Genomic DNA, 72089 nt, shown 5'->3' on the forward strand with positions numbered 1-72089 from the left:
TAGAAAATCAGCAACTAAAGTTAAGCTGCCATATTAAGTCCCATAGGGACTTACTGTACTTTGGATCCTAACTTAGCAGCCCTTTAGTTGCCGACAATTGCTGGAGACAAGTTCAGTTGATAAATGTTATCAACAAATGTTCTGCGATTATTTCATGGTGTACGCAAATATGCTGTAAATGAAACTTACTCCTTCCGCAGAGGAATAACATACAGAGAAAACAACGCGAATCAAGAAGAAGGTTCAGGAAAGTGAAGCTATTGTAGCAACGGATGGAGTCTGAGCATCGTAAGGATTTCTGTACACTCTCGGAGATGGGTACCCGGCGTAGACAGGTCCGCTGGCCATCATAGTGGACTGGGAACTCGTGTAGGCCACGGGTGGATATTGACTTGGTAAGGCTGAAGAAAAGGAAGTTGTACAAAGTTACCTTTTCAGGAAGACAGAATCCTTACCTTCTCAACTAAATGTTGAGACAGCGTGAAGGAGGAGCACAAGGTGTATCTTTTTATCTTTACTATGTCAAAAGAGGGTAGGCATGTTCAGTCAGTGTTACAGATGGTCAATGACATCGGTTACATCCACAAATTCAACACATCTACATGGAACAGCAAGCAGAATAAAAAACTTTCACTTCGAGTCTACCCGTAATCAACAACCTATGGTGGTATTCCGTGAAGATCCGTGTTCGAGTGTTCGAACTGGTAATCAACAACCCATACCAAGATTTTTAAGAGGAATAAGCATGGGTTTCTGGGGACAATTTCACGGGGGGCAACCTTGATCTTCACCTGGACAAACTGAAGATCAATTCCAATCTGGATGTTTACGGAGAACAAACACGGGTTGCTGGAGAAACATTCACCTCCGGATCTTCAGGGGGACAATCATGAGTTGCTGGAGAGCTGTTCCAACCCGGGACAAGCATTGTGACAAGACCTATTCTAACGTGTTAACTGCCATGTGCAGTTACTCTGTACACATATAGTCACAGGGACTCTAGTTACTATTGGATATTTCCTTGTTGTACATTAAATAGTTTGGTTAATAGTGTCACTATCAATCAGACTTTCCAGTTGTCATTTCACTACAGTACAGATCGCATCGTGAGTTCGTGAAATAATTGCCATGATACCATTTATGGCTATTTATCGTGATCTGTGTGTTTGGGTGCTGGTTCTCAGTGTCTTATCGTGATCTGTAAAGTGTACTAATGAACATTAAGAGTGCTTCCTTGTCAAATTTCTGTGACTGACAAGAGTATTGTATTACAAATCGTGCTTCCAGATCTCTGTTAATGGGAACTCTGTATGCACAGTGAGTGAACATGAATTAAGCTCGCATCGGCTCTATTCCCCCAACCATGTGTACCAACAAGTACACTTATGATATAATCCCATGAACATTGGCTGTTATCGTGACTGGCGTCCCGTCGACGTGTCAGAAACCTAATCGAATCCCGGCTCGACCCGATTTGGTTTTAGTTTCGTCAGTTCCAGTAAGTGGCAGGGGCGACGGGGAATTCCATTGGACAAAATAGACCCAGGTTCCATTCGTCACGTGGGTGCAATGTGTGAAACCACGGATGCTAATTTACGACTACTATTTATCCTCAGGAAAATTGTCTCCGCACCCTGCAGCAGAAAAGCTGAGAAAGTGATCTCTAATGTTCGATGATAGATATCGCCGCTTAAACTTTCTCAAATGAATCATGTGCAATTAGCTTGAGTTTCACATATCAAGCAACACAATAAAATGTTTTTTCTCATGAAATCCAGGCTCAGATTGATCCTCAACAACCAATACTGCTTTCCCGTGAAGGGTCGGGTTAGAACTGGTCTACAGCAATCCATGTTTGTCTCCTGAGAAGATTCGGGTTTGAATTCGTCTTCAGCAACCCATGGTTGTCTCCCTTGACGATCCAATTTGAAATGGGCTTCAGTAAACCCATTCTTGCTTCCGCAAACACACGATTAAAACTGGTATTCAACAATCCACGCTGGTCGACCGTCACGGTCCGTTTTCGAAATGGTCTTCAGCAAACCATGCTGGTCTACCGTGTAGATTCATGTTCGCATTGATCTTCCAAAAACCATGCTGGTTGACAGTTAAGATCCGTGTTCGAACTGATGTTCAACAACCCATGGTGGTCTCCCGAGAAGATACGTGATCGAACTGGTAATCAAAAACCCATGCCAACCAAGATCTTTACGAGGAGCAAGCATGGGTTTCTGGAGACAAATCCCACCCGAAATTCACGGGGGTTAAGTATAGTTGCTGGACGACCGTTCACATGGACAAGCATACGTTGCAGAAGATCAATTCCAATTCGGACGTTTACGGAGAAGAAACATGGGTTGCTTGAGAAATATTCCAGCCCGGTTCTTTACGTGGGGGCAAAGATGGTTGTTGGATATCCATTCAGCATTCAGCAACCCATGCTGGTCTTCCGTGAAGATCTGGGTAAAAATTGTAAAGCTACACGCCATAACTGTCCCCCGTGGAGATCCGACTTCAAAGTGGTATTCAAACAACCCATGGTGCTCCCCCGTGAAGATCCGAGTTCCAAGTGTTCAACATTGTTTTGTTAAGAATTCCTCATCGTGGATTTGTTTGTGTGTTTGGTGTAAGGTCACCTGAGGCTTATTCCAACCATAGAACGGCGGACATTATCTGGTATGGACGCTCTGTTTTACCAAAGTGCATTAAGTTCCTCAAACAGGGCAGTAGAATGTACAGATGAGGAAGAATTTTACGGACAGACAATATTTTTTCATCAGGTTAATAAGATTTATCCATACAAATTGCTCTTTTTCATCTATTAAAGAAATCTTATGTACATAAATGCTTACTCGCGTTAACGACAGACACGTTGGTATGAGTCCCAATTCTTCCCGTGGTCTTCTTGACACAACAACACACCATGGCAACGAGGATGCAGAATGCGATGAGCATGGCAACGACCATCCCAGCAACAGCGGCGCCAGAGCGAGCATTGCTGAACAACGACACCGAATTGACCCTGCAATAAACATCGGCATTGTGAGTAGCAGAGTAATAAGTATAATAACAAATAACAGCAGTGAACAAGGCACCGAAAGAGTGAGTGAGTTTAGGTTTTACGCCCCATTCACCAATATTCCAGGTATATGGAGGGGAAACCGACACAATCATTATATAGCTTGATTAATGCTGACGTAAAAATAATCATATGGAATCGAATATAAAGTATAACATCAATGTAATAAAATTGTCACATCAATCTAATATGTCATAGTATCTGTCTTGAATCATTTATTCTAGGTATGTGTAAATAATCGAATCTGAACCAGACAATCCAGTGATCAACAGCATGAGCAGAACGGGCAGAATAGCTGTAAAATAATAAGTAGGGTCCGAATCCTGGATTATTGGTTGGCTGGTTTGTTGTTTAACGCCGCGCTCAGCAATATTTCGGCTACATGGCTGTGTGTAAATAATCTATAGACCAGACAATCTAGTGATCAACAGCATGAGCATTTAGAATACAATGATATGTGGCAACCAAGTCAGCGAGAATGACTACGCCTCTTACGGGCAGCATGGGTTTCTGAAGACCAATTCTGAACCGTATCTTTGCGGGCTGGATTCCTGACGGGACTCAACCCAACAAGCGTACTAGAATTTGTACGTTACTGAAAACGTGAAATCCTAAATCTAATTTGAGTTACATGTGTCCCATATCTAAATAGCACTGTGTATTTTACATTATTGAATGAAGTCATCTCGATGCTATGAACTGAAGTAATTTCGATGCGTCGATGAATCTTATTTCACGGACTCATTGAAGGTTTGGCATCAAAGCATTGCTGCACATCAACATTTATACCAAAGAAAAACCCCAATGTCTCCAGTACTTACGATGCTCTGTCACAGCATATCGTCCTTCCCTCTTCACTGCAACATCCATAGCTGCAGAACAGTGTTATCGTCAAAGACTCTTCTTTACGGTAGCAGGTAGTAGTGTAGGCCATATCTGTTGCATAGTGCAAAACGAAATGAGTTACAAGATCAATGAACATATTTCAACGCATTATGTCTCAGGCATGTAGAAGTTGGTATATATTCAAGTATAAGGCAAAGTGATATGGATGTAAACTTCTTCATTGTATACACAAAGTTTCTGGAGTATTCCTTGCCCTTTCAGCATTCACCTGACGAAGGGGCAAGGAATAGTTCAGAAACGTTGTGTATATAATAAAGAAGAAGTTGACATTCATAAGTTTGTCTTATGCATTATTGCTCCTTCCGTACATAGATTCGAAATTTACTCTGAGAAAAGATATGGGGTCATGAAATCTAAATATCTGTGCAGGTATCGGATGAGCATTGCCCGCCACCATCCTCGCAAGATGGTGTATATCTGTAATACTGACCACGCAGTACTGGGGTGGGGGACGAATTATCTCTGCGGCCCATTATTTCATAAGAGTGTATATTTGTAATGCGTACATATCCACACTCGCAAGCATGCTCTTGGCGCTACAGTAAAATACATACAAATTATATACAGAAAGAGGATTTCGAAGATAAATCATCAGAAAAATTTACGCCGACAACATATGCTGTTGTAATTGGCGGAAATAATATCGACCAAATGAACCATACACTTATTACTGGTAAAAGTACATCCATGTATCAAGTATTAAAATAATAAGTTATCACTGAACGCATTTCTAAAAAATGTTTGGTGACATTTTCAAAAGGCACGTTTATTGTCATTAAATTATAATAAGAATTTACAATTTTACAGAAAATGACAGCCACCATTGCAAATGCTCCAAACGTAATATTAATGAGATTTAATTAGATCTGATTTAAAAGAAAAATTCAGAGTGTCTGAGGTCAGGGGGGAGAGAGTATTCAGCATTTCAGCATTCAGAGTTCAGCATTTAAAGAATGTAGTTAGACACTGTCCGAACGTTTTCCTGTTGTGAGCGAAGTTCGCAGACTGAACATTATCTTTATCATTCCTACTGATTTGGCTAGTCCCACAGTTGACTTTGATTTGAATATATCATAAGTTCACTGATCACAAGGGGAACATGGGGTGATGTACCCTCGATGTTTGTTCCCTGACCCCGAAGAGTACATCAAACTCATTGGCCAAGACGGACCAACGATCAACCATCAACGTATTTACCTTATCGAGAATTCTGAATTCTGAATTGTTTGAAGCACGGGTACAAAAGTTTTGTAGCCATGGCTAGATTTTGAAGACACGAAAAACAGATTTAGAGTTATCTCTCTTCAGTCGATTTGCGTTCGCAAAACATCGGTAATTTCCGTATATCATACGTGATTCAATGTTATTCGAGATTAAGAAATACTACCGCGGGTATACACAATGAGTTCGGCATTCCCAACGGGGTACATAGAAGTGGTACACTGGAAATAACAGTAGGGCGTCAGTCAATTAGAACGACATTTGTGTGTGAGGTAGGATAATTGTTGTTGGAATAGCCGATTTTAAAACGTCAACTTTGAAATTACTTATCTAAACATTGTGGTCATCCAACACTTTAGTAGGTTATAACATGCACTCTCATTAGTCTGTTCACTAGTTCCCCGCTCCGAATCCGTTCACTGATATCATCCAGTGATATCATAAATTATTATTAATTTTCAAAATAATACCCCTTACAATTTTAGAAAATTTTAGTCATCTGTAAGTAATCTACATTATAAAAAAAAAACATATATCAGGCGTTTGCACGAACTTCAATGTATCGACTCTGGCACCCGTCACAAACACATACACAGACACGCCAATTGTTCTCTTAAAATTTGCCGCAACATATTTTAAATGCAAATCTGATGTGTCAAATTTCGAAATGTCCGTCACATGCCTTTCGAGCCGATTACTTAAAGCTTACATGCTTACAACATTGCTGCTTCTGATGCCTTTCGGTATGGACTTACAGTAACAAATTATCAAAACGTCAAGCCCAAACAATTCACCAGCACCATGAAGTAAGAAACGGATTCGGGAATCGGAATAGGGGATTCTAATCCAGAATACGAAAAAAAATTATTCAGATTGGGGATTTGAATCACGGATCTGAAGAAAGATTCGGATTTGCGATTCGAATCCCCAATCACGAATTCATTTTCACCTTCATGTTGCTTCATCTTTCAACAGCAGTGCTGCGCTACGCACATAGCGCATGCGCTGCGAATAGGATCGCGCGGCTTGAAGGGGGATGCTCGGGTTATAAGGTCGTGAACAGGAGTAATCTAATCTTGGCTGTGTGCACAAACAAGTAAATAATTTACTCGTTACAAAAACAACCATACTGATTGTCATTATCAGCCTTTGTCACAGACTATACTCATTGTCTGTTTTATTGACACCTATGTGGTTGCCTGCCTGCTAATAACAATATGCCGTACACAACTTTAATCACTGACCAATGCAATTTGAACTAAACACTTATCAGGCTTATACGCCATAAGCAAAGGGCCGGCTGAGCTCAACGGCAAATGAACCAGCCGATGAAGGTCTTCGTTGCACTTGAATGCTCGCCCAGCCCCTCAGACTGGGTCCATATCTCGAGTGCTTCGGTTTGAGCCTTATAAACCCAAGTAAAACTATTACACTTTTGATATGCGATTGTACGCTTATAATTTTGGTTAGTTATTTCATACGTATCAGTGTGTATTATATATCATGATAACTGATAATTGACAATTTCTTACTGTGCTTTCATTACATTTATTACATATTTTTGTTTTATCTGAGATTTAAGCTTTTTGTCAATAATCGAACAACTTTGAACTCTTTCCATGAGAAAAAGCATGGTTGTTGATACTTATTTATTTAGTACCATTGGTCACAACTGAACATTATATTGCATTAATCTTAACTTCTTAACCCCCTTAAGGTATTACTTTTACAGGATACGACATTCTGTCATATGCATACCCAACGTATAGGAATATATTGCGAGTACATGTGGCTGCAATGTGACATTATAGCTGGAATATGGCAGAGCGCGGCGTAAAGGTAAACTCACTCGCTCACTCAAACGTAACGAAATAGAATGGAAACATACCTGCGATGCCAGGAAGAAGAAGTATACAGGGTATATTGGCCCACATGTCTTCAAACTATAGCAACGTATTTGAATAAGCAACATCTGGAACGTTAGCTGCAGATAACGTGGGCTAATGAACAAACAATGCGAGCAAGCAGTGAGGACAACGCCATATTGCTCTTACACGACTCCTTACACTTCGTGACAAATAAAGGACACATTTCATTTTCTTATCTTCAGAGCTCATTAAGCGAAGAGGACTTTGATCTTAAATGCAAATGAGTCACGCAAACGAATACCGGTTACACAGGTCATTCATATATGTGTGTGAATTCAGCTGCAGGCTTCCTTTCGCAGAATTCAGGCGATGGACACCAGTATTATGTTTCACACATTGTAATTATGTAAGGAAGCTTTCACGGGTCATTAAACTCTTTATATCACTAAGCTACCACAGTACCTCAAGCAGGGGATGCTTAGTGAAGATACCTACTGAATCTACTCTTCTGTGACATGCACCCTCAAACATGTGATGTACATGGAGGAGGGTATCACTAACGTGCTACAGGCTCACTTTCTGAACAGGCCACACAGTTTCCTCAAGGTTTGGTGTTGCATTCTGTTTCAACCAAACTTTAATATACATGTATGCTCTATGAATAAGCCAGTCACATTACAGACGGGGTTATTTGAAGTAGAAAATATTGTTTCACCATAACGTTCCATATATATACTTTGTAAACACGACATTCAATATAGATAGGCAGATATTCATTATTTCCTCCGAGTGACTGAAGATTATAATATGCAAGGATAATCACGTCAAATGATTAACATGGATTAGTGACATATTTATGAATGTTCATATACATACAGGGTTTTAGCAGGTATTGACATTTGATGAGATAGAGATCATCTGGAAAGTCAATATGTGGGACAATACTTATTGATGATGGTATTTCAAAATATTGTGAAGAAGTCCTATCAATACATCCAGAGACCCCAGACAAGAAATTGAATAGGTCTACTACCCATCAATGACTTTGCAATGGTAGAAAACGTTAACTCTATCAGACATTAAGGATGTTCTGAGCTCCATTTGTACTCTAGATAAAACTATATAAAACAATATATTCGAGAAACATGGCCAGCCGTGTTCACATTTATAAACAAGACAATTTAATTTAGATTCTATCATTTCTACTCAAAACAGTCTTAAAATGCGCTTTTACAGTTTCCACTAATCTCTTTCATCTCCTCCTATATGAGGCAATGATATGAATGTCATTTAACTCACCCACAGAGTCATACTCTTCTGTCATGATGTGTAGGTGCTACAGCTCAAAACTGATATGGCGTTTCCTTCTAAATAAGGACTGGCAGATTGTATATTATGCAGCTAAAAATATTGTCGTGGGATGCGATTAACGGGATTTGGTGGTCAGGCTCGATGACATGGTTAACACGTCATCGTATCCCAGTTGCGTAGATCAATGCCCATGCTATTGGTCACGGGATTGTGAAGCCCAGACACGACTATATACCCTACGCCGCCATATGGGTAGAATACAACTGAGTGCCGCGTAAAATTATCCAGTCATATTTCATAAGATACCTTCCCATACACTCCCCACCCTCCACAACCAATATCACATGGCCTTTTATGCCCATAGGATCATAGCCTGTAAAGAACACGCATCATGGATGAACAACTTCTCTATTCAGGCGACATTCTTGTATCGTTGTCAAGCAGGTATGAAGAAAGACGTGGAACAATACACATGGAACTTAATTAAGCACTATAGAGGCCTTGGTCTACAAACGATGACCAATAACAAAATAACAAGCCTAATGGATAAACAACATCTCTGTTCAGGTGATGCGACGTTTCGATACAGATTCTTGTATTGTTGTCAAGAAGGTATTAAGAAAAGACGTAGATGATTGGATTGCCTAAAGTTTTTATCTGACTCTAAAGTTCTAACAATGCCACACAAAGAAAAGTACAAAAATGTTTCAGGTGTGCTCGATGGAGTTCAGATAAGCGCTGCTTGAAGGCCATGGAAGAGTTTCAATAGCATTATTCCGCAGCAAGGGAAAGAAACTACCACACGTTGTCGTTTCATGAATATGGGAGGGGGTAGCCACCGGGTGGTTATCAAAATGACGTGCAAATGATAAAAAATGTCCATGATCCATTGTCACGAGAGACCCGTGAAGGTCCCGGGGTAGAATAGGCCTTCAGCAACCCATGCTTGCCATAAAAGGCGACTCAGCTTGTCGTAAGAGGCGACTAACGGGATCGGGTGGTCAGACTCGCTGACTTGGTTGACGCATGTCATCGGTTCCCAATTGGGCAGATCGATGCTCATGTTGTTGATCACTGGATTGTCTGGTCCAGACTCGATTATTTACAGACCGCCGCCATATAGCTGTACTATTGCTGAGTGCGGCGTAAAACTAAACTCGCACACACACACACATTGTCACGAGAGTGTCTTTTCTGTAATTTTTATTGCTAGTGATTTAGTGATAGTTATTATTAGGTTACACTTCACATCGCGATAATAGTATTTTAGCGGCACGCCTTCTGAGGTAGCGCTTTAGAGTTACCTTAATCGAGGCCGATCGCGAAGGTTCCATATTTCGCTGGAATGCTAAAGAATCAGTGACTGTGTGTATGTAAATCTGGTTTTTGTGTTAACGGGACACACACACACACACACACACACACACACACACACACACACACACACACACATAAGGAAAAATATTGGAGTTATGCCATCATTCACCCTATCTGTCTGCCTCTTCGTCTCTTTGCTCATATAAACCTACGTCCAAGACTAACCGTTCGCCCTTTAACATACAGTATAACTCTTTCTCACTCTTACACCAAGACTTTAGTGAGTTCATGTTGTATTTGTGACCCAGTATTTTAGATTTGACTCAGTTGCATCGTACTAGAAACCTCTGTTGAGAATCTTTGTATCCTGCTCTTGTCTGCTCAATATATTTTATTGAATATTTGTGATTGTGGTATATTTTGCTGGTTCTGAGGGGACTTCTTATACCTTTAATACGGCAAATTATTAACCGTAACACTATCGCTGGCCATTAAGACTTTTTCGGACATTCAGTCACCAAGGACATCCCCACACCATAACTGCGCCTGCCCCAACAGTAGCTTATTCAAATATGTACAATGTACTATATATTCACACCTGACTTGACTGGCTAGATTGCAAACTTCAGCTGGCCAAGGTCTTGGTCAACCTTTGATTCCTGATGCCTTTTAGCTGGCCTGGTATTTCCGGAGAAGTCCAAAATGACGCCTGAAGGCCTTGAATAACAAACCAGTTACATTCATACCCTCCATATGTCCTCCCAGTCCCAGCGAAGGTCTTCTCATCGCCATATTAACTTGTATGGTTGAAACGGGTGGCATATTCACAAGTGTCCCTTAAACCGCCAGGAAAAGATATTGCTTTTCATGACGTGTGTAGATGGCATGTTTCACATGTATACTATCCAAACGCATAGACGGGAAATCTGTTGCGAAGATGTATTTTCAGACATACAGAACTCCAGTTTAGAAGAAGGTAATATCTATACAGCCAAGTGGATACTTTTAGATAACAGAAACGTTGAGCGTGATGGTGACGACATGGAAGGTTCGGGTTTCCTGGCTAGCAGACTGATCTCTTTCCATCCGTTCCGTGCAGTTTGATGTGATATCACCTGAAGTTCAGCTTCATTCCCTCAAATACGCCAGAAGTGTTTTTATTGTAGAATAAATGTTACAAAAATTATAACTATAACGACGACAGTTACGACAAAAAAAATTCCAACATGTTCATGATAAAATTACGCAATATGGCATTTCTTTTTAATTTCTGCTTATTATTGTTCCTTCACTTCGTTGAACCGGAAGCTGACAATGGAGGCGAAGAACGATCTGAATACCACGAGTGGCGTTTAAAATGTTTAATAAAACATATTTCAGGAGAGCAATTATTAAATATGGGGTTGGAAATCTGAGAGCACAACCTAATGAGGAAATGGGAGCGTACCTTTGATGGTAGCAATATTTTATTTTGACATGAAAAATATTTTTTGAACCGAAGCGAGGGAAGTGCGTTGACATATATACGAAGACTGGTCATATTCTCTAAGCAGCGCAAACCCATTTGCGCTACAGTTTGCCTGTGGCTTAATTTCAACTGGAAGGTGATTTCTGTTGCATTGTGGCGATGCCTTTCTAATGCTTGTATGGAATCTCATCAAAATCAACATTTTCAGGTAAAAATCGATATTGTACTAGGACAGTCGTGGAAAATGATGAGTCAACTCTTTTGTTACATAGTTTGACGATTGTTTGAACACAACTGGAAATTAATAGATTTTTTAAAAATACAAATCGCCTGTGCGTTTCTTTTGTCGAATTGAACTTTGTTTTTCATTTCCTGACGCTACTAAACCATGTCATCATTGATATGTCATCACCAAGAGTCACAAAGAATAAATACATTATGGAGTTAATTGCACCATGTGAATATTTATTCCTTGAGCTATCAGAAGATTTATCGCTAATGGTATGAAATCTATTCACCGCGATAGTATCAGAATTGGTAGTATCAGAACCATTAATCCGCAATAGCATCACTCTTATCACCAGTAGCATCAGAGGTCTTTATCACCAACAGTATGAGAACCCCGTGTCTCCAGTAGCATCAGAGGTCTTTATCACCAACAGTATGAGAACTCCGTGTCTCCAGTAGCATCCTATCTTTTTATTCCCAACTGTACCACACACATCTATTCCAAATGCTATTGTATTTGTAAGTTATACCTCTGCATGTGGTCGAATCGCCCACACAGCATTTTTGCTTGCCTCATCATGGCGACTACACCGACAGTCACATCACGAAGAACCTCGTCAGCACTTTAATGATGCTGGTATTGCTGCAGAAAGGCTCTATGCACAGCTGGCAGGTGTAGTCTGTCAAGCGATGATACTCAAATACGTATATCTCAGGTGTATAATTACATGTTGTACCAACATAAGTGAGCTCAAATACACACAGACCCTGATCATATACATGGTGATGCTTGTAACCTCGAAAAATGATATTGCTATTAGCTGTAGTTGTTTAAAGGGAAACCGATATGAAACAGTGGTTAAATCGTGAGGGAGCGGTTATTCTATGTGTAATAACACTCTCTAAAACAACACACGATTCATTAAGAGCAAAGCTATACTATACATGTATACAAGTCACGATAGCTAATCTATTATCTTTTTTTTTGAAATCTGGAACATAACGAAAGAGCTCAAGCTACGATCATGTTCATATTTACATTCGCATACAATCGTGCCCCGTTTATCCGAACGCTCATGTTTTTATTGAAATCGTCCGGATAAGTGAAATTTCGTATATCTGAATCACGGGTCATATGTACAAAGAAACGTACAAAGAAACGAACATAGTAGGCATCAGACATAATCTTTATTGATTACACATTGCATTAGATCAGTGCATACAAATTACAGTGTCTCATACCTGTTCATGCTCGTTTGAAAAAGTCTGTCATAGCCTTCTGCACTGGCTTTGTAGAATAGCCAGCGGACTTTACTTTAAGTATACGCTATCCTTCTTCTCATTCATAAATTCAATAAATCAAACGTCCAATTCAATAAATCAAACATTCAACCATTCACTCACAGGGAAACTGGAAATATTGTAATGAATTAATGATTTGGATTCTGTCAGTTGGACTGAAGCCGGACTAGGTTGTTACAAATAAAGCAGGTATATTTCCACACAAACGTTTACATGTTCACAGGCTACTGTTTTGGTTGACATATCAGCACTAAGATACTGCAGAGGTATAGACTCTCATTAACTATGATAACAGATTACACTGATCTCAATGATTCCAAACACAAGTGTTCCGTTGATGTAAAGCGTGAATGTGATTGACAGGTGTGAATTAGGAAACGAGTGAGTCGGTTGATATTTAGCGTCATGTCAGCACTATTTCAGCCATGTTGTGACTAGAACAGTTTAATTTATATCAGTAATGACACCAATAAATGTAGAACGTAAAAACCTGTCAACAAAGGTTAGGAGAAAGGTACTCGAATCCCACAGCTCATAATTTATAAATAGTACCCCTATCACCAGTATAAAACCACCATGAACATCAGTACCGTATGAAAACACAGAAAAAGACAGTAGATGGGTGCTGGTTGGTTGGTGTTTGTATGACGTTGTACTCATTAATATCCAGGTATATGGCGATCTGGACCAGAACCTCCATTCATCAACAGCATCTACGCAACTGGGATACCATGACATGTGCCAGCGAGTCTGATCACTCGAACCCGTTGTTCGCCTCTTACGACAAGCATGGGTAAGGATAAGAGTGTACTCCATGAATTTATAGGGATGTGTTCAAGGGCGATTCAATAATCAATGATTAATCATTCAACGTATTATCGGATAAACCATTTATCAATCTTTGTTGCTCAAGTGCCCTTCCCACGTGCATATTACATTTGCCACGTATTACCATTATTTGTAAGTTTGATTGAGTGAGTGGGTATGGTTTTACGCTTCTTTTAGCAATATTCCAGCAACATCAAGGTGGAGGATAACAGAGTCGTGATTTGCAACTGTAACCATGAAGCAAGGTCTACGAGCGAACGCCTTAAACACAAGGCTACAAGCCCCAACAAATGAACCCTTTGGAGCATATTTGGGCCATGATTGCTCGTCGTGGGCAAAAGCATCCTAATGTACAGAATCTGGCCCAATTGCAAGCTGCTTTACGTGAAAAGACTGCCCCCTCAGAGGATCAGGAAGCTGACGAGGGGTATGAGGAGGAGAGTACTGGCTGTCATACAGTCACATGGAGGTTACACTCGGTATTGACCGAGAATCGTGTAACACACGCAAAATGACACCTGGAATATTCACATGGTCTTGTATGAAAATTTGTGTTTTTTTAATGAGTAACTGTCATAATAAAATCAACATACATTGCAATAATTATGTCTGTTGTTTTAGTCAAAGGGTCATCTGGGTCAGTAAAATTCATATATAATGTATATTTTGAGAATTCAAAAAGAAACCGAATCCTCCAGCCACTAGACTACTCAGCCATACCTTAAGCTTCAGCTTTTCAGAACGTCCAAGGCAGAAGGGGTCAGGGACTGTGGGACAAAGTAGGCTCTACTCAGTGTGGCCTAGAGAACTGGATGCTTACATTGTACCCAAGTGGCGTGAATGGCGGGCACTACAAATTGAGCGAGATATGACTATCCTTTAAACGAGGTGTCTTCACTGATTTTCAGGGGTCTGTTCATGGGAATTTTACGCCTATTGTGCCATTGACACAAAATGCAATCTGTTAAAAACAATTTTTCTTTTTCTATCATTAAAAAAAATACGTATGCATTTATAACAAGCTTTGTAAAACGTATCCGACGTGACCAAAATATCATTGGACATAGCATGAGATCACGTGGCAAACGTGAAACATTTTATGCAGTATCAATGATATCAAATATCCGCGAAGGATTCTACTAAAGTTTTATATGATATCACTTCATGAGATGTAGTTTCATGGTCATTAACTGTGCATCAATACGGTGATATCATTGATCATGACAACTGTGTACCACACGGTTAGAAGGTCATGTGGTATTTAAGAGATACGCCTCAATTTGTTGACTATAAACTAGTTGCTTATTAGAATAGATTGGACGTTCCTGACATGGCGGCTGCTCATATCCTGCAGTGTCTGTTGATTCTTCCAGCATGTATACTTCAATGTGTTGGCGCAGAACAAACAGTAAGTAATAGAGACGTATCAAAGATCGGATGAGTGAGTATAGGTTTTACGCTGCTCTCGTCAAAGATCCAGGTTAGAATTGGTCCACAGCAACCCACGCCCGTCCTAAGAGGCGACTAACGGAACTGGGTGGTCAGGCTCCCTGACTTGGAGGACACATGTCATGGTATCCCAGTTGCGTAGATCAATGCTCATGCCGTTGATCTCTGGATAGTCGGGCCTTGATCCGATTATTTCCAGACCACTTCTGAGTGCGGCGTTATACAACAAACGATATTTATTTTACCACGTTAATGCAGAGCGAATACTTCATCAAGTCATATACATTTTATTTATCATTTGCATCTGCATTTTCGTTACACCTTTGTGTGACCTAATCGATTTTGGTGTTTAACCCATAAGCCCCACCCTATTGTTCATGTGTCCTCTTCTAACCAGGGGTGTGACCTTGGGGTTGACCTCGGTGGTCCGAGACAGTAATATCTGCTGTCTTGCTCTATCACGGTATCACACCGTTGAGTGGTCAGAATGTATACCGAGTATTTCTAGGTGTGGAGAAAAAGGCGTTTTCAAAAAGTCTTTCGATAGATACCTGACGAATCAGAGTGGAAAGGATCTTGAAGTAATTCCTCCTTTCGACATCTTGTTTTACTCTTTATAATGAACAATCGAAGTTCAGCTTCAGTTCACATTTACTGAAATTTTATTTATTCCTGCAGTGTACCTCTGATATTGTTCCGTTGAAACATGGGAAAGGTTTTGCAGGTTCATACATGTCTCCTTGTTCAAAAAGCAATATTAATATCGGTCTCTTAAGTGGCAAAATGCTTTCATGTTCTTAACGTTAATTGGGTGAACAACTTTCCTGACCCACTTGGAAAAATATAATGTGAATGTATAATTTATTTAACGAAAAGAGTTTGATTAATGTGCAAGTGGCATATCTGCTCTATGAAGATATCTCCGTTTTAATTGTGGCATGTCTGTCACTAATTGACTTCAGGAAAGCAACACCCTTAAGTCGGATATTACTAGGAGTACACAAATATCTTTTACATAAATACCCTTTAATTGTTTACTTTCACTTATTTTATACATGTGTTGGATATCAACTGAGAAAATACACAAATATCACAAGAACTACAATCATACAGCGTTTTATGAACGATTGTTATAATTAATAAATAAAAAAATAGTCAACCCTGAAAGGCCTTGTTTTTCAAACGTATCATGCAGAAAGACGTTTTAGTGACACATCTCCCGGGATTCATCGTCAGGAGTCACTGTCTACACTCGACGTATATTCTGTTAGTTAGGCATGAGCATAACAGAAGTTTGATTTAAATGTGTATGTATTAAAAAAAATAACATGCATCATTTTAAAATGAAATGAAAATGTTTTAGTGAGTCACTCAAATGCACAGTTAGAACCAAACACTGATTAACACTACTTTAAATTCCGTTATGTAAATAATTCCCAATTCGTTTCCGAATTCTATAGAAAATGCATCTATTCCTGTAATTTGATTCATTATCCTTTCTCTTATTGATCCTGTGTTCCATCGCTTTATGTGTTTTAACAGATTCGTCTTGATGCTGAAGGTCGTCGATGGATACGTAGAATTGATGGCGATACCACGGCAAGAGAGTCGGCAAAGTTCAGTAGAGAAAATAAATACATTGAGTTATTTTCATGGATAAGAAAGGCCAAGACAGTTCACATTCAGTCCGCATTTTCAGCTTATGATTACAAAGAAGTAAGACATAAATATTTTCTTAAAGTTTCTAATGTACACACATCATCCTCTCTGCAATGTACCTCTGAATAACAAACAGCACTAATGATTTATGTATGCCTATGGGTGACCTTTTCCAATAGGGCCTGTGAGTCTCGCGATATGCGATACGGGGCCCAGTTTGCTTCCGGTACCAGATTTCTGGTGACAAGCATATATTCAAGAACCAGTTCTGATTCCAACACGCATATTTGATGATGGTTAGAAATGTGTTACTTGTGCAAGGGTTATAGTTCCTTACTGACAACTATTAAGCCATTTAAAGCGGTGCGAAAGTGTGTTTGTCCTTGGAAGCACTAAGGTGACCTACTTACAGGCCCTAATCAACTTTGTAATGTAAATCTTGAATGCCCTGACCAGGAATGTCCAACGTTGAACTCACATCACACTGTGCGATCGGTAAGTGTTACCTATCATACTTAAAGACTATAGGTAGCTCCCACGTGCACACTGGCGAGGAGGTGGGGTACCCTTGTGCTTAAGGCGTTCACTTGTCACGTCTAAAACCGAGTTCGAATCTACATAATCCCCAGATGTGTATATCCCCTTTTTGGGGCCCCCTGCCTCGAATATTGCCACTAGTGTCGTAAAACTAAACTCACTCACACATTCAACCTTACAAATGATGGTCAAATGTGGCAAGTGTGATATGAGTGGACAGAATTTAGTTTTACGCTGCAATAGGCTTCACACATTGTACCAGTATTGGGCATCGAACTCAAGTCTTCGGCTTGACGAATGAACTCATCAACCACTATGCTATGTCACTGCCCCATCAAGCAGGAAGTGGGTCTGTTGAAACACAAAGAGTGTACATGATTTACATAATACATACTGTTATAAAACTATACGGCATGTTCATGTCATAACTGTCTTGTTTATTATGTGTTTTGATAGGGGGGCACAGGTACTCATACTTATAAGGGGATCGGGTGGTCAGACTTGCTGTCTTGATTGACGCATGTCATCATATCCCTTCTGTGTAGATCGATGCTCATGGTGTCGACCACTGCATTGTCTTGTTCAGAATAATTTATGTAAATACCTTCCTCACACAGATTGAATAACCTTGAGTGTGGCCTGGATGTAAAAGTCCCCACACCCGTGAAGGTCCCGGGATAGAATAGACCTTCAGCAACCCATGCTTGCCATAAAAGGAGACTATGCATGTCGTAAGAGGCGACTTACGGGATCGGGTGTTCAGGCTCGCTGACGTGGTTGACTCATGTCATCGGTTCCCAATTGGGCAGATCGATACTCATGTTGTTGATCACTGGATTGTCTGGTCCAGACTCGATTATTTACAGACCCCGCCAAATAGCTGGAGTGCGGCGTAAAACTAAACTCACCCACTCACTAGATCGTTGAGTTAATTGGTTTGTTGTTTTACGCCGCATCCAGCAACATTCCAGCAATATGACTGCGGTCTGCGATCGAAGCTGGCCCAGACAATTCAGTGGTCAAGAACATGGGCATCGATCGACGCTGGGACATGATGACGTGCGTCAACCGAGTGAGCGAGCCAGACCACCCGATGCTTAACGTTTGTCATTCCAGGGACTGGCTGCGGCTCGACTTAAGATCGACAACACCCATGTCTGTGTGGTGTTTCCAGTCACCAACTTCAAAGCAGCAATCGACACAGTCTGGAAACGAAGTGTAAATATTTATGTTTGAATCAGTAATGGCACAATCACCAAAATCAGCTAACATTGGAACATCTATCATGAATCGGAAATCTGATGTCACTGTCTCATGTCGATCCATATCTGTAGGATAGTTGACTTTGTCAATCCAACATTTATTCAGATTTTGACCCAAAGTGTCTGTGTACAAATCCCATTTCATGTGACAACTTTTAGAGGTTAACACACAATAATTAAGGAATAACATTTAAGATCCTTTTCACGTGACGGAATTAGTAATGATTAACTTATATAGCCTAAAAAGTTCGGTTAAGCATAAAACAATGGGCAGTGGGTTCAGCGCTGTGGGTGTCTTACCTAATCCAAACGAATCCTGTATATTCTTGTAAAGTCATACATGAAAATAGATGTGTCAATATTTGGATGTGTCTGTGCTGGAAATCTTTTCCAGATGGATAAAATCGTGGAAACACCCGACAATGGCGTTAAGTACGTTATGAAAACTGATAGTAAGATGACTGATGCCGAACGTGAGTCTTTCAAGTCAAAGTCACCAGTCCTCTACCAGACTTGCCAAGGCCGACGGACGACCCAAATCGCCATCATTGATGAGACATCGGCAGTGACTGGTGAGAAAAAAAGACGAGCATTTAAGGCCCCAACAGGTTATTTAGGGTCAAATTAGGAAAAGAAAATACGACACATTTGTTAACATATATATGTCATTAACGTTTTTTTTTCTCGATCCCGGGGCGGTGGGGTAGCCTGGTGGTTAAGCCTGAAGCTCCGTGTAAGAACTGGTGGTTAAGACGTTGCCTCGTCACGCCGCAGGTCCATGTGGGTACAATTTGTGAAGCCTATTTCTAGTGTCCTTCGTCGTGATATTGCTGGAATATTGCTAAAAGCAGCGTAAAACCATATTCTGTCACTCACTCGGATTCCAACTAACTAGACATCTTCTAGGTTTTCTCAGTGTATTATTCTAGAATTTTTATACTAATCTGTTCCCACAATCCTGTTTGTTCAATCCTGAAGCTCCGTGTAAGAACTGAGACCCAGCGGCCTGTGTCTGTTGTAAGAGACGACTTACGAAATTGGTTGATGGGAGCCAGAGACTTCGATGGTGGATGCCTGACCCGTGCCCCTGGTGTGTATACCAGGATTGGCTGGTTTGTTGCTTAACGTCGCTCTCAGCAATAGAGGCGGCGGTCAGTAAATGATCGTGTCTGGACGAGACAATCCAGTGATCACCAGCATGAGCATCGATCTACGCTTCACGCAAATGGGATGCAATGTCATATGTCAACAAAGTCAGAGAACCTGATCACCCGAAGTTGTTAGTCTCCTCTTTCAATAAGCATGGGTAGCTGAAGATCAATTCTAACCCGGATTCTCACGGTAGTGTGTCTCACGTCTGTGTTCCACACTTGTTTATTTACAGAATGCCGAGATAAAGCTAGAACATTGACTGGGTGACGTTAAATAACAAATAAAATTTAGTTTATGGTGATATCACAGAAATTCCTCTCCGCCTTTTCGATACTGATATTGGTTTCAATGACGATTACTTATCTTCCTGTCTCCACCACTCATTTCTTCCTCTTGTGATTACATACTATGTATGTCGTTCCATATTTCGCAGATGAGGACGTTTCACATCTCAACCATGTGACGTTTATGTCCATCCACGGAAAGGTGTCTTTCTACCTCAAGTCGACACTGTCAGTTTAATCAACACAAAGAATAATACTTTCACCTACTCAGCAAGCCAACTGAAGCAAAGTGCCTTGCCATTTGTCATTTGTATAATGCTGAGTAATAATAAATAATATTCTTTATGATAACAGTTTTTATGTACGGTTGGATGTATTCCAAGTCTTGATGTTATCCTTTACACAAGGCAATAAAATAGCATTCGCAAATTACAGTCCGTTTGATTTCATGTGAGACCGATGAATAGCTCACAAACACAAAATCTAATGAATGCAACAAAACCATGTTTTGCATAGATACGTGAAATCAACTGACCAATGATAATTTGTCTCATAACTTTGGACACCCTAATAAAGAAAATGCTCAATAAACGATCATTATGTTGTTGTTACTTTTCGCTAGTTACGAGGGGTTATCACTTGCTGGCAGAACAGTCAGGTGTGCCAGATGCACGTGCAAAAATGAATTTCACTTCAGATGCCCGATGATTCCCTGACTGTTCTAAAAGCAAGGGGTTCTCCTCGTGCAAAATATCGAAAAATGACAACAAAATAATGATCTTTTGATTATTTTGTGGTAGTGAGCAAATCATCGATCTCAAACAAAATCAAACGGACTGTAATAGTAAATGCCGGTTGTGTGTGGTCTGCTCTGTCATCCGACTCTTCTGGGATGAAGGAGGAAATTAAGTATATTCATTGTTCCAGACATTGTGCCTACGCCGCACTCCACAATATTCCAGCTATATAGCGGCGGTCTGTAAATAAACGAGTCAGGATCAGCCAGTCCAGTAATCAACAGAATGAGCATCAATTCGTACATTTGGGAACCGATGGTATGTCTCAACCAAGTCACCCAGCTTGTCCACCTGACCCTGTTACTTGTCTCTTACGACAGGCATGTGTTACTGAAGATCAATTTCATCCTGGATCTTCGAGGGTTTGGTATCCACTGATTCTGGAGCACAGTTTCCCCATGCCTGTCAAGGAAGTGCTCCGGTGTCAGAGGTACATCATCGTATGTACAGAATATGTCAGTGGACGAAAGTTCATTAAGACTTCTGCTCCAGTGAATGCTGGCATGCTTTCAATATCTTAAGGACTGAGGCCTATACTGTAAATAGTATTGATACAATATAGAACGGCTTTATACACGATAATTATATAATGTTTCTATACAATAGATAAAAGCTCTCGAACTCTATCCGGACTGATTGAATATCAATATGACCAGACCTTACTGTCTGAAGACGTTTCAGGGAATGATGACATTTTTAACATTTGGTTAAAGTATCTGGTATCTTTACGTTTTTTTACTGTCTGTTAAATGCCTTTAAAATACTAAATTGTTTCTTATGAAAGTTTAACTTGTTGCAAGACTCAGGTATTTTATGTGAAAGGCGTTGGGATTCAAGAGATAGTTCTACATGACTGTTATGATTATATCAGCATGCAAACCATGAACGCAAAATACTATTCACTTCTTTTATTACAAGAGTGTAGGGTCATCGGCCCATAACTACAAACGTTGTATTGTGTATGGCAAAACATGGTGTGTACAGTACTGATTGATAATTTTACCATCTTAGATGCATTGTATGATAAATAAACCTAGCTAAGTTATTATTAATGAGATATACAATCTGATGATGACATGAGGAGTTTGAACTTGGCTTTACTTATGCACAATACTCCTGTTATTTCCTCTTTCTTGCCAGTCACAGTAACCTCTGAAGTTGATATGTCCTTTCTTACCAGTCACTGTAACCTCTGAAGTTGATATGTCCTTTCTTGCCAGTCACTGTAACCTCTGAAGTTGATATGTCCTTTCTTGCCAGTCACTGTAACCTCTGAAGTTGATATGTCCTTTCTTGCACATGTTTTTTTCATTCCACTGGTCTAGGATACAGATTTCATACATGGGATTAAAAGATAACATGAATATTGGAATTGCTTATATGCACACTCAACCCTTTTCCACCTGTGTGATGGCGGACACTAAATAATGATGGCCTTCAGTAAATATTCATGTCTGAATCATACAATCCAATGATTGACATCATGTGCATCGATCTTTTAATTAGGATACGATGACATTTATAGAGTGTTTGTCCTGCCTTGAGCAGAGGATGTGTTGCTGAAGATCATTTCAAACATGGATCTACACAGGTACGGATGATAAAGAACAACCGATATCCCCGCGTAGCGTGCTTACTTCGGAGTAACTGTTTCACGAAGATAGCTGTCGACCCAATTCTCAGCTGCAGATACAAAGGCAGTTAATCGTGTTCGGTTATAACGCTACCGATTCAAGTGAATATTGTGATTTGTGGACAGGAGGACTATTTGACTGTTAACTCGGTGTACTGAAAACAGGCGAGTAAACTATAAACTAATATAAACATAGTTTGTACCACTGTCATAGTTACATTCTTAAACTATAGTTAAGCAGCTGGACGTTGTTACTGTACGTCGTCAAGTTCACATTCATCATTATGAGATCAATACAAATCATTATCTGAAGCGCACGTAACATACCATGACCGTGCTCAGCAGAGAATTTACATCCACCTCTCAGAATTTCATATCTTGTACATTCACCGATATTGTACTTAGGGTGAACCAGGTTAATTCTTTGGAATAGACTGATCCTAAATATATCATCCTGGGGGTATACATTCATGGGTATCAACGTTTGCATTTAAGCATGTTTCGACGAAGATTTTTTGTGCCGTTATGAAGCTAGAGACTGTAAAGAGAAGAATAAAAAGCTTATATTTTGTGATGAGTGCTGATGGGAGCAGATTAACATTAACAACAATATGTAATTGCTAAAAAGCATAGGACACTGAAAACTAAATGAAGATACCAAGGTTTAGCAAACAACGAACACGAAATGATGTCCCAGTTTCAAAGTAAGTTGAAACACGCATTGTCAATTTGTGTCAATTTGGATGTATGATTGTTTCGTTTGAAATGTATTTATTATTTTTTACAAACAACATGAACAATTAAGCATATGTACCACATATTTCGTTGTGATGCTGCGAGATGAACATGAACGGTCTCTTGTTTATGGACTATTCAGAAAAAATGGAAACTAAATAAAATTTGTGGTTGGTGGCTGTCCAGAAGCTTGAAACGTGGGTAAGGATTTTGTGCATTGACCAACATACAGTATTTGTCTTAGATCAAATACTTTACGTTGTAAAACCCTATCTTGCGAGCCTTGTATTTTTATCTTATTTCCGTCTGCCTATTTATTTATTGTTTTGTTTAGTTGACCTCCGTTTTTACTATATGTAGACGGCCTCTTGTATATCGGTCGAGTGTACGTCGTTCCTCTACTGAAAAGTATAACCAAATCTACAGTCTTACAGTCTTACAATCTACACCACATCACTCTGTATAGAACAAACTGTATGGATGACATCTTCGTTTATTTACGACAAGGTAAGGGTGACATTTGTGGGGTGATTCCACGGTGTGGTACATGGGTAAAGGGACTTACCGTACTTTTGATTTCTGCGTCGTAAGTAAAGAAGGATTTACAATACCTCTTCGGCTGCTGGCAGTTGTTAGCAGCAAGTTCAGTTGTCAATGTTATCAATAAATATTCTACGATTTATTTTATGGTGTACTGTAGATGGACCTTACTCATGTGTTTCATATACAGAGTATAAAACACGAATCTTTGAAGCTGTTTCAGGAAAGTGAAGCTACTGTAGTAACATATAGGGTCTGGGCTTCGTAGGGATTTATTGACGATGGGTATATGCTGGTCAATATAGTGGACTGTGAACGGGTGTATAGTGACTTGGTAGGGGTGAAGAAAATGGCATTGAATACATTACATATTTGCGCTGGCTATCTTTTGAACGACCCACCATGCACAATCTTTTCAACACAAGGTTTAGAATTTTAAAATCAAGCCCGGCCCATGGAGGACCGAGTAGGATTGGTCTGTCTTTTGAGGTGACTAAATGTGGTCACGCTTGCTGACTTGGTGGATACACGTCAGAGTAACCAAATGGCGTAGATCAATGCTCATGATGTTGATCACTGGGTCATCTGGCCCACAGTCAGTTATTTACAGACCACCGCCAGACGCTGGCGGAAATAAAGCTGAATACGGCTTTTAGCAACAAATCCAGTATGTTGCAATCCAAATGGCTATACTGATACCTGTATCACACCATTCCAATACAGTTTCTTCGCTGATACAGTCCTACCACTATGTGACAATATCTTATGTTCTATTTGAGAAATATATATATATTTAAGGTACTGGAGTATATGTGACGGCCTCACAATGCTATATAATATATGATTAATTTAGTCTGATAGTAAAAGTGGTTGCTTTCATTTTCCTATCACCCAGGCAGCAAGACGGACGATTGTTGTGGAAGTGAAACTTAATGCACGGCGTTGATCAGAAACAACAGTTGTAATTGTTTTGATGAAGAATTCTTTATCGCCTTTTTGTTTCTGGGACGTGGAACTGAATAACTATTATTCCAACCATAAATGTGCAAATATTATCTAGAAGGGACGTCCTATGTTTACCAAGAATGCATTCAGCTTCTCACACTGGACAAAACGCATAGAAGAGGAACAATGTTAATGGACAAACAAGCTCTTGAAACAGGTTATGAAGTTGTCGATCCGTAAAACGATGTTCCCCTTCATCATACCAGCAACTTAAAGACATCTAATGCTTACTTGCGTTAACAACAGACACGTTGGCATGAGTCCCGATTCTTCGCGTATGTCCAGTTTTCTTGACACAGCACACCACTGCAAGGAGGATGCAGATTGCGATGAGTATGACGACGACCGTTCCAACAGTGACACCGAATTGGTCCTGCAGTAAACATGGGTATCGTGGCTAGCAGAGAGTATACAGTCTGCCAAATAACAGTAAATAAAGAAAGGTAACATCCGATGTGTTATAGAGTTGAAGTATTGCCGACTCTGCCTAAAACCCGTAATGTATCACATCAATCGAATATATATGATACTGTCTGTTAAGAATAATTGATTCAGTTCTCAGCTATTACAAAATTGTTATCATTTAGATTTGTTGAACATAGAGCTGATGTTAATGATTTCCTGTTCCATCTTATTATATTCAAATAAAAATATCAGCGAAGTTATCGTTTTCTTGCTGCTCCTTTCATTGCTGCTCCCTAACCTTTAGCATAACACAGGTTACGTCTATAGTCTTTACAATGTGTGAGAAGGTCTTATGGAATATAACTAATGATAATATTTCCGCCTAAGAGAAGTCTTCATTCCGGAAGTCGAAAGTATGTACTCAATACGATAATAGCTTGAAGTTAAATCTGCCTCTCTCTCTCGCTTTCCGTTTTCAGTGCATTTAAAACTAAAACGCAAAAGTCAGACCATCATGGAATGAAGCAGGGAATGAATGCAGAACTATCTGGGTCAAGATATCTCTTACTCCGGGTACTCGTTGGTGACCGCTTCGGCCAGCATAGTTTTACGCTGCACGTATTCCAGCAATATTTCTGAGGTGCATATTTGGGAAGTATTGTTCAAAGATATGTGATATGGAGATATTAAGTTTTGACCTTCTGTCGAAATGGGCATATGTCTACAGCCAGTATTGTATGTGCAACTTGGTCCACATTATTGATAGGGATATGATAAATTGCACACACAGTGCCCAATTATTTATTTGAAGCCTCCATGCACAGCTGGTTGTTAAAAATCTTACCTGTTGCATAAATTGAGTGGCAGGTGCGTCTGTATTGCGTTCAGATAATCCATACACATTGTCATGGCTAGCTTTCTCATTTCCTGGCTGTTTAGGTATACTGCCGGTACATATACCACAACTACCCTTCCCACCCCCTCCCCACCCTTTGACTATCCCCGATCTAGTGCTAAAGAGTGGAGGATGTCCGAATACATACCTTTGTTGACTACATGATTGCGATGCTGAATATACCAGAGAACTCACATACGTTGTCAGCCTTACATCAGAGCCGTGGCTCTTGGGAATTTTTGGTTTTCCTCTACACCCTGATATCCCTGGTTTAGTGTACAATGTGATGTCTATATCTAATCCAAATCATTCACTGACAGTGATCCTAAAACAAGCTTGCATGATTCCTAGTATGGTGATCTGCTTAGTGTGGTTTTGAATGGTCATGTCTGTAATAATGTGGTTCATTTATTGTCTTGTGTCGATAGGTTTTATTATAAAATATTATTATGTAATATAATTTGTTTCAGACATGATGTAGCTGAAACGTTGCAGATGTCTGACATTAAACTGATATATTGTTTCAAGATATGAATTTCGCACATTTCCGAATTGATGCAAATCTGCTGATGCTGTTACTAAAGATCATCTATATCATGGTTTTTAATCATTTCCCAAAGATATTGCCCATCCTGTTGTACATTGGTAACGTAGATCTTTGTTCTGGTGGACATGGGGACAGATGTTATGTTTGGAAACACATGCAAGAGACAGAAAGCCACAACACTGGCAAGGAATTATGGAAACTGGATGTAGGAGGTGCAACGTGCTTTTTGTGAAGTTCAGCGTGTCCATCCACTCGTCACACATACATGCAGAGGCAATACAGCTACTTTGCCACTGGTGTTTCAATTTTGTAATTATATTACACATGTGTAAACACGTATGCACGCAGGAAAACAAATGTAGCCACTCACTGGCAGCTCTGCCTCAAGCATTGCCACTGATGCTTCAAATTTGTAATTATACTACACACTTATGCTGCACATAGGAAAACTAATGTTACCACCTGCTGCTAGCTGTGCCTGAAGCATTGCCACTGATGCTTTAAATTTGTAATTATACTACACAGGGTAAGCACTTATGCACACAGGATGTCACTTGCTGCTAGTGGTGTCTGAACCATTGCCAGTGTTCCATCCCACCAATTACAACCATGCGCCTTCATGTCCAGAAACATTACTCGATCACCCCCGATGCCCCGAATTTCGTTCTTGGCGAGTCCAAAGATTTAGCTTTAAAATCTGTTTTCCAAACTATGAGCAGTATGTCAAATGTGTCACTCACAGAAGAAAAGACAATCAACCTATGCTGCGGGAATATCAAGCTGGCGTAAAAAGCGACTGACATGCCTGCGATCGTAGTTTCACATCACAACTCGGTCTTTTTGATGTCATCGTACAGGCACATACTGAGGTTTCATGAGGAGTCGTAATGTGCGAAATCAAGGGATCCCGAGTCTATACAACAACTTCCAGGATGTTGTGACTGCACAGCACAGGCAACTGCGACTGTGTGCGATTACTGATACCATCACTTGTTACATCAACTACAGTGTTGACAGTATTATCCCTGAACAGGTAATCAAGATTTTTCCCAACAACAAGCAAGGGATAACAGAAGAACTGGAACTCCTACTCAATGTGAAGAAACAAAGCAAAGCTAAGATCAGTACAGAAAGAAATCAATTTCCAGATCCAGATTAAGAGATGTAAGGACGCCTATACGGAAAAGGAGAATCTAAATTAGGTCAAACAACACCCGCCAAGCATGCAATGGTGTGAAGAACATGATCGATTATTCGAACAAAAATAATAAAATGAACAATAACAAAAAACACAATAGAATATTTCAGGGGGACTACTTCAGTCCTTAGGTTGTTTGTCTGTCTTTTAATTCGTTGAGTTTTCCTCTCAATATTGAGGAGTGTTACCATCCCGGACCTCCTCAGCACAGATCCCCAACACCACTTACTCATCTCCTATACATGGATGACATCGAGTTCCTTGCCAAAGGAGATACCAGTTTGAAAGAACAGGTTCTCCTTGTCGAGTCCTTCTCTAATGATATCGGCATGGCATCAGGATAAACTTCGGGTCGAGTATAAATCTCGTTTAAAGACAATCTAGAGTTCTCTACAATCTAGCTAAACAAGGTCAAAGCCACCAATAATTTTGCTGTGCCAGTTCTTTCCTATTCCTTTGGAGTAGTTGATTGGACAAGACAAGACATCAAGACTCTTGATCGCCTGACCAGAAGGATCATGTCTGTTAACAGAGCACACCACCCTCGTTCCTCTCTTAATGGTCTATATATGCCAATCAGTTCTGGAGGTCGGGGTTTGATTTATGTGGAGGCTCTTCATGATAGAATTTTATTGTGTACTTTTGCACATATTTATTTATCGGATGATCCTCTGATGATGTACGTCAAGACTCATAATGAAAGCGAGGAATTCCACAGCTATTTTAAGCGTGCCAAGGTTGTTGGACACAATCTGAAATTTTAGGTTGACTTTTTGTGGATGGCGATGTACTGCTGGACGGTACAGCGATGTTAGCAAACCAGGTGAAGTCCTTCACCAAGTCTGCTCAGAGTCGGTCTTCTGTGGAGAAGCTGTCTGAGAAGCCATTGCATCGTGTATACATCCACTGTGTGGAACGAAACAGCAATCTAACCGACTCCTTCGCCTGGATGAAGTCGGCTGGTCTCAAATGTGAAACTGGGGGCTTCCTTTTTGCTGCTCAGGACCAGTCACTTCCCACTCGCTGCGTACCACCCTGAGCTGATAATGAGCCTTACCTGCCTGACTGTGCCAGGATCACCCAAACCGTCTCGGCTGCATATCTAACTAACCCCACCCCCTAACCCTCAACCCCGACCCACACACTCACCAATCTCCCATCAGTACAACAGACGACCATGGACATGCTAAAGCAGCTAACGGGTAGTTGGAATTGGAAACCTGAGCATTTCTTCAACCGTTACTCTTGTGATTCCGAAAATGTGGAAAACATTAAAATTATGCCAGTGTCTAAGACAAAGCGATTTTACTGAAATGAAGTATTTTAGACCAGTCGCTCACTCCTACTGCAATGAATTGTTTCGGAGACATTATTCTAAATTATTCTATTCAAATAACGTTTATGTTATTAATTACTATTGTATTGGTTTCACGTGTACCAGCTTGTGGTATACAATAGAAAATGCCAGATGATTATAATGAGATTTATAGACCCGTAGTCAGGTTTGGTAAGGACACAATAATGACTTACACATTAGGTTTTACATCAATTTATCTTTGTAATGAAAGGTAATCGAGAAAAGTTAAAAGTTCTGTCTTTAAATTGTAGAGGCCTAAAAACAATTTCAAGCATTCAGATTCCTAAGAAATCAAAGATTTTTCAAGATGCGCAAAAGAACATTAACACTTGTTTTCATTTTTGTCATTATGAAATCACCTCAAGGGGGACTGCCATCCTATTTAACAGTGATTTCAGTACGATAGAAAGAAGGTGTTTTTTGCATGAAAACTACAAATAATGTAACTATATAAGTATTAGCGGACCAATTATTGATGATGCAGCTTTCTATAAATATATTGAAACAGCTGTCGAGAATATGGAAAGCAAGAAAGCAATAATCTGTGGTGAATGGTATCTAGTAGTTGATAGTGAGGAGTATACACAATAATTACAGGCATATCAATAATCCCAAAGCTTGAACGGAGCTTAGGGAGGTATTGACCATGGTGGATTTAAAGGACCCTTGGAGTGAGATTCAGTGTAATGAAAGGCGTTTTACTTGGCGACAACTGACTTCATCACAAAAATCTTTAGAATTCTTTTTTATTTCCCATCATCTAATGTACTACGTCTCAGATTCATATGTTATTTAAAATAGGAACTGCCACCACTGAGTAGTAACTATTACAATCAACTATTCAGAAATAGAAAGGGATAAAGAATTTTGAAAATGTAATCATTGAGTATTGCATGATGCAATATTTTAATAAGCCAAGAAACAATAATGGCTACTATGCGGAAGTGTGAGAGTTTTAATCAGGGAAAGGACGGTTTGAAATATGAACTAAAGGATCAGTAATTTCGGGAAATGTTGTCCCTTGAAATTAGAGGTATGACTATCTGTTCTTCATCAACAAAGAAGAAAAAGAGAAATAAACAAGAAACAGAACTTGAGGGTAAATTACACGAATATGAGAATACATCAGCTGCAGAAACAAATATGCCTAAAAATGAGAATATTCTGGATAATATAAACGAAATATTAATAGAATTAGAAGCAATAAATAAGAAGAAAGAAAAAACCCAAGGACTTTTCAATGGATCAAAAGTGACCTCGATAGAACATGAAGAAAAAGAAAACACAAACAAATGCTCCCTGCATCTCGAGTAAAGGATTTTTTTTAATATGTCGATTTCAAAGAAATGATGTAATAAATAGGCTAAGTAACATTCTAGAAGATACAAAACGATTCTATTCTAGTGCAGGGCTTGCACAGAAACTGATCTGTACAAGATCATCTCGTACGAAAGCATCATATTTAGAACGTAAAATAACGTATGAAAAATGTCTGATGACACTGAAAAAAATGAAAAATGAAACCTCACCAGCACTAATGGGTTCACATCTGAATTTCAAACATTCTTCTGCAATGATCTAGATACTTATTCAATTAACTCCTCGAATGATACTTATGGCGACCCAGAAACAAAGATTAATTACGTGTCTGCATAAAGCCTATAAGCCTAAATAACTTCTCAGGTTCGTGACGTCTCATTAGTTTACTAAATACCTCATATAAAGTTGCATTTGCTGTTTTCGCTAACAGAATTATGCCGACACCACGAGCAGTCATTAATGAGAATCGAACCGATTTGTCACAAGTAGATACACACGGGAGGTAACTAGACTTATCTATGATACTAGGGATTATAGTGAAACCTTCCAGCTCACTGGATTGCTGTTATCAGTTGATCTTGAGAATGTTTTCGACTCCCTTGACAGAAATTTAATTTACTTTCTTTAATGTTGGACTAGGTTAAAATAAAATTCAATTTTCCTACATATATAGAATCATGTGTCCTTGTAAATATTTTTTTTTCAAGATTACAAGGGATCCATATATATATTCATCCTATGTGTAGAAATCTTAGCAATTATGATAAGATAACAAGAAAAGATGAAAAGTATTAAGATGTGAAATATCGAAAGTATTTTGGTTCACTTTGAAGATGATACCGCACTAACATTAGACGTTACTCAGAAAGGTCTAGATGCAGTGCTTAATGTTCTTACTGGTTTTGAGAGGTTTTCTGGGCTTAAAATGGAAATACTATCCCGATATAATATAGTTTAGTGACAATCACAATTTAATCTGTTAGGTATAAAATTTGATCTAGAGTCTATGACATTAATTATTCTGACGAGCTTCCAAAAATGAGAGAGAAATTGAAGCGTGAGAATCAAGAATGCTAACAGCTATGGGAAGAAATGTTCTGCTGAAATCAGTATTAAGGTCAGACTTAAATCCTCTCTTCTCATCTGTACCATGATCACCAGATGATATGATTCAATCCTTTGAAAATTGTTGCTTTGACTTTATTTGGAAGGGCAAGAACGATAAGTTAAATGATAGATTGCTAAAAGTACTGAATATGGAGGTTTCAATAGTCCAATACTAAAACAAAACATATAAAATTCCCAAAGCCTTCATAGATTGAAAGACAAGTGGAACAAATCTACATGAAAAGAAAATGTTACTCTGTGTATTGCAAATATTCAGAGGCAATGACTTGCTGATGTCATGGCTATTAAGAGATGTATGCCACCCATGATTTCAAATAGATTCTGGAGGGACGTTGTGGAGCTATGGTCTGACTATCTAACAATTTGCTGTCATGATGAGACTCAAGGTTGAGATCTTCTAAACCAATCACTCTGACACAATAGCAATATTTCGAATGGCTGCAGAACAGTCTATCACAGACACTTGGTAGAAAAGAAATAATATTCTTAAGAAATATTGTGAGTAATGATGGTAATATAATTTCATTGGAAGAACCGAAATATAATTATGATATAGACAGATATTTCGTATATACCAAGGACTTTAAAGAGCGGTCACTGAATATATAAACAGAGAATTTTCACGTTTAAACATATGGAAACATACTTGCTTGTCCTATTTTTCCCTTTGGTATTTCCACAATAGCTAGCAGCAAACCTTTTCATCAAATACAATATCAGTTTTGTTTTAGTAAAACAAATGGCTAATTAAAATGGTAAGAAATAATGGATAGAGACTTCCAACAGATGAATGAGAAAATATTCGTTAGATGGATAATCAATGTACTCAAAACGTTAATCTAAAAATGGCTTGAGTAGAAGACAGTTCAGAATACTTTGACAGCTAATAATCACTTGCATAAGGCTGGATACATTAATCCCGGCGTGTGTTCGTTTTGTAAGCAGGCGCCTGAGACTGTGATGCATCTATTATGTGATTGTACCCATTCCAGCAAAGTATGGAAAGAGTTGCAGAGATGCCAGCCATAACGCTTTTGGCGTAATAATTACGTTTTTCATGCCCATTTTACGCTATTACGCTTCACATGAAAAAATACGATTTTTAACCAAAAAGTCGTTAATAGTCTGTTATGCATGAAATAACAGAGGCGACAGGTTGCTAACACACCGCTTGTAGAGAACAAACTGCCGAATCATCGTAATGCTTAAGCAATCTCAGCATCGCATGACATTCCAGACAATTCCTACTTTATGTTAGATAGTGTGGAAAGAGCTAGCTAAAAAGCTAGCTAGCAGGGAAAGTTGGCTGAAGATTTCATTGCGGTATCACCAGAAATGATCATTTTCGGTCTCAGTGCAAGAAATAATAAACCACTTCATGTCATCTGTCTAATGGTGAAACAAAATATCTGCAATATGAAAACAACAGGGAAACTCACAATTGGAAAAGCATCAAAAAAGAAATCTTAAGTTACCATGACTCATGCAAATGTATTGCTTTTGCAAACTATAATCAATTCAAATTCTTTCCATTTTGATCCCTTTCCACAGACTATTTTTAATCCAGATTTGTAAACTTCAGAGAGTATAATGCAATGTATTAATGGCTAATGTCTTGCAGATTATTACATGCAGTCAAACCCGCTGTTTTCCACATACAACATATAACAATACTATGTATCTATACATACTTATGTACATTTAAACATCTGTTGGGAAATGATGGGCAATGTAAAAATTACTTAATGATATAGCTTGCATGCTACCAGAGGCAGGGAAGGCAGAGGCACTAGCTGTATTTCATACAAAATATAAAACAATGTGTAATGTGACGCATATGTTTATGTGTCATGTAAGCATCTGCTAGGAAATAAAACCAAAGAGAGCACTCAAAACAACCCTCCCCAAATTTCAGGTTCGCATTCAACCATATTTGGCATGGAGCAAGAACCGACTTTTAATGGATAAGAATTTTCAGTTCCTTCTGGTCTGACACCGAATGAAACACCATTTGAACAGTAGACACTCCGTGAAGCCAACCCAACACAGTGATAGATTAACAGAACTCAACTGATACAGTAAAATCTAACCATCTAACCTAGCTCTAATTTACCACAGTACGTTTACCTCCTAATTACACAGCATTTACCCGTAATTTGAAACTAGATAGAAAAATTAGCCTTTTCTTTGAATAAACCGAGTGATTTTGCACCTGTTTATTTCGTCAATAAACAGAACTCAGAAAATTGTTTCTTTTCAGCTCAACAATCAAGTTACAGACTGTCCCCGAAGGATAACTTCTGTGACCTCCACCACAGACCGTTATTGCCCCTGTAAACGTGCATTGTTCTTGTATTGTTACTCATTTGCACAATTAATTCAGGTTCATGAGGAACATTCACCACACTCTCATAGTGAACCACAGAAAGTCAACGTGCTGTAGCTCATTATTACGAATTAAGTCCTTACAAGTAACCCCATTTGTAATGTAGGACTCAATTAGCAGTGCTAACTAGGAGCTTAAACATTGTCCATCGGCTTCAAGTTTCCAGGATGTATGTTTCTGTTCACAACTAACTATTCAAAATGTCACGAATGAGGTCGGCATGCATCTAAATGTACAGCTGTGTACCGCATCATATTCAGATAACAGTTATATCAATTATGAATCAAAGGCTTATACAATCCAGGAAAACTGCTTGGTTATTTATTAAACCCTACAGCTGTGTACTATCATCTTTGGTCAGATTATTGTTCATACACATGTAAAAATAACCAGAACGACCTTGAAAAGGGGGCGTTCAAACTTTTGCAGCATCTCATACCCCTCCCCCCAAAAAACAAAAAAAAAAAACCCCAAAAAAAAACAAACAACAAAAAAGCAAAAAAAAAAAAACCCAAACAAACAAAAAAACCAACAACAACAACAACAACAACAACAAAACACAACTCCATGACCGTACATAAAGTAATGGGGAAGGATGCTCCTAACTTCCACGGTATTGAGTAGGCAGACCATGGCCTTCAGATACCACCCAACCAGGAACCATAGCAGCTATAGAAAAATATGTTTGTCTGACCAACGAATAAAAGTATGTAAACTTTGTAAGGTGTTACAAATAACAGTTAGAGTGAGCGAGTGAGTTTAATTTTACGCTGCACTCAGCAATATTAGAGCTATATGGTGGCGGTCTGTAAATAATCGAGTCTGGACCAGACAACCCAGTGATCAACAACATGAGCATCGATCTGCGCAGTTGGGAACCGATGACATGTGTCAACCAAGTCAGCAAGCCTGGCCACCCGATCCAGTTAGTCGCCTTTTACGACAAGCTTAGTCTCCTTTTATGGCAAGCATGGGTTGCTGAAGGCCTATTCTACCCCGGGACCTTGAGGGGTCAATATCAGTTGGAAGTGTAGAAACTATTACTCATGAACACCTTGGTATGTCCAAGGTTTCTGTCAGATGGGTACTTAGAAACCTCGGAGATAAGATCGTCATCATAGAAAACTGTGAGAACTTCTGAACTTCTGGATCACAACGCTGCTGATGAACCCGGATTTCATTACTGTCTAATTACAGGTGATTAATCGTGAATCCTCCACTGAGATCCAGAAACTAAATTTTAATTTACAGGCACACACATGAAGCACCCCATACGTCAATCGTCGCACTCAACCGTCGGCTAGCAGTATTAAGGTACGACCTTTCTGATTGATAATATGTTACAAAATAATTATGATAAATGGACAGTATTAATATAATGAAACATTTACGGAAATCTATTCCCAAGAACACAAGGTGTACTACTTTTGCATGACAGCGTTTAGTTTTCAAGTCGAAAGTGGCGTGAAAAGCTTGACGGGAAATGTAGTAAGTGTATTGAGGTGTAAGGAGATTATATTGAAAAAATATCAGCCTTATGGTACCTGGATCACCCAAACCCTCTCTGTGGCATTCATTATTTGAATCTGAAAAACAAATATTAGTATACGAATAATACATTTTAGCTTCATACCACCCACACTTGGTTTCAGATGGTGGGATAGCCGAGTGATCAAAGAATTTGTTAGTTAATCCAAAATAGTGTTTGACGCCATGCTTGGTTACTGTGTTTTGGTCGACACATGACAGCAGATTGTCACAGATAAAGAATTAAAAACTATTCTGTAACGTTAAAAACAAATACTTATTACTGAAAATACAATATAAAACAGGCTGGAGACCGCGAGCAACTGACTGTAGAGTCTGGGACTGACTGTTGACTTGATATGTGTTATATATAACAAAAGGCTGGAGTGCCTACAGTGGTATTGCCGTTAAATGTTAAGATGCATAACAATGTGGAGCTTAGAAACACTCTTCAAGCTAGGGACAAGACATGTAAAAATGTAAAAAAAATATTGGTTGTATAAAGTCAGACGTATAAACCTACTCTTCGTTTAGAGAAACAGACAATGTCTTAAATTTACGACGTGTTCACACATGCGCACATGAAGCCATGCTGACGCCATCTTCTGAAATACGAGATCACTCTACAGTGAAACATCCAATCATTCTCCACATTCGACTGGACAGTTTGGTATATATACCAGGTATATCACCCTAAGTCAGTATTCCGGCTGCCACGTTGAGGCAGACCCTCCACAGAGCTGCAGTAACCTGGTGAAAAACATGAAGATCTCTGTTGTTCTGCTGATTGCCCTCAGCTTTCTAGCATGTATCCATTCGTGTGGCGGAGTTACGGGTGGTCAACGAAAAGAAAGCGGCTTGGAAGAGAGTGCTAAGGGCATTACTGAGATTGATAAACGACCATGGGTTCTCAAGGGAAATAAGCAAACTTGGTACACAGCTGGTGGTGGAGGAAAGAGGCCAGCAAGGTACAGACGTCCTGCACAAAGAAAGAGACCAGGAAAGTACAGACGTCCTGCACTAAGAAAGAGACCAGGAAAGTGGAGACGTCCTGCTCTACGAAAAAGGCCAGGAAAGTACAGACGTCCTGCACTAAGAAAGAGACCAGGAAAGTACAGACGTCCTGCACTTAAAAAGAGACCCGGAAAGTATAGACGTCCTGCACTAAGAAAGAGACCAGGAAAGTACAGACGTCCTGCACTAAGAAAGAGACCAGGAAAGTACAGACGTCCTGCACTAAGAAAGAGACCAGGAAAGTACAGACGTCCTGCACTAAGAAAGAGACCAGGAAAGTACAGACGTCCTGCACTAAGAAAGAGACCAGGAAAGTACAGACGTCCTGCACTAAGAAAGAGACCCGGAAAGTACAGACGTCCTGCACGGGTGCAAGCAAATCGATAAAAAAGAAGTAGGTTCATAATGGTTTTAGACTTACATTGATATTTTCACAACATGCCGCTTTTACAGATTTCATCAGTTTCCAGCTTCAAACAATGTTATGGACGGCGTTTAATGCACTCGATGAATGAACACCTTACTTCACGTTATACATGCATCTGTAAGGTCATGTGTTAGTCTGAACCCACGGGACCACCTGTAGGAACGTATGCCAGTCTGAACCCACAGGGCCACCTGTATCACTCTCTTTTGCCTATTCATGCTTGACAATATTCTGTTTTAAGGGCGACAATGCGACACACTGTTATTCCGTTTCTATATGATGTATATGTCTTTTTAGATGTGGTGATTTATGTTTTGCAGGTGTGGAAGTCACAAACCTTTACAAAGTGACGCTTATGCCCCTTAACAACACTATCGATCTAGTCAGTCAAAACACTCTTCAATACACCACCATTTCTCCACGGGAAGAGGCTACAGGACCTGAAACAATCCGTTAAAGGTGTTTAACTCACAAGACAGATATTGCATAATGAACCTGTTTATTTTTTTTCAATGATGAATAAATACCGATTTCAGCAGATGAATATAGTTGTTCTGATAATGGACCCACCTCAGAGACTGTGTCACTGGTATGCATGTGGTATCAATTTATATATCACCTTGATGGGTAGTATAATTGGCCCGATTCTATCAATTGGCTCGTGACACCAAGTCCTGTGTATGTAAAGTGTTCCCATTGTAGTCATATTTGGGTGCTGGCCTTTCAATTTCAGTTTTCAAATTATCAGTATATTGAACTGAGTCCTGATGCCCGAAGGTGTTGACACATCAATATATTATACTAAGTCCTATGCCAGAAGGTGGTGACTCATGGGCCAATCTGGTGACATTGGAGTCCAAATTCAACATGTGTCCAATATTATGTCATATGTAGGAATACAATTGGTATACAACTCTTGCAATTTGTGTCATAATCGCTCTAGTATATGTTAGCATCATGGAGTTTTAAGAAAAATCAAATGTGAAAAGAACATGCCTTATCTTGAGGTCAAGAAACCTTTCACAAATCAGTCTTCAGCTCATAACTCGTAGTCCGCTGCAGTAGGTTGCTCCGTATTAATGTCCTCAATAGCATATGAGACTGACTTGATATGGCTCAAGTCAGAAAGGCCAGTCTCTTTGGCTAAAACAGTATCACCAGTCACTCACGTTTGGATCTCAGACTAAAACTGAGGCACAACCCGCTTTATTTACATCCAGCCACTGATCAAACATAGAGGAAAGGTTAGACTGAAGCCAACCAACTATTGTCCCTTCATTTTCGGAGGCTCCTATCTAAATTCATTTGAGCCCATGGATATGGACGCTTTTCTGTACTCGCAGAACAAGTGGAGGAATAGCTCCTTCTCAGTTGAACCAGAGTGGCTCTGTTGGCCATTATAATTACACTATAATAATGGAATTACAAAGGACAGTAATAACCTCACTGAGATACAATAGATGATACGGGATATTAAACCTTCAGCTTTACAGCATAGTTCCACAGACTTATCTAAAATATCACAAGAGGGGCCACAAGACTATCGTGATCGAGTGGTCAGGTGTACTGTCGTACATAGATGCACATGCTATCGATCATTCGATTTGCAAGTCCAGACACGACTATGTACCCACCGCCGCCTTAGGGGTAGAATACAGCTGGATGCGCCGGAAGTTACTATCTCATATTCCCTCAGATACGTTCCCAGACAACTTCCACCCTCCACAACCAATATCACATGATTTTGTACGTCCCCAACATTCACAGGTCGCCATTCACAATGTTATCACATTCATTTGTCTAACTATATATATGGGAACGGAATTAAACACACTTCTTTATTCAGGCGATGTTTCGATACAGATTCGTATATCGTTATCAAACAGACACAAAGAAAGACCCTATCTGACTCTCGGACTAAATAATGTATTAGATATGCTCGGTGGAGGTCAGCTCAGGGCCCCAAACAGGCGGAGGCAGAGTTTAAAAACATTATTCTGCAGGTACTTCCGAACAGCAAGGAAACGCTGTGGCTTAACGATGTCGTCCATGGATGTTTGGCGGGTAGCAAATGACGCACAAGCATCTGTTCAGGAATGTTGACGATGTATCGTTGGCCATTCAGATTTTCCCATGCTGTCAGTCACCAATGTCATCTTACATTGGGTCTTAAGGCCTTAAATGACATACCAGTTACATGCCTATTCACCATACGTCCTCTTACTTCTAGTGAAGGTCTTCTCATCGCCATTTCAACGTGTGTGGATGAAGCGGGTGGCATATTCACAAGTGTTTCACCAGGAGTGAGTGAGTGAGTGAGTTTAGTTTTACCCCGCACTCAGCAATATTCCAGTTATATGGCGGCAGTCTGTAAATAATCGAGTTTGGACCGGACAATCCAGTGATCGACAGCATGAACATCGATGTGCGCAATTGTAAACCCCAGGTAAAGATACTGCTTTTCATGATACGACTGTATGGTATGCTTCTCATGCATGAGGGCAGCGTTTTGGCATTTCCCAAATGACATCATTGACACATCATCATCGATAGCCGCATCATAGAGAATAAACATACAACGGGATGATTAGTTGGGTCCATGTTTATCCTTTGAACTATCAGAAGGGTTTATCTCTAACGATGTCTATAACAATAATGAAATCTGTTCATCCCCATAGTATCAGGTACACTTCTAGTGTCAAGACTCATTAGCCCTATAGCATCAAAACTATTTATCTCCAGTAGTTTCAGAACTCTTTAGTCCCCAAAGCTTCAGAACTCTTTATCCCCAATGGCATCATAGTCCTTTGTTCCCAATCTTATCAGAACGCTTCAACCCCAAAAGTATCAGAACACCTTTACCCAGTAATATCAGAACGATGAACTGGATGAAACTGGATTGAATATCTAAATAGATAGAATTAGCAGTATTTCAATATCCACCCTAATGCACAGATAATGTTATATTTGAGGATGAAATTTTCATGCAGGTTTACATGTCAACACTTTAAGGGCGTGTTCAATTAAGAGCGAGTTTTGGAGTGAAATTCACATGTGCATAGCTGATCTAAAATGTAATGAAATACATTTGAAACGCTTACATTGGGATAATTAGGAGACTGAACGTGTTAACTATTACAGATGAGTCAACCACGGATTTATAATCAACAAAACGTGATTCTCTTGAGGTGTATCAAGAAATCAAATCATACAATTTGAGATCAGTAACTATGCAGTCATTTAACTACGGGTCGTATGTGAACGAGTTTAAGGCATGAGATTGTTGGCCGGAACGTTGGAAGACACATGCGACATGAAACAGTTCAAAGTGATAGTAAAGTTAAAGTAATACACCCGTTTTTATGGCCCGCCACCCGCCTTTGATTGATGGATATGCGCCTAGTGAAGATGTCTTTAGCTGTGATGAGACTGGCTTCTTATTCCATGCTTTATTGGATGTTATCTTTGTTCAACAGAATATGATGACCATCAACAAGTTGTTCGGTCGTATTTTTCATTCTCTGGTTAAAAAGGAAGAGTTCTTTAAACCGGTACATGCTCAATAGCGCCTTTTCACCTGTCCAAACGATTGCCCGTTTGCAAGGCGTCCACTGCGGTTAAATTTACATTAAATGCTGCTATTTAATCTTTGTGCTGTACTACGTTATAATGAACTAATAAAGGGCTTAAATACTTAACGATAGTTAATCATTAGCTTGTTTTGAAAACTGTACAACCAATCTTCCCAGGATGAGTCTTAATAGTTCTTCTCATAGACTAATAGCCACGTGGATTTTGAGACTGGTTATCCACTCTTTCATCCTCTGCTCCAGGTGTGCCTTATTCGCTCACACGTCCTTATCCAGGATTTCATCGGGTTAAAAGGTTTTGTACCCACTGATTCTTGAGCACAGTTTCCTCCTGTCTGTCAAAGGGGGGAGTGGTTCGGTGCCAGAGGTACATCATCCTGAGGATGCGCTGTTTGATAGTCTGTGGGCAGGAATTCATCAAGGTTTCTACTCCAATAAACGCTGCCATGCGTTCAATACTCAAAGGGCACGGGTCCGTAGCATAATATGTATTAAAACAGCACAGAATTGTTTTATGCATGATATAGATAGTATGTTACATACAGTTACTTGTGGAAATCTTATTGAAAGCTTTCGAAATTTATCTGTACTAATTCACTTTGAATATGGTCAGAACTCATTATCTGGAGACGTTTCGGGGAATGATCACGCTAAATTGTTTCTTCCGAAAACTTGAACTTTGCAAAACTCATGTACTTTGAATGACAGAGTTTGGAGATACACTTCTTTATGACTTTTAGGAGGATAATGGTATGCAAAAACGTCTTTATGACTGTTAGTATGATAATGGTATGCAAAACCAAAAATGCAAAATTTTCTTGCAGTTTCCTCTTTCCTGTCTCCGAGAGCCATGTGTGGAGTAACCTTTAAAAGTAATAAATCCTTTCTTGTACATGTTATATCATTCCACTTGTGTCACATAGGAATCTCACAAATGCTATTGAAAGATAATATGATATCCAAAGATGATTATTTGCTTGTTTAATTGCACACTTGGCACTTCTCCAGCTGTGTAATGGCGGGCACTATATAGTCAAATCTGAATATTCCACTGATTGACATCATGAGCATCGATATATCAGCTGGGTTACGATGACATGCATAGACTGTTAGTCACGTCTTAAGACAAGCATGGGCTGCTGAAGATCAGTTCAAACCTGGATCTTCATGAGTATGGATAATAAAGAACAACCGATATCCCCGTGTACCGTGCTTACTTCAGTTCCATCATTTCAAGACTATCGTCTATCAGTTATCAGCATCAAATGCAAAAGCAGTTTATTGTGTTGAGTTTTACGTCACCAGTTCAAGTGTACAACATTCTCTGGTTATAATGCCACCGTTTGTCCAGGGAAAATATGGCATTATATCTGCAGGTGTCTTCTTGTAGGTGGCAGGAAGTTTATTGTTGCAGTTTTCCCAACCGAGATTACATGGCTACTTTAAATATTAATGAGTGTGCTCAATTTATCAATTAACCGGTTAAGGTTTGTATACGACATACATCTAGTGTAGCTGGCATTATAACCAGGGGAAATGTCTTTGAAAATAACTTTTGTTCCCAAAACCTTTGGCAAATGGCATTATATCAACTTTGGCATTACAACCAGAGTATTATTCGGGCAGGTAATCCGCTCTGGTAGAAACATGGCATTATATCCAGGATGTCACTATGACCAGGGGTATTATAAGCAAGGTGCACTGTCAACTGAAAAGGCGGATAAACAATAAAATAGTGCAAACATAGCTTGTACCATTGGTATAGTTACAATTTTATGCTGTACTTCACAGAAGTTGTACACTGTTACTGCCCTCGTGAAGTGTGCAAGCATTACTATGACATCAAAATAAATCATTACCTGAAGCGCACGATAAATATCATGACATTACACTGTAGAAGAATTTACATTCACTATTAAGAACTTCACATTTTTCACCAATGTTGAACGATGGATGAAGCGGCTTTTATGTCACTGATTCAAAGGGACATTGTTGTTTGTGGATAGGAGGACCATTTGATTGTTTAACTCGGCGTATTGAGTAAACAATAAACTAGTATACACATAGTTTGTCCCACTGACATTCTTATACCATACTTAAGTAGCTGGACGTTGTTACTGTACGTCGTGAAGTTGACACTCCATATCATGATATCTTTACAAATCATTATCTGAAGCGCACGTAAAATAGCATGCTCAGCAGATAATTTGCATTAAGCTCTCATAATCTGATATCTTGTACATCCACCGATATTGTGCTATGGTTGAGCCAGGTTAATTCTTTGGAATAGATTGATCCTAATTATACCATCCTGGGGTATGCGAGGACATACATTCATGGATATCAACGTTTGCATTTAAGTTTCTTTGTAGTTTCTCCGGTGCCGTTATCAAGCTAGAGTTGGTGATGAGAAGAATAAATACTTTTATTTTTATATTTTGTGATGGGTACTGATGACAGCAGGTTTACATGAACAAGATTATGTAATGGCTGAAAGGCCGCTACGAAATACATTAAGTCAGATACATAGGTAAAGCAAACGACGAACACGTAATGAGATATATGAAGAAAGTTAAAGCACGCATTGCCAGTTTGTCTCACTCGGATGTATCTCTGCAAGCCTGTTTTAGGATCACTGTTAGTGAATAATTTGAGTTTCATATCAGTTTGTACAGTAAACCAGTATATCAGGGTGTGGAAGACAAGCCCCAAATGCCCAAGAGACACAACTCTCATGTGAGGCTGACAACGGATGTATATTCCCAGGTATATTCAGGATTGCCACCATGTGGTCAACAGAGCCGTGTGGCCGGATATCCTTTACACTTTAACACTAGATCAGGGATAGTTGAATCACAGAACAGTCAGGGAGAAGCATGGGATATAAAGTATCGGCACTCTGCCTAAACAGGCAGTAAAAGACAAACATGGCAATGCAATAGTGTATGGATTGTTTGAAAACAATACCGACAGCAGGTGTACCTGCTTACACCTGTCACTCATTTGAATAGTTAAGTGATTTTTTTTAGCCCCCAGCTGTCTACAAGATCTTCACATAAATAACTGGGGTACTGCATGTGTAGTTTATGGACCATGTTCCATAATACTGACTGTCAACGCGTGGCCATATCGACAGAGGTCAAAAATCCCTATCTCCATATCAAGTATCTTTGAACAATACGTCCCTATTATACCTCGCAGTGATATTGCTAAAAGCGGCATAAAACTAAACTCACTCTCTTCCCAATGAACCACTGGCCGAAACGGTCACCATCGACTACCAGGAGCAAGTGATGTCTTGATCCAGATAGTTCTGCATTCATTCGTTTTTTCGTCCGATATTCAAAACAGGTGGTCTGACTTTTACGCTTTGTTTTAAATACACTGAAAAGGGGAAGCGAGTGAGAGAGAAAGATTTCACTTCAAGCGATTATTGTATTAACTACACAGTTATGCTTCTCGAGTGAAGGCGTCTCTTTGGCGGAAATATCCCCATCAGTTTTATTCCATCCAGCCTTCCCATACACATTGCAAAGACGTAACGTGTTATGCTAAAGGTTAAGGTACAACAAGGAAAGGATACCTACATTGGCATGATTCCATGTAGTAAGATGAAACAAGAAATCGGAAATATCATCTCAGTAAAGCGACTAGTGGGGTGGGGTGGGTCGGTAAATATGTGTGCGTACAAATGAGTACATCTTTGATAGGCATTCTAGAAGTTGAGTAGATGAAGAATGAGGACAGTCATTTACGGATTTACAACTTCTTTATTCAGTGAGTGCGACGTTTCGACATAGGTACTAATGTCGTTGACAAGCAAATGGTACAAATGAGTTATTGTTTATCCAACTGTCTTTCCTTCAGCCTTACTACGTCAATATTACACGAGTTCCCAATCAACTGTGATTACCATCGGGCCTGTCTACCCCGGATAGCCATCTTCAAGAGTGTACAGAAATCCCTACGATGCCCAGACCTCATATGTTACTGCAAGAGATTTACCTTCCTGAAACTGCTTTAAAGTGCGTATATTTGTATAGTCTATATATTAAACACATAAGTAAGTTCCATTAACAACATATTCAGGTACACCATAAAATACATCGTAGAATACTTATTGATAACAGTGACAGCTCAACTTGCAGCTAACAACTGCCAGCAGCCGAAGGGATAATGTAAATCCACCTTTACTTACAACGAAGATCTCAAAAGTTCCGTAAGTCCCTGTGGAACTTAATATGGTGGCTTTACTTTGGTTGTAGATAATGTTTGACTCTTTTCTATCATGAGGTATTAGGTATTTGCTGCCATATAACGTATTAGTATTTGTTAAAAACTAGTTTCGAGTTTGCTGCATGTCAAGTTACCGTACTAACTTTGACAAAGGGTTGTAGTCGAAATTTATTTTGGGCCAGAACACTTGTCACTGTATAGTGATGTAGAACCCTAATATACTCACTATGTGTGTGTATATTTGTGTCATTAAAGGTGTGTATGATCCCAAGAGATATTTGTTCTCTTTTCTTTTTAATTAGCGATCAAACCGTGTGTATTACGTTCACAGACAAACGGATTCGATCCAGTGGTCATCAAATGACGCCTTGACACACAGCGTTATGAGAAGAGGTACATTTTACTTCACAGTACGTATTAAGAACCAATTGTCTATATATTTGTTTAATCAATACACAATTCGTGTGGTTTACCTACACTTTTTGGGCATAATGAGGGTGTTTCAGTGACTGGTCCGTTGCCTGCAAACTATACATGAACATTTGAAACATTTGATAATACGCAATATTGCGTGTTTGTGTCTCCCATGAAAGTTTTTATACATACATTGCACACTTGCCACTATCTGCTCGATAACATGGACGTTCGGGATTTAAAAGACTTCATTTCTTTAAAGACAAACATGAACGTGCGTGTTTGCGAGTGCACTCTAAATTACAGATTTGTATTCCTTTCGTATACTTTATTTTCAAATTCAAATTGATTTTGCTACTCATTCACAGTAATGATTTATTTATCCAATGACTAGATGCTCCCAAACACAACTACGTGCTGCAGTGATTGCAGTCTCTTATGTGTGAAGGATTTGCGTGTTTAAGGCCACACTCTGAAAAGCCCCAACTATATGACGTAGGTCTGTGTATCACAGAATCTGGGCATTCCGATGATTGACATAACGAACATCGATCTACATATGCTAACGGGAACAGCTGTTTTGATCACGAGGAAAGAAATCGGACAGTTCTGGTACAACTGACAACTTTTACCTATTAACAACAGGTGTCCTGATGTAAATTTAGTCACCCCACATGACATTCTTACCTTGTCAGCCTGCTGACGGGGTTAACCTCTTTTGTCATGTGGACAAGGTATCAAATAACTCAAATTAATTGACCAAACTCATTAATATTTTCAGTAGTCATGTAATCTCAGTTGGGTTAACTGCGACAATACACAAGTCACGAACATGATGTCAATCAGTGGATTGTCTTATTCAGACTTGACCATTTACACAGCTGGAAAAGTGCCAAGTGTGCAATTCAGCAACAAACAAATAGTCTTCATCTTTGGCTGTCATATTATCTTTTTATACAACTTGTGAGATCCCTGTGGAATGATGAAACATGCACGAAAAAGGATTTATTACATTCAGTGGTTACTCCAACCATGGGTCTCAGAGACAGGAAAGGGGAAACTACAAGAGTGTTTTGCATTTTTGTTTTTGCATACCATTATCATCCTAACAGTCATAAAGAAATGTATTCAAAGTACATGAGTTTTGCAAAGTTAAAGTTTTCATAAGAAACAACGTAGCGTGGAGTATTTAATGACCCACAGATACCAAAGACTGATGTGCAGGGCATATTTATTCCCAAATGTAAACCACCTGATCATTCCCCGAAACGTCTCCAGAGAATGAATTCTGACCACATTGAAACTCAATTAGACCAGATAAATTTCGAAAGCTCTCAATACAATACAAATAATTGTATGGAAACATATTATCAATATGATAAAACTATTCTATGCTGTATTAATACATATTATGCTACGGGCCCGTGTCCTTTGAGTATTGAACGTACGCAAGCGTTCACTGGAGTTGAAACCTTGATGAATTCCTGCCCACAGACTATCAAACAGCGCATCCACAGTATGATGTACCTCTGACACCGAAGCACTTCATTCTTTGACAGGGTGGAGGAAACTGTGCTCAAGAATCAGTGGGTACAAAAGCTTTTAACCCGATGAAACCCTGGATAAGGACGTGTGAGCCTATACGGCACACCTGGAGCAGAGGATGAAAAAGTGGATAACTAGTCTCAAAATCCACGTGGCTATTAGTCTATGAGAAGAACTATTAAGACTCATCCTGGGAAGATCGGTTATACAATTTTCAAAGCAAGTCAATGATTAATCCTTTACTGGTTAACTATAGCACAGTACAGCATAAAGATTCCATAGCAGCATTTAACATATATGCAACTACAGTGGAGCCGGCACTTGTTTGGACAGGTAAAATGCCGCTATTGAGGGTGTACCGGTTTACAGAATACTTCCTTTTCAACCAGAGAATGATCACCGAGTGCCGTAAAATACGACCGAACGCCATGTTGATGGTCATCATATATTTCAGATTCTATTCAACAAAGACAACATCCGTTGAAGCACAGGAAAAGAAACCAGTGTCATCACTGTCAAAGACATCTTCACTAGGCGCATATCCATCAATCAAAGTCGGATGGCGGGCCATAAACACGGATGTATTACTTTAACTTAACTATCACTTTCGCCGCTTACTGTGAACTGTTTCATGTCGTATGTGTCTTCCAACGTGCCAGCCAACCATCTCATGCGTTAAACTCGTTCACATAGCACCCGTAGTTAAATGACTGTATAGTTACTGATATCAAATTGCATGATTTGATTTCTTGATACACATCAAGAGAAAAACGTTTTGTTCATTACAAATCCATGCTTGTCTCATCTGTAATGCTTATCACGTTCAGTCTCTTAATTATCCTAATGTAAGCGTTTCAAATGTATTTCATTACATTTTAGATCAGCTATGCACATGTGAATTTCTCTCCACAACTCGCTCTTAATTGAACACGAACTTAAAGTGTTGACATGTAAGCCTGCGTGAAACTTTCATCCTCAAATATAACATTATCTGTGCATTAGGGTGGATATTAAAATACTGCTAATTCTATCTATTTAGATATTCAATCCAAGTTTATCCAATTCATCGTTCTGATATTACTGGGTAAAGGTGTTCTGATACTTTTGGGGTTGAAGCTTTCTGATACCATTGGGAACAAAGTATCGTGATGCCATTGGGGATAAAGAGTTCTGAAGCTTTGGGGACTAAGGAGTTCTGATACTACTGGAGATAAATAGTTTTGATGCTATAGGGCTAATGAGTCTTGACACTAGAAGTGTACCTGATACTATGGGGATGAACAGATTTCATTATTATTGTAGATATCATTAGAGATAAACCCTTCTGATAGTTCAAAGGATAAACATGGACCCAACTAATCATCCCGTTGCATGTTTATTCTCTATGGTGCGGCTATCGATGATGATGTGTCAATGATGTCATTTGGGAAATGGAAAACACCGTTTACCAAAACGCTGCCTCATGCATGAGAAGCACACTATACAGTCGTATCATGAAAAGCAGTATCTTTACCTTGGGTTTACAATTGCGCACATCGATGGTCATGCTGTCGATCACTGGATTGTCCGGTCCATACTCGATTATTTACAGACTGCCGCCATATAACTGGAATATTGCTGAGTGCGGGGTAAAACTAAACTCACTCACTCACTCACGTACTCACTCCTGGTGTTTAAGGGTGAAACACTTGTGAATATGCCACCCGTTTCATCCACACACGTTGAAATGGCGATGAGAAAACCTTCACTTAAAGTGGGAGGAAGTATGGTGGATACGAATGTAACTGGTATGTCATTTAAGGCCTTAAGGCCCAATGTGAGATGATGACACTGGTGACTGACAGCATTGGAAAATCTTAATGGCCAATGTGAGATGATGACACTGGTGACTGACAGCATTGGAAAATCTTAATGGCCAACGATACATCGTCAACATTCCGGAACTGATTCTTGTGCATCAATTCGATTCCCACCCATTTGCTACCCACCAAACAGTCATGGATGATACCGTTAAGCCACGCCGTTGCCTTGCTACGGGGAAGTCTCTGCAGAATAATGTTATTTAAACTCTGCCTCCACCTGCTTGGGGCCCTGAGCTGACCTCCACCGAGCACATCAAATACATCGAGTGGCAAGTCCAAGAGTTAGATAGGGTCTTTCTTTATATCTTTCTTTATTTCATGTACACGAATCTGTATCGAAACGTCGCCTGAATAAAGAAGTGTGTTTAATTCCGTTCCCATATACACCTGGAAATTAATCAAGCAACACCCCAATTTTTTCTATTGGAGCAACTTTGAAGTGTTCTGACAATCAAAATATGCCGGGTTGATATAGTTTGACACTTTTTTATTCAACAGACGATCTCTGACAAACAACTTAAAGGGAAAAAGTATCAAGACTTTGCTTTATTGCAACGAAATCCAAATTCTTAAAACTGTCTTAAATTCATGAAAAAATGGACACAATTTACTATTCATCCACAGACGTTGTTGTCAGGTGTATTAACACAAATGTCACATGGAAAGAAAGAACAGTCATCTGAGAGTCTGCACACCGACTTTCATCAATATCTAGTGTGTCCTCCCTGCGCACGCACCACCGATTCCAGACGCCTCCTCATTCCTTGGATGAGTCTCCGGATCTGATTCTGGGGGATCCTGTTCCACTCCTCATGCAGGGCAGCCGTCAATTCGTTGAGATTATGGACTGGTGGGTCTCTCTGCCTCACACGACGGCCAATAAAGTCCCACAAATGTTCAATGGGGTTGAGGTCAGGGCTCATGGCAGGCCATGGAATTCTGTCAATTGCATTTTGCCGCAAAAAATCATTTACAGCATGCGCCCTGTGAGGTCTAGCATTGTCGTCCATAAATATGGGTCTCGTTGCCAGAGGATGGTTCTCAAAATGAGGTACCACAGCCCTGTCAAGAACCTCCTGTTGGTAACGAACACCGTTAAGGTTGCCACGGATGGTAATGATATCCAACTTGCAGTTCATGGAAATGCACCCCCATACCATAACGGAACCTCCCCCAAAGGCCACAGTCTCCTGGATGTTCCGTGGAGCCATTGCTGTGTTCCTCTGCCTCCAGACCCGAGTACGACCGTCCACCATGTGCAGCAAGAACCGGCTCTCATCTGAGAAATGGACCTTCCTCCAAGAGGCAATGTTCCAGTGCAAACGGTCATTACACCAGGCCAGTCGGGCTGCCTTATGGGCTGGAGACAGTCTGGGTCGCTTGATTGGCCTCCTTGCCCGGTATCCTGCAGCTTTCAGACGATTCCGAACAGTCCTGTTCGAGATGGGTCTCCCTGGAAGCCACTCCTGTCTCAACCGAGAGCTCGAGTCGAAGGACCTGCGCCGTACAAGTCTCAGTAAAGCTCTGTCCTCCCGGACTGTGGTCTTCCTGGGTCTTCCTGGTCTAGGCAGGTCTTTAACTTCATTAGTGGCCCGGTATTTTTTCAAAAGTTTTGAAATTATGGAATGATGTCGTCCGATTTGAGTCCCGATTTGTCTTAGAGACATACCAGCATTCCTCATGCCGATTATTTGCCAACGAGTGGCCTCTGATAATTTAATGAATGAATGCCATGACATTGAAATGAATGAAAAACCGAATGCAATCGACAACCTGCGCTTGTAAACACCCCAGGGAAAAAGTGCATTTTTCGAAAGTTGAGGTTAAAGCAATGCACGTGCGCTGTGCAAGCTTCACGCGCGTCATATCAACCCATGAAAAGCTCATGCTGTATGTCAATACATCAAAATTGAATAATCAATCATCAAAATTACTTCGTTAAACTTTGTTAAGTTTTTATGTGTCTTTGAATTTGGTGTTGCTTAATTAATTTCCATATGTATATATAGTTAGACAAATGAATGTTATAACATTGTGAATGGCGGCCTGTGAATCCTGGGGAGGTAAAAAGTCATGTGATATTGGTTGTCGAGGGTGGGGGTTGTCTGGGAACGTATCTGAGGGAATATGAGTAACTTTACGCCGCATTCAGCTGTATTCTACCCCTAAGGTGGCGGGTACAAAGTCGTGTCTGGACTTGCAAATCGAATGATCGATAGCGTGTGCATCGATGTACCTGACCACCCGATCCCGTTAGTCGCCGCTTGTGATATTGTAGATATATCTGTGGAGCACAAAATGCTGAAGGTTTAAATTCCCGTATCATCTATTGTATCTCACTGAGGTTATTACTGTCCTCTGTAATTCCATTATTATAGTGTAATTATGATGGCCAACAGAGCCATCCTGGTTCAACTGAGAAGGAGCTATTCCTCCACTTGTTCTGCGAGTACAGAAAAGCGTCCATATCCATGGGCTCAAATGAATTTAGATAGGAGCCTCCGAAAATGAAGAGACAATAGTTGGTTGGCTTCAATCTAACTTTTCCTGTATGTTTGATCAGTGGCTGGATGTAAATAAAGCGGGTTGTGCCTCAGTTTTAGTCTGAGACCCAAACGTGAGTGACTGGTGATATTGTTTTAGCCAAAGAGACTGGCCTTTCTGACTTGAGCCATGTCAAGTCAGTCTCATATGCTACTGAGGAAATTAATACAGAGCAAGCTACTGCAACAGACTACGAGATATGAGTTGAAGACTGATTTGTGAAAGGTTTCTTGGCCTCAAGATAAGGCATGTTCTTTTCACATTTGATTTTCAATTTTATTTTAAACTCCAAGATGCTGACATATACTCCAGCGCGATTATGACACAAATTGCAAGAGTTGTATACCAACTGAATGTCAGGTCGGTTCCTACATATGACATAATATTGGACACATGTTGAATTTGGACTCCAATGTCACCAGATTGGCCCATGAGTCACCACCCTCTGGCATAGGACTTAGTATAATATATTGATGTGTCAACACCTTCTGGCACAGGACTCAATTCAATATACTGATAATTTGTAAACTGAAATTGAAAGGCCAGCACCCAAATATGACTAAAATGCGAACAATTTACCATACACAGAGCTTGGCGTCACGAGCCAATGATAGAATCGGGCCAATTATACCACCCGTCAAGGTGATATATAAATTGATACCACATGCATACCGATGCCACAGTCTCTGAGTTGGGTCCATTATCAGAACAACTAGATTCATCTGCTGAAATCGGTATTTATTCATCAATGAAAATAAATAAACAGGCTCATTATGCAATATCTGTCTTGTGAGTTAAACACCTTTAACTGATTGTTTTACAGGTCCTGTAGCCTCTTCCCGTGGAGAAATGGCGGTGTATTGAAGAGTGTTTTGACTGACTAGATCGATAGTGTTGTTAAGGGGCATAAGCATCACTTTGTAAAGGTTTGTGACTTCCACATCTGCAAAACATAAATCACCACATCTAAAATAACATATACATTATATAGAAACGGAATAACAGTGTGTCGCACTGCCGCCCTTAAAACAGAATATTGTCAAGCATGAATAGGCAAAAGAGAGTGATACTGGTGGCCCTGTGGGTTCAGACTGGTATACGTTCCTACAGGTGGTCACGTTGGTTCAGACTAACACATGACCTTACAGATGCATGTATAACGTGAAGTAAGGTGTTCATTCATCGAGTGCATTAACCGCCGTCCATAACATTGCTTGAAGCAGGAAACTGATGAAATCTGTAAAAGCGGCATTTTGTGAAAATATCAATGTAAGTCTAAAATCATTATGAACTTACTCCTTTTGGTAGCTTTGCTTGCTCCTGTGCAGGTCGTTCCCACTTTCCGGGTCTCTTTCTTAGTGCATGACGTCTGTACTTTCCTGGTCTCTTTCTTTGTGCAGGACGCCTATACTTTCCTGGTCTCTTTCTTAGTGCAGGACGTCTGTACTTTCCTGGTTTCTTTCTTTGTGCAGGACGCCTATACTTTCCTGGTCTCTTTCTTAGTGCAGGACGTCTGTACTTTCCTGGTCTCTTTCTTAGTGCAGGACGCCTATACTTTCCCGGTCTCTTTCTTTGTGCAGGACGCCTGTACTTTCCTGGTCGCTTTCTTAGTGCAGGACGCCTATACTTTCCTGGTCTCTTTCTTAGTGCAGGACGTCTGTACTTTCCTGGTCGCTTTCTTTGTGCAGGACGCCTGTACTTTCCTGGTCGCTTTCTTTGTGCAGGACGCCTATACTTTCCTGGTCTCTTTCTTAGTGCAGGACGTCTGTACTTTCCTGGTCGCTTTCTTTGTGCAGGACGCCTGTACTTTCCTGATCTCTTTCTTAGTGCAGGACGCCTATACTTTCCTGGTCGCTTTCTTAGTGCAAGACGCCTATACTTCCCTGGCCTCTTTCCTAGTGCAGGGCATCTCCACTTTCCTGGCCTTTTTCGTAGAGCAGGACGTCTATAACTTGCTGGTCTCTTTCTTTGTGCAGGACGTCTGTATCATGGTGGCCTCTTTTCCCCAGCACCAGCTGTATACCAAATGTGTATATTTCGTCTTAGATCCAATGGCCGGATATCAGTCTCAGTAGTGCCCTTTCGACTCTTTTCCAAGCCGCTTACTTTTCGTTGACCACTCGTAACTCCGCCACATGAATGGATACATGCTAGAAAGCTGAGGGCAATCAGCAGAACAACGGAGACCTTCATGTTTTTCACCAGGTTACTGCAGCTCTGTGAAGGGTCTGCCTCAACGTGGCAGCCGGAATACTGACTTAGGGTGATATACCTGCTATATATACCAAACTGTCTAGTCACATTGTGGAGAATGATTGGATGTTTCATTGTAGAGTGATCTCGTATTTCAGAGGTCGCGTCAGCATGGCTTCATGTGCGCATGTGTGAACACGTCGTGCAATTTGAGACATTGTCTGTTTCTCTGTGCGAAAAGTATAGTTCATAAGTCTAACTTCATAAAATCAATAAATGTTTTAAAACTGTCTTGACCCTAGCTGAAAAGATGTTTCTATGATACAAATTGTTTTGTCTGTTATGATAAAATGTACATGCCACTGGAAGCACAGTAGCCTTTTATATATATAATAATTACGTCTTCATCAAGTCGTCGGTGTGCAGTCCCAGGCATGGTGTTTTACTCTCAGTTGCTTGTGGTCTCCAGCCTGTTTTTACTTTGTATTGTCAGTAATGCGTTTTCAGTTTTAAAGCTATAGGCTTACAAGTACAGTTGTAGGTCTTTATCTGTGATATTTTAGTTTGCTGTCCTTTGCCGCTGGTTTGTTTCCTTTACCGATAGTTTTTAAATTATTTAGTAGCGTTTGTTGTGAATTATTGTGAACTGTCTGTCACACCTTGGCTGAAATATTGCTATAAATGACGATACGTTTTAACTTACTAACTCACACATCAGTGTATGGGTCATTGAATATGGTATTTAGTCTTGACTCCAGGTAAGCACACCAAAACATTGTGTCCAAGTATGGCGTCATATTCGCCAATTTCGGCTTAACAAACAAAATCTTGTCGCCATCAGCCGTTTATTTCCCTATCATTCCATCAGGTGGCTGCTTCTCCATCGTCTTAAATAGGGAGCTACCCGTATTTGGCTGAGCACCAAAATCACGTGCTTCTATACCTGTGACGTATGACAATTTGAATTCACATTCAATAGTCATCCGTGAGTCATCACGTATACATGACTGACTAATCTTCCTAATGTATGAATTTAAAGGTGAGCACCCTTTCCATACATATTCTTTCTATATTTAAATTTCTTTTTTCTAAATATCTAATTATTATCAGTTCAGTTCAGTTCAGTTAAATTAGTAAACATATTGTTACTGATTACGCATGAAGTAAACATGTTTATCGCGTATCACTTACTAACAGAAGCACTAGCACGCAAGACAGTGTGTGGATGTGTGATTACAATCATCTGTATAAATCTTTTATCATCCTCCCCAGCTAGGTATATGATAACATGATGCATCGCCACCATGTGACGTCAGGAACAGGAAATAATCGCTGGGGGCTAGATCTGATCTGTAGGATGGGTGATTCGAATCCACATTCAAGTATGGTGACCTGTGCAATTCTCGAATTGTCAACAAGAGCGCTGTCATGCAAAAGTAGAACACCTGGCGAATAGAATTTTGTAAATCTTTTATTAAATTGGCACAATTCTGTCCATTGATTATAATATTTGGTCAGTCAGGAATATGCCTCTTGCATTACCTTGGCATCCGATGGTTGAGTGCAATATTTTTCCTACGACTGACATGTGTTGTGAGGTGGGAATTCAAATTTAGTTTCTGGTCCCAGTAGTGGATCCATATTTTATCATCTGTAGTTCCAAGTTCATCAGCGGTGTAGTAATCCAAGAGCTCTCACAACTTTATCTGATGACGGTTACGAGCTCCGAGATTTCTACATGGGTACAACCCATCTTGATAATACGTTGATGGATGGAATATTTTTGAGGTGTTGATGTCCTTGATGTCAGTCAGTATAAACTTCGCTCTGTCTGTATTAACGTAAGCTTTTCTGTAGTAAATTCCTTTTTTCGGAACGTGTGGTCTCTGACCATAACATATGTTCCGCCATGTAGCTGGAATATTGCTGACTGCGGCGTAAAAATTAAACTCACTCACTGCACAGATTAACCTAAGGGTGATGATTGAGTGATTAAGTATGGCTTTACGCCACTTTTAGCAATATCACACATGGGTGTGGAAATCCCGAAACATCCAAAGTAAATGTAGACCTACACGTTTCTTTAATCGCATGATATATGTTACTGTAAGTCATCGCTTGACTTGTGTGTGCATGTGTATACTATCAGCCATAGTCCTTCTGGGTGGTCTTCTGTGAATATCAGTGTTCATTTATTCAGTGGCGTTTTATAAGAAATAGAGTTGTTTCATGAAGTTTTAGCACATCAATAATTTTAAATGAATATTAAAGACATTCTGTCTAACTGAGATTATTGACGACGGAGTATATTCCAATCAACCACCACCATTAACGCGAGAGGTTAATATTCCAATCATTATCTTTATTGCCATTTGTATTACATTACCGATACACTTATAAACTGAAGCACAAAATGAATCCTCCTCGCAATCATGCCGGAAGTACAGCCACTCCAAATGGCCCATAGTTTTAATTCCTAATGAATATATAGCAGTATTTCTGCAAACGACAGCTGATCCCCGATGGATATTTCGTCTGACGTGTCACCAGAGAGAGTGACTTAATATTTAACGTCACATCACCATATCGTGACGAGAACAAATTATACGTTTATAAACAATATGTATAGGTTGTAAAAACTGTCGTCAGTGGACAGTAAAACCATCATGCGAAGTTTAGACCAATATCATTATGTGGACAATACATAATACAAAAACAGACTATAGGTAGATTACCATACGAGGGTCCATGGTGACTACCTGCTCGGGCCCTAGCTGGATTTACATCAACCCTTCAGCCCCTACGTGTGATGAGAACTTTTCCATGTCTATACTGCTGAAACACAACACTTTCCAAACATATGTTGTTATGAAGTTTCTCGCAGCCTGGAATCCCCCTCTGCCTGTGATATCTGAGAACATCCAGGAACCAGGACTTCGAACGCAGACAACTGTTGGCGGTAAGCCAAAATTCGTATGTAATACAAGTAAAGGTATCCTTTTTAAAGTCCTGCAAAGGCCTGGGTAAGTCGCGAATCCATCACCGTACCCTTTGCAGCCTGGGGAACATTGTTGTACCGTTGAGAATACGTTATTATGTAAGCACATAGGGGAAATGTACGCAGTTACTTGAACGGATGATATCTCGTACACGAGATATTCACATTCTGATGCTTACTGTCTTCTCATATATTATCAGTGTTCTGTTTTTAAAGTACCACTGATATCCGATAACACAGCATTTAATTGTGCATGTACTTATTTGTCGTACAACATTGCTGATAACTGCAATGAATGTGAAACCCGTAAGACAAGAGCTATGTTTGAAAACACCCTTTTCCAAAACTGACTTACGTATGACGCAGCTGTTACTAGCAGGGCTGAAGCTGTACCCTGGTTCACACTTGCAGGTCTTGTGGAAGCACCTCAACTCCCTTGCTGGTGGGTAATTATATCGCCGTGTGCATCTGATCTTAAGCATGTTAACGACCGTGTGATCTGTGAATGTTCACGGTTATTTCATATTAAATATACCGCAAGTTCCAGTGGTCTCTCGTATGGTTTTGTTACACTTAGTGGCGATGCACAGCTTGTTTGTACAAACAATGCTTTTCTTAAAAATCAAATGCTAGTTTTAAAATCTCAGTTTGACATTCTTCTCGTTTTAATAGCCTTTGCTGCATCATATTTTAATCAAACGCTATTTGAATTCATTACGTGATTTGTGTTTGTCACAAAATGGCTTAAATATATATTGCACATGTGACTACATATTTTAATAGTGCTGTGGTTTGGTCCTAAACCATCCTTTCAACACATACTGCGTCACCACAGCGTCTCACCACGCGCTGGGTCTTTGCTTTACAGTTCATGAAGGAGCAAGAACCTGCTGAAAGCTATCATGTATATTTTATAAACCCCTCCTAGCAATGCTCTTGTTTTAATGGAACATGAAAAGCTATGCGTGTAAGCATCCTGATGAATCCTTCACAAGCCCACAAGCACACAAACACACAAACGCGTGGGCGCGGCAGTTACTTTGCGGGCCCTGCTCCGAAAACAATCATCACCTGACATAAAATTCATGATCAAACTTAAATCTCGAAGTAAACATGACACCTTTAGTTGCAAATTCACATGCATATAACATCTTTATAAAAGCATAAATTTATATTGTGTTTCATGCCACTGTAATTTAAAAAATGTCCTCGTTGCCCAGTGGTTCAGATCCTTGTTAGATAGATGGTACTGTAGTCGGTCAGCGTCATAAGCAAATACTCATACCCGAGTCTCTTCGGTTACATTTAATTTAGTAAAGCTTGATTCCTAAATCATATGTTACTTCATGTTCTGTCAAGTGTCCGTTTTGGAGGTGCATGTGGATGAGTAGCAGAGCATCTAGATGAAGATGAAGATGAAGATGAAGATGAAGATGAAGATGAAGCATCTTTTTCAAAGAACCTAAGCTTCGCGTGTATTACAAGCTCGGGGTGTATCGGAACTCTTTGGACGAAATGTACATGCTACGTAGATGGAATGGGACTGTGTCTGTCAAGAACATTAGAGTGAGTGAGTGAGTTTAGTTTTACGTCGCACTTAGCAATATTCCAGCTATATGGCGACGGTCTGTAAATAATCGAGTCTGGACCAGACAATCCAGTGATCAACAACATGAGCATCGATCTGTGCAATGGGGAACCGTTAGTCGCCTCTTACGACAAGCATAGTCACCTTTTATGGCAAGCATGGGTTGCTGAAGGCCTATTCTACCCCGGAACCTTCACGGGTCCAAGAACATTAGATATATTCACGGGAAAATATCAGTGGTACACGGCACATGCATTATTTCCATTGTGTCATGGCATTTCATAGCGTAAACGTTCGTTTTTCATGAGGAGTATTATCGAACATGATCCATCATTACAGAACATGATCTGTACATCACATACATGACATCTCCGTTATCAACTCCATCACTTCGAAGATACAGGTGATGTATTTGGCTGTTGTGATAACTGAGTGAGTGAATGAGTTTAGTTTTACACCGCACTCAGCAATATTCCAGCTATATGGCGGCGGTCTGTAAATAATCGTGTCTTGGCCAGACAATCCAGTGATCAACAACATGAGCATCGATCAGCACAACTGGGAACCGATGACATGTGTCAACCAAGTCAGCGAGCCTGACCACCCGATCCCGTTAGTCGCCTCTAACGACCAGCACAGTCGCCTTTCATTGCAAGCATGGGTTAGGTGATAAGAACACAAGCTGATATTAGATTATGCATAGGACCATTTCTTCATGTTTTCGGTAATATTCAATGCTTTCATTATCATGCAGTGTTTGTGGGTGGTTACAGAAATATACCTAGAAAAACAAACATGTGTTGTAACCTTGAATAAGTCATCGCTACCAATTCATGGTCACTATGCAAGGTGACAGTGACCCGGTTATTTCAGCCGTCGAATTACATCGTCCTCAACGAGTATAAAAGATGCCGAATAGAATACTGAATTTATAAGTCTTCTCTATACTGCAGGGTTTATTAAACAAACGAACACATAAATTGTCAATTATTTTCGTTTACATGCAATCATCACGCATTTGGAATTATTCTGTTGGTTGGGCGGTATTTATATGTGCATAGAAATGCTTGTTTACCAACCCAGGGTTCTGAAAATAAATATGCTTAAGGCAGGCTGTTGTTCATGAGTACCCGCTATACTGATTCATAACAAAGGAAAATAAAGAGCATCAACATAAACGTCTTGAATTATACAATTTTATTTCGAATCTGAATAACGTGTTCACAAAAGCATTACTTGATTGGACTTTTACGTTCAAAGCACGTATTAGTCTTGATTCTACTATGTATTACAAATACGTAAATACACATGAACATGGAGCAGATATGAACATCTGCTCGAAATGGATATTCCAAGGATTTGTACTCATCACTGAAGAAACAAGAGTACAACTGTTCCATCCCTCCTTTTTTCACATCTAGGTTACTATAAACAGTTTCTCACGGCAAGGATCCATCCGTGCTGCGTTCTCAGTTGAGAGAAAGCGAGTACATCAAGGTACCCGGTTTCTGAAAGATGGCACTCTTCGTGTTTGGGTTGATACTCGTATGTAATACATGTAAACGTCTTCTCTGAAATACACATTTTGAAACACTCTTTTGCGGTTTTACCCTTTACCCATCTATCGTTGTATCCTCTTATACCCAGACCTTCAAAGATCGTGAATCCAACGCCATACCTGTTGCAGCCTGGGGAATACAGCGTTCCAAAGTCACATTTAAATCATTATTGTAGAATATGCGACAAATGTACTGGATTTGTAAGAATTGTAAGAAAAGATATAGAATTTTCGAACACGACGTAGTTACCTTTTGTATAATACAGAATACGTTCAGATATATTCTTTTCAGTGCACCAGAATTTCCTTAACATTTGACAGCATTTGAGTTTAAGGTGGGAGCCATACGTGTTTAGCAGATATACACCACATGACAGCAAATTTCTTTTGTCTGAGTAACATTTCGCGAAAAAGCAATTTATGACCACGCCCAAAGAAATGATGCCTCGATCTCGTTTGTAATTTGTAAGGACCACGGAAGAAAGTTGTCAGATAAATTTAAATCCCAAATTGATTTTGTTTATGTTTACTGAGACAAGTGCGAACAACACAGGTGAATACTGCCTATCTTTTTTCTACAATCACATGTTCGATGTATAGAAACAGTCTTTCCAAAACTGACTCACGTCTCACACAGCTGTCGCTGGCAGGGTTGAAGCTGTATCCTGGTTTACACTTGCAGGTCTCGGTGAAGCACACGAACTTCTTGTCTGCTGGACATTCAGAGTCTGTTGCGCATCTCATTTCAAGGCCGCTGCTAATGGAGTGATCTGTGAATGTTTCCAGAAATTCCAGGCGGTATTCTCAAAGTCCATTAAAACTTTCCATTGTTTTAAATCGTAGTATATGTGCATTAGATGTGTCTAAATTGCTAACGGCTGAAGGCATGGTGTAAATCCAGCTAGGGTCCATGCAGGAAGCAAACATACTGTACGTCCCCATGGTCCCTAGTATGGTGATCTACTTTCAGTTGTTGGCAATTTGTAGCCTGTGTTTACCTTGTATCGTCATCTATAGTTAAAACGTTTTTGATATAACTTCTAAATTTTAAATTCCAATCTGTGATACCTTAATGCCTGTTATTTTAAAGCCTTCGTTGACACGTTTCTACAGTTTACGATTACTTACTATATAAACAACATAGTGAACAAATTATTTAACTACCAGTTGTCCAACTTTCATGTTTGTGACTGTGTTTCCACAACCATAACCTGAGCATAAAGAGAGTCTTACCTTCAACATAGACTGTCCCACCATGACGTCTCTCCACACACCGAGTATTCCATGAAATCTATAAAAACAACAACAGAATAACACATCGTTCCCGTGGTGTGGTAGAGCTGCTGCGGAATATTTCAGATTCAGATTCCGCCTTATCCTATAATTAGCCCATTTCTGAACCCCATCGAGCAAATCAGGGACGGTCTTGATCGTCGTTTGTAGTTCAGACTCCTTGCTGCCAAAATTACAAACAGCATTATGTGAGGAGTGGCTTGTGAAGATCCGGGATAGAACTGGTCTTCATCAGTCCATGCTTGTATAAAGGGGACTGCCGTGATTGAGTGGTCAGGCTCGCTGACATGGATGACACCTGTCATCCTATCCCAGTTGCGTAATCTATGCTCATGTTGTTGATTGTCACCAGATTGTCTGGTCCAGACTCGATTATTTTCAGAAAATGTGTGTATCACGCAAAGAGCATACAAATTAACAAATTACCTACATTGTTCACATCACTGTTCTCAAAGAGTATGAGGCTGAATTATGTTCCGTGTTACTATATCTATATTGTGGCTTATATTCTCTCACCGGCGGGGCACCCGTGAAGAGCCACTTCCTCGTGATGGGTGGTGGGTAACGCTAAGAGCTCTTCAAATACCTTTGTAGATCCGGAGGTATATTTGGTCCGCCAACCTGTTTGCTTGATATTATTATCAGTCGGCTGATCCGGCCATGCCCTGTGCCTGGACTCATTCTTCTGCAATTATTGTACATTTTTGACAACGAATATTTGTATTTTAAATAGTATTATATATCTACATTTGCGTAGAGTCCTAGTCCAAAGTGCTTCGTGGGCCAATCTGGCGATGTCGACCTGTAAATTCTATATGTCTGCAAGTTCTTCCTAAGAGCCAAACCAGTCTATTTAACATTATATTTGGCAGAATATTACAGCTGTGTATGTCGCATTTACTGCAGTATATCACCCCTGTATCCCTGGTGTTTTCGTGCTGGATATCCGACGCAAATGAACACTGACCTTGTAGACACTCGTTGGCGCGTGGGGAGCATTCATTACATCACTGAGAGAGTACGTAAGTCGCAAAGGTTTCCAAGGCAATGTAAACATCTGTGATATTCTGTTATATTCTGTGATCTGTTATTTAACTGTCCTTCGTTGACAGGATTGTAAAATCTGTCTTTGATTATTTTTAATCTATCTATTGCTTTAGTCACGATATGACTGAAATATTGCCAACGTGACTCACTCACTCACTCATTACATCGGAGATTAAAAAAAATCCGGTTCCGCTCGGAATGATAAACAAGGCGTGTGGATACTGAAAATGTTTTAGCACCAAAACAGCAAGAAAATTGTCAACGGAGGCTACAAATGACAACCCCTTCAAATCCATTTGTTATTTCAAAGACCATCCAATCTAGTTGTGGAGAGGTCAAGAACGTTTCATGTCTTCGAGGCAGTCAGCTCCTTGTTGAGTGCGTAAGACGGCAATAGCCAATTAACCGTTTACAACATCAGTTTGCAAATGTCAGTGTTACTGTCACTGCACATAACACATTCAACTCGAATTGTGCGAGACAGAGGCCGATGCTTAGCAAACATGTTAGTGGACGAAATAGTGGAGGAACTTCAAGATCATAATGTCACTTCTGTCAAGCGATTCACTGTCAAGAAGCAAGATGGTAGAACTGTTCCTACCACATTTATCTGTTTACTTTTTCGATGAGTAGTGTTCCCAAATCAATAAAAGACGGTTATTTCAGTATCGGAGTAGAGGTGTCCATCCCCCTCCACTCCGGTGTTATAAATGTCAGAAGTTTGGACATGGTTTCAAATCCTACCATAATGTTCATCATTGTCATCGATGCAGTGGCGATTATCTGGATTCCGATTGCTTTAAAGATCCGCAATGCGTAAACTGTGGTGGCGTCCATGTGGCTTCTTCAAAATCTTGACTCGCGTGGCATATCCAGTCCAAAATTCTGAAGTTCAGATACGGAAATGATTTGTCTTTCCTTGAGGCCAAGAAACAACTTTCAAATCAGTTAAACTCTAAACCTTCTCCGACTGTTTAGCTATTCAGCTGCTGATTCTAGAAAACATCAGTCAGTGTCAGTTTCTCGCCAAACTGATCTGACTTTGATGGAATCAAACCAGCCACATTCTATGCAAAACTGACAGCCAGACCACAATGACATATGTTTCTCAGACTATAAGCCAATCGCAAAAATCAACTGTAGATGTTGATCAAAGTGATTAAATGTCAAAAGCTGAAAACGCTTTATCCAGAAACAATCATCTAAACCTCCGTCTCCTGTAGAAGTTCATACCTCCTTTAAACCTGTGGAGATGGAAGTGTTCCAGTCTTCAGAAAACAAACCAAAGAGTTCTTCATGTTCACGTGAAAGATCCGCCACAGAACCACCATAAATTGATATCCGATTCTAATACAGTGTAGTTGCAGTTACTTTAAGTCTCGACGAAGACTTAAGCACATTATGCGCCATACTTGGAAAAATTGCAGTTATGTTTAGTCTCGACGAAGATTTAAGCACATTAAGCGCCATACATGGAAAAACTTTGTTTCCAAAATAGGTTCCCGTACTCCTACGAAGAACATTTTTTTACCATATTTCGTAATTTCTTCATGATAAAATGCCATAGTTGTCCCTACTCCAAAGCCTGGGATCGTACAGGTCAATCTAATTATCGACCTATTTCTGACCTATTTTCGGTCAATAAACACTTTGTCTGGTTTTTAGAAACCAATACTCTAATCACTGATATACAATGTGGTTTCCGTAGAAACCGGAGTACGTCTGGCCACTTGGTTGATTCGGAATCACTGGATGAAAATTATGCTATTGAAAAACACAACATGCTGTATCCATCCTTTGTTATCTCGATAAAGCTTATGATACCACTTAGAAGCATGGTATTATAAAAGATTTACATGGTTTGGGATTGAGAGGACGCATAATTTGTATTAATTATGTAACTGTAACAGTGTAAAGCCTGTCTGGGATCAACCTTGTCAGACTACTTTCATCAAGATCAGAATGTTTCCTCAAGACAGTTTCTGTCTGTGACTTTATTGTAATATAAGTCAATAGAGTTTCTAAGGTTTAAAGTGATTCAGTAGATGGATAACTATTTATAATTGTAATGTTTCCCGTAGAGGCAGAAATATGCATGCAAATTTGTCTCAATAAAATTAGAAATTGGTCACTTGAAAACGGGTTTCATTGTATGCGTTTCTGCAGAAAGTATATTCCGCATAAAGATCCAGAATTAGTTTCAAACGGCACCCCATCCCCCCCCACCCCACCCCCCACCCCACCCCATCAAAGTAGTAAAGGAGGCAAAGTTCTTGGGTCATATTTTCAAGTCATATTTAATTTTTGTACCATATTAAATCACTTAAACAAAACGCCTGAAGGCACTTGAACTGTTGAAAGATGTTTCGAATTCTAAGTGGAGAGGAGACCAAACTACCCTACTACACCTATACAGATCTCTCATCCCTTCGAAACTTGATTACGGCTCCTTCGTATGTAAAAACAGCCTTGATTCTATTCACCACCTAAGTCCAAGACTATGTGTCGGGTCTTCCAGAACTTCAGTGATGGTCCCTAGTATGGAGATGTACCTTCAGTTCCTGGTGATCAATTGCCCATTTTACATGGTATTTCTCCTTTTAAAAATGCATGCTAGCTCTGCATGCTCTTTTTGTGTTACTCTATTTATTTTAGAATCCGCAGACGACTGGTTCTTTAACTACTTGTTTTTCTTGTGTATCTACAACATTTCTCGTCACTATATGGCTGCAATATTGCTGATTTGACGTTGTTTTTAATCGATTCTCTCGGGATTACTTTGTGTTATATGTACAAAAGTGCGGTATATATAGATAGGTGATGTACAGAAATGGTATCATATATTTTGTTTTTGAAAATAAGCATACATAGTTCAGTAAAAGAGAAATGTGACATCAGGTAAATATGGTTACATTTACATTCATCACACAAATGGAAAGATTAAGCACTACTTATGATTGACGTGTCCTATTTTATTTATTTATCTATCTATCTACTTTTTGCATGTATGGTTTTCAACAAAACCTATATCTGTCGGGGTTTTTGTAAGTAAAGTTATACACATCCTTAATACTACATATGTAAATGCGTCTTTTTGCTGCAATGATGGTGTGATTTAGTGATATATTTTGAGGTTGAGTACCTAACCATATGTTTTGATAAGAGGAATGGGTGAGGGTATAAATTGTTAAGTCTCTAGTATATTACTTTTTCACCAAGTTTGTGTCACTTGACATTCTCAGTATATATGATAAACATTCTCATTTAGATCATTGCAGAAAAAACACATACGGCTATCAGCTATTTTCCATTTTAAGTAATTCTCTTTTTGCAGAAATAACACCTTGTAGAAATCTATATTAAAATATGTAAGTTTTGTGTCTTGCGATCCTTTTCTGTATAGTGTAAATACATATATCCAGTCAAAGGCTGTTTCAGGAAATAATAACTGCCACTTATTACAAATATTTGAAAGTACATCCTCGGAAATAAGTGTGTCAAAAAATGTTTTGCAACCCTGAGATGTTTTTAACGAGACAGATCTGGTATTGGTGATTATTTCAATCCCTGACTGGTATTACATGACAGTGTTTAAGAGCATATTTCCAAAAGTCAGATAATGCATGCAGTAAATATCTATAATCTGAAACAGTACTTTGGGTATATTTCTTTTAAAGATTCTATTGACAATAAGGGTTTTTAATCTTAATGTAAGTTTCAGAGTTTGTCCCCAGGTTAAATATGTCTTTGAAAGGTATATTGCATGGATTATCCTTATCACATCTTTCCAAATATCGTCTTAAATTTAAGTTGATAATTTCAAAGTGTCCATAAATGTTTTAGTATCAGTCATTCTTAAGCCTCCCTCTTCATAGTTGTTTTGACTAAGTCCTCTCTATTTTATCATTAGTGTCATTCCAAACAAAATTAAAAACACCATTTTGTCAAGGTAAGGTAAACATTCTGCCAGTAGGTTGGGCAGGAATTGAAAATGTGAAAGAAACTTGAGAGAGTTTTTATATCTCTTATTTTACCAGTAAGTGGTTAAATTTCTTTTTCACCAAGAGGCTAAGAGTCAATTAATATCCTCCAGACAGAGATAGAAACATGGAAGCGTAGTGATGTTTATAAAATAGTTATACTTCATTCAGTATTTATTTTCTGTCAGTAATTTCCTTATCATGAGTTACTAGATCCTTGTTTGCTTGTTTTTTTCTTTCTTTTTTTTGTCTTGTTTTGTTTCTTTGGGTTTCTAATTTTTTGTGTGCCTGTTTTAGGATTTATTTTAGTGGGGTTGTTTTTGTTTTTGTTGCTTGTTGTTTTGCTTTGTTTTTCCTGTTTGTTCTTTTTTTAGAAACTAATATTTTAAAGATCGCAGGATTATTTGGCACGTTTTCCTCCTTCAAACAACTGAATTGTTTCGGAGTGGTATTCCTTCCATTTTTTCGTATATTTTGAGAGTTCACTCGATAATATGTCATCTATGTGCTGAAATATTTTTGTAATAGTATCTTCGATATGTTCTATATGTAATTAGATTCAATAGAAACGCTAAATTTTAACTCACTCTCACTGAGAAGCTTCGTAAATGTTAAAGTTAAAAAAAACCTTCTCTCAAGGTAAGAAGGGTCGGAATTGCAGTACAATATATCACTAACCTCATATCGAATCGTTTAGTCCATACTTGACCATGTTTTTAAACTGCCATTCCTGTAGTTGTATCTCCTACTTCTATATTTGCCTCCACGTAGCCAGTGTTATGTAAGTTTTTATATAAATGACAATTGAATCTCCCTTGGACAGTGGAATTGTAAAGATCAGATCTTCAGCAATATGTGAAGGTCTGATCCTGGCCAACAGAAATTCTTCAAAACTTTGCACTATATTCTTGATTTTGTGAAACACATTCCCAAGTTATACATTTACATTCTTTCCCCTCAAACAGGTCTGATGTGTAATGCTTACTAATGTTTGTGATAATGCAGTATGGATACCACATTGATAAATATATTGTAATGTTTCCACCGCAAAAAGACTTTTACTCATTTTCACAGCTATAACATTTGTATATTACATTATATATATATACATTTATATATTAATATATTATTTTGAAAGAAACTGATCTGTATGTAGCTTTTAGCAAGCTTGTCATATTCTACTTTGCCCGTGATGTATTACAGATGCAAAAAAGAAAATAAGTCTTTTGCGTCTGAACTTATTGAACAAAATGCCCAAGAATGTGTCTCTCCTTTAACAGTGGTACCATCTAAAGTTAAAACCGGGACCTTGTGAGGTTTATATTTTCGACAGAAGAAAATGAAAATAATTGCCTTCTTAATTAGTAGTGTGCCCTTTTGCAACGACATTTATTGAATCATTCGAAAATTTTGATAAACTATCAATCGTTATACTAAAGAAATCAATATACAAAATACTGCCTTGTCGGACAGACTGATCTTGATTATATTTATCTGACAGATTGAAATAGCCTGTTACTGATACCTGCAATTCAAAATCGTGTATACCTTTTCAAATCCACGTGATATCGTAACCTTTTTTTCTGAATATCAAAAGACAGGCGCTGCATGTTGTTCATTAACCATGGTATTAGTGACAAATTATTCTAAATGCACTAAATGATCAGTGGTACATCTGTCTTACCGAAACCACTCTGAATATCAGTAATTAGGTTATTAGCTCCCAAGAAATAATTGATTATTGCATATGTATTCCATAGTTTAGCCATCGCCACTGGTTAATGGAATGTCATATGAAATTTTTAAGAGCCTCTAAACACGATGCTGGTAAATGCTTCAGGAGTTGATAATGGATACTGAACGGAAAATAGTTATATTCCGTTTATTATACTGTAAATCAATTGAACGTGCTATATAGTTAGTAGAAGATTCAAGCAATGCAATGTAGAGAGATTGCCAAGGACTTTGTATGACCATCCAATTGATAGACCTGCACTCATTCTTAGAAATTCTTTAGGTTAAATAAAGGTCAAAGATGAGTAATGGTTACTGGAGGATTCTATTTAAAGTAATAATTTATGCATTTGTAAGGACGGTTCAAATACATATTTTCATCCTGGCACAGGAATATATTCGTCCCGTGATATGTCCATTACAGACCCACACCAATTAAAGAGTTTGAATGGTCAGTCCACAATGACCGGTGTGGTAGTGACCATTTCACAACGCTACTAAAACCTGTAGCCCCCATCTGATGCTTCTCCATCATCTAACTGGTCTTTGTATGAATCGTTGTGCGCTGACCAATTCAAACATGAACTTTTTGTTAATATTCCTGATGTTATAAAACGCTATACTGCTAAAATGAATATCATTGCTGATGAGTATATACCAAGGTCCTCTGCAGTTCAACATATTCGCAAACCATGGTTCAATGATAAATTCAAACAGGCTAGAACAGAACGTTAAAAGGCACATCAATATTTCCGTCGACACCCCATGGTGTATAATTTGAATACGTTTAAGATTTCAAATGCTACAGCTCAGCGGGTTTTTTTTAAAAGTAAACGCCAATCTTCTCAAAATTATGTATCAAACATTACTTTGCGTACGTCAGTGTCTAAAGTCTCAAAGGTAAGAGCTCCCAAATCTAGCATTCACCATCTTAAAGACAAAAACCAGTTGTTAACTACAGAAACTGACATTGAAAACTTATTCGGCGAAACTTTAGCTAAACATTCTTCCTCATCAAATTATGAACCTAAATTCCAAAAATAAAAGCAAGAAAAGAAAAAATAATTTCACTTCTAAATAATGGGGAAGATTACAATGAGACATTTTTCACTCATGAGCTCTATACTGCTTTTGACCAGGTTCACGATACTGCTACAGGTGCTGAGCATATACAGTATCAACGCCTGAAGCACTTACCGGAATCATGTTGAGAGACTCTCTGACGCTATTTACGCTGACATTTGGACATCAGGGAAATCTCCTACTTCATGACGTGATCCGAAAATTGTCCCTATCCCAAACCCTGGACGTGATCACACTGATCCTTCAAATTATAGACCAATTTAACTTACTAGTTGCGTTTGCATGATCAATAATCACTTCTTTTGGGACTTGGAAACCACTAATCTTCTGACTGATATACAATGTGGTTTCCGTAAATGGAGATCATTTAGTGCATTGGAAATATTTTGTTATATGCTGTTAAGAATGCCATAATTAATAAACAACACGCTGTGACGGTCTTTTGCGATCTCGAAAAAGCATATGACACTATATAGAAACATGGTCTTTTAAAGGATTTAAATGATTTTGGATTATCGGGTCGTTTACCTCAATTTACATCCATTATTTTATAAATGACATGAGTCCGAGTGTGTTCAACCATGTCTGACCATTACAATCAGGATCAGGGTGTCCCTCAAGGCAGCAGTGTGTTACATTATTTAGTATCAAGATCTACAGCTGATCAAAGGATTTAATGATTCAATCGATGGATCACTTTTCTGTGGCTGATTTTAATATTTCGTGTCGTGCATAAAGTATGCATACTATTGAAGGGCAACTGCAGCTGTGTTTAAACAAAATAGATATATGGTGTCTCGAAAATGGCCGACTTTGCTGCTAAGGCAGCATTCAACAAATCTTTGGCACCACTACTTATCCCATACTCTTATTATAAAGCTACGATTAGATCTTATATCGGTGATCTTATGCAGAAAATGCGGGACACTCAAGTAGGTATAAATCAATTACATGAAATAAAACCGTATGTTGGTTACAACTACCTGGGTTGTCAGTCCAGATTTGAGGAGGTCGTTATATTCACAAATACTTACACGTATCCTGCTTGACTGTGTTGAATTCTCCACCATAAGCGATAAATATTTCAATATGAGGACCGTGAAGGATCTTTTTGCTGCTGTTCATTCTCTTTTAATTATTGGTTTTTAAAGGACATTAATTTATTTAATGACGTCTGATTAATATGTCTTGTAAATAGCTATCTTCTTAAAGGTTGGTAGTTTAGACTAGTAACTTAGATTGTTAGTGGCTTCACCGTCAAAGGGGGTTAAGTTATTGTACAATTATTGTCCTCCTGAGAGGATAAACAACATCTTCAAATCATCTATAAACTTTACCTTCAAAGTAAAGTTGAAAATTACCGCATTTTAAACGTAATATTTTCGTTATTTTAACTGTTGTCTAAATTTTTCTACAATCGCCAGTGACTGAAGGGATGGCGTAAATCCAGTTAGGGTCCATGAAGGTAGCAAAAGTAATTAAGTTCTCATGGTTCCTAGTATGGCTGTCTATAGTCAATTATCTTGTACCGTCCAGCCTGGCTATCTCCTCGTCGTAGATGGTGTGTAGAAATGTTGTCTCGGACTGTGCTCTCCGCCTCAGGGAACTGGCTACCTTCAACGCTACCTGGTCTTCTTGGGGATGGTTGTGTGGGGACTGGTTTCTGACAAACTGTCCAACTGTGGTGCACTTGCCGAGACATCCACTGTGAACGCACTTCCAGTGCACACACGTCTGTCGTCTGTTGTTGAGTCTGTATCTGTATCCGTCCAGTAGTATCTGCAGACCTCCTTTCTGTGAAGTGAAGTACTCGACTTTCTTTGGAATTGCCATGGTTAGCCCAGAATACCAGAGTTACAAGCATTTTGAAGTTATACATTTCCTTCTCACTTCTCTCTTCTATGTGTATACTAGTAATTCATTTAACTTTCTTCTCTTCTCGTCTCTAATCCCTAATCTTCTATCACTATACTCCTTTAATCCTTTTGTAGGCATTAGTGTACACTAATTGGACCAGTCCACCTGTGTGCAGGTAAGCGTAGCACTGTCACAACATTTCTTGTAGCTATTGTTCTTTGTAGCTATTATTACTTGTAGGCATTATTAACCCTAACGGCTGTTGGTGATCTATAGCCTGTTACTTATTCTGTATTGTCTATAGTGATTTGATTTTACGGCAAGGTACTAATAATCTTAGTTTAAAAAATTGTATCTGTGATACTCTAGTATTTTCAGTGTCCTTCGATGACAGGTTTTATGTTTCACATTGATATAAATTAGATTATTCTCCTCACGATATGGCTGAAATATTGCCAGTTTGACAATGGTCATTTCTAAGTCGAAAACTTACAAAATAAACAAATGCTCCGGTGGCAAAACAATCCTGTACCACAGAATGCTCTATTTGATTGCATTGGTTTGAAGTGGTATCATTCTATGCACAGACCGTTGCCAATTCTGGTGGAAAGCTGATAGCAATGTTTCAGTTACATGGCGGCGGTCTGTAAATAATCGAGTCTGGACCACTCAATTCAGTGACCAACAACACGAGCACTGATACATTTCAGTGAGCCTTATTACTCGATCATGTTCTGTTTGTAGCCTCTTACGACAAGCATGCTGTGCTGAAGGCCAAATTTTACCTGGATCTTCACTGATCTCAATTTAAGGAGACATTAAGGAGAATTTTCAGAATAATTGAAATCACAAAGTCATAACACATTCAATTTTAATTGTCTCGGTTCGCTCTTGACATTCATTTATACACTGTATCGTCATCTGTAGTTAAAATATTTTAGATTTCATGACTAGTTTTAACATCAATATATCTGTGATAATCTAGTTAGTTTACTTTGTCCACGGATATTTTAGATTGATTACTTTGTTTTCATCGCTATATGGCTGTAATATAGCCGATGCGATGTAAAATTTTAACTCACTCACTAAACTCAACATTACTGCGTTTCCTTAGGGCCTGATCTGGAAACGTTCGTGATTCTATAGTTTAGCATAGGTCGACGAATATCGTAGCACTTTGTAGATGGGCCTCGTGAACATTATTTCCGTAAGCATCATTTTGTTATACTTTAGTGTACATTTGATTGTTGTAGCATGAGTTAGGTTCCTCTTATTTAAATCAACACATAGAGACACATCTACATTTATCTACGTAAAAGGGGCTAGGATAGCCTGGACTTAAAACCAAGGTCAATACCCCACATGGGTACACTAAATGAAGGCCGTTACTGCAATATTTTTTTTTTATCTGCACATTTTTCAGGGTACAGGTCACATGTTTTATGTTGTTATCAACAAAACGGAAGAGTATACAGGGCTGGATTCAAATATTGCTATCCTGCTTGCACCAGGCAGGTGTAGCCTGTGACAAGATCTCCGCCGCACCATCCAAATTTCAAAACTGTATGCTCATATATAAATGTTCGACTTAATGCTGATGTATTTTTCAAAGACTGACTTGCACCTTGTGCAGGTTAGATTCATAAGTAGGTTCATCAGGTAAAATTAGTGCCATTGCAAGCAACAAAGCAATAAATCAGCCCTGATATGTATTCACAGGTATGTCATAAACATACAAGTATATTGCTCTACAGTCTTTGCTTAAATCCAGTGTTAGATATG

General features: G+C 39.3%; 2 protein-coding genes across 2 annotated transcripts; one reads left to right on the top strand and one right to left on the bottom strand.

Annotated features, from left to right (window-relative positions):
- Window positions 1–243: 243 nt before the first annotated feature.
- LOC137285949 (uncharacterized) lies at window positions 244–7140 on the bottom strand. The gene is made up of 4 exons (XM_067817768.1): window positions 7095–7140; window positions 3901–4015; window positions 2853–3022; window positions 244–401 (listed from the first exon to the last, which is right to left on the bottom strand). Exons 1-4 carry the CDS (start codon window positions 7138–7140, stop codon window positions 244–246), a joined length of 489 nt encoding a protein of 162 aa, XP_067673869.1.
- Window positions 7141–14858: 7718 nt separating this feature from the next.
- On the top strand, window positions 14859–20109 carry LOC137258407 (uncharacterized). Its single transcript, XM_067796084.1, has 5 exons — window positions 14859–14936; window positions 16520–16693; window positions 18290–18391; window positions 18830–19007; window positions 20021–20109. The coding sequence occupies exons 1-5, from the start codon at window positions 14859–14861 to the stop codon at window positions 20107–20109; spliced, it is 621 nt and encodes a 206-aa protein (XP_067652185.1).
- The last annotated feature ends 51980 nt before the right edge of the window (window positions 20110–72089 follow it).

This window comes from Haliotis asinina, chromosome 1 (assembly GCF_037392515.1).
Source record: "Haliotis asinina isolate JCU_RB_2024 chromosome 1, JCU_Hal_asi_v2, whole genome shotgun sequence".
In the NCBI taxonomy this organism is placed as follows: Eukaryota; Metazoa; Mollusca; class Gastropoda; order Lepetellida; family Haliotidae; genus Haliotis; species Haliotis asinina.

What these genes read in the sequence shown, in the direction of transcription:
- LOC137258407 (XM_067796084.1), top strand. Translation starts at nt 14,859, where the DNA reads ATGGCGGCTGCTCATATCCTGCAGTGTCTGTTGATTCTTCCAGCATGT. An exon ending in CAGCTTATGATTACAAAGAA is followed by an intron (nt 16,694 to 18,289) that starts GTAAGACATAAA and finishes TTGTCATTCCAG; the next exon opens with GGACTGGCTGCGGCTCGACT. An exon ending in ACACAGTCTGGAAACGAAGT is followed by an intron (nt 18,392 to 18,829) that starts GTAAATATTTAT and finishes AATCTTTTCCAG; the next exon opens with ATGGATAAAATCGTGGAAAC.
- LOC137285949 (XM_067817768.1), bottom strand. Translation starts at nt 7,140, where the DNA reads ATGTGGGCCAATATACCCTGTATACTTCTTCTTCCTGGCATCGCAG. An exon ending in TCTTCTTCCTGGCATCGCAG is followed by an intron (nt 4,016 to 7,094) that starts GTATGTTTCCAT and finishes ACTATGCAACAG; the next exon opens with ATATGGCCTACACTACTACC. An exon ending in CGTGTCTGTCGTTAACGCGA is followed by an intron (nt 402 to 2,852) that starts GTAAGCATTTAT and finishes CCTTTTCTTCAG; the next exon opens with CCTTACCAAGTCAATATCCA.